At 45.5% G+C, this 70,881-nt stretch overlaps 1 protein-coding gene and 1 non-coding gene across 7 annotated transcripts; one reads left to right on the top strand and one right to left on the bottom strand.

Moving 5' to 3' along the window:
- Positions 1 to 29,558: 29,558 nt before the first annotated feature.
- LOC132646122 (U6 spliceosomal RNA) lies at positions 29,559 to 29,665 on the bottom strand. The gene has a single exon (XR_009584253.1). It is a non-coding gene; the product is annotated as a U6 spliceosomal RNA (small nuclear RNA).
- Positions 29,666 to 42,737: 13,072 nt separating this feature from the next.
- Cgn (cingulin) lies at positions 42,738 to 69,505 on the top strand. 6 transcript variants are annotated; one of them, XM_060393167.1, is made up of 21 exons: positions 42,738 to 42,864; positions 50,168 to 51,048; positions 51,505 to 51,605; positions 51,735 to 51,804; positions 51,941 to 52,012; positions 53,924 to 54,051; positions 55,072 to 55,204; positions 55,652 to 55,864; positions 56,268 to 56,416; positions 56,648 to 56,780; positions 59,800 to 60,009; positions 60,310 to 60,516; positions 61,571 to 61,828; positions 63,148 to 63,318; positions 64,150 to 64,311; positions 65,186 to 65,275; positions 66,448 to 66,531; positions 66,617 to 66,735; positions 67,071 to 67,179; positions 67,534 to 67,697; positions 67,974 to 69,505. In XM_060393167.1, exons 2-21 carry the CDS (start codon positions 50,200 to 50,202, stop codon positions 68,113 to 68,115), a joined length of 3,564 nt encoding a protein of 1,187 aa, XP_060249150.1. In that variant the 5' UTR covers positions 42,738 to 42,864; positions 50,168 to 50,199; the 3' UTR covers positions 68,116 to 69,505. The 6 variants fall into 6 exon arrangements, with proteins under 6 accessions (XP_060249150.1, XP_060249146.1, XP_060249151.1 ...); XM_060393163.1 differs by having other exon boundaries at positions 51,917 to 52,012; XM_021648100.2 differs by lacking the exon at positions 42,738 to 42,864 and adding an exon at positions 43,995 to 44,108.
- The last annotated feature ends 1,376 nt before the right edge of the window (positions 69,506 to 70,881 follow it).

Raw genomic sequence — 70,881 nt, 5'->3', positions numbered from 1 at the left:
TCCCAATCACTTGTTTTTTGTTCTCTTGGCCTCTCTTGTCCTGTTGATTTGCCCTGTAGCCTCTGATACAGATTCTTTTGCTGATATCAGAACCAGAATTTGCAAACTTTCTTTCTTTTTTCTTCAGTTTTTTTGAGACAGTTTCTTTGAGTATTCCTGTCTGTCCAGGAACTTACTCAGTAGATCAGGCTGACCTTGAACTCAGATTACCTGCATCTTCCTCCTGCGTGCTGGGTTAAAGGTGAGCACCACCACCGCCTGGCCATTTCCAAGCTTTCCTTGTGGACTAGGAACCAGTAGCTTTTCAGGAACCTGTCTGTGTTTGGGCACCACAGTGGGACTGCTCAACAGTGAACAGTGCGAGTTAGTCACTATGGGACTCAAAATGCGGAGGCAGCAGCAACTCCAGGGCTCCTAGGAGTGATGCAGCTGTTGCTGACTGTGGTGCTGGGGATGGAAAATGTCTCCCATAGTCTCAAGCGTTTGAAAACTTGGTCCCCAGTTGGTGCTGCTGTTTTTGGAGGTGTGGCTTGCTGAAGTAAGTGCCGTCATGGGTGGGCTTAGAATATGCAGACTCCAGCCATTTCTAGTGCACTCTCTTTCCTGAGTGCTTACTCTTCCAGGTGTCACCCTTGGATGGCTGTTCCAGCTGCCAGGCCTGCCGCTGTTGTCATGCCTCTCTACCATGATGGACTCTTTTTTTTTTTTTAAAGACTTATTTATTTATCATGTATACAATGTTCTGTCTACATGTATATCTGAATGCCAGAAGAGGGCACCAGATCTCATTATAGATGGTTGTGAGCCACCATGTGGTTGCTGGGAATTGAACTCTTGTGTCAGTCCCAGCAGGAGCCCAATTACCAGAGAAGCTCAGGAAGGAGACTTGTAGGCCAAATTGATACAAAATGCAAGAGGTTTATTCAGACCATTGCATGATGGGGCCGCCCTGCATGTAAGCAAGTGACAGCCCTGAGGGGCAATGGGCTTTTAAAGGAAAAAGCTTGGGGAAGCACTGGAGTTACAGGCTTGGCAATACTGGATTGGGTAGGGTAGTTGACTTTTAAAATAATTGGTCAGTTTTGGGTGCCAAGTCCAGTTAGTCCTGCCCTGACATCTGAAGTAACTGATCTTTAAGTCATGCCTGGAATGTCCTGCTACGTGCAGATTTGGCTGCTATTGGGGAGGAGGGAGTGATTAGCACATACCCAGGACCACAGTCATGTTGCCCTGGAATGTCCTGCTAGGTGACTCTGGTCATAAACCAGGGGCTATCTGGGTGGGAAACAGGGACCATCTGGGTCAGTTGCTAGGTAATTGATATCTCGAAATTGCAGACCTGGTTACTCTTTTACAACAGGGTAGGTCCGTGGGTCCTGTCTCAATTTGCCCAGTTCTCTTTTTGTTTGTGTCCTTCTGCTTTCTGGAAAAGTATTGAGAGAGCTTAGTTTAACATGGGGTCTAAAATTTATAAAGAAACCTGTAAAGTTAGTCTGTTCCTTTCACTGGGAAGAATCTGACCTATTGTGGTAAATGTAAAAGTAAGGGTAGGGTCTAATGATGCTTATTATCAGCCCTATAATTATTAGGGTGGTGTTATCTAACACATTAGATACCCAAATAACTACACAGATAAACTAGGATTTATTTAGGCAGCCTAGAGCACAATCATTACTTCATCCTAAGCCTTCAAGCTAGTATAGTTTCCTCCCATTCAGATTTCCCACATTATACTTGCTTTTTAGTCATATCCTAGGTCTGGTTCATTTCTCCTGATGTTTCCTCTTCCTCCCCTCCCCAGACCAGGATGTCCCACTCTCTGTATTGCTCAGCATTGGCTGGTTGGTTTTTATTGGCAGTACAGAGAACAAATGGTGGACGTTTGTTTACACAAACTTGAGACAGGAGATGCCCAGAATAAGCATCACTGTGTAATGTCACAGTTGAAACCAGATAGTGGGGTAGAGAAATCAGCATTTGAGCGAACAAGGGTAAACTGCACACAGTCCACAAGAACATTGTACCAACATTGACCATTCTGTGTTTTGGAGGGATGTGTGAGACTGAAAGTGGACTAGAAAAGTATATAGAATGGGTCATCCTAGTAGGATTTTGGAAGACAGTAGTGTTGAGAGCCATGCGACTGTGCAGACTGTGGAGGCCGGCTCAAGAAGTCTCAGAAGAGAACAATATTAGCAACAGGTTAGAGACCATTCTTGTGATATTTTGGCAAAGAATGTGGTAATGTGGTTGCTTTCGGTCCTCATTTTAAGAACGTGCCTAAGGCTAAATTTGTGTGTGTGTGTGTGTGTGTGTGTGTGTGTGTGTGTGTTTGAGACAGGGTTTCTCTGTGTAGCCTTGGCTGTCCTGGACTCACTTTGTAGACCAGGCTGGCCATGAACTCACAAAGATCCACCTTCCTCTGCCTCCCAAGTGTTGGGATTACAGGTGGGCACCACGTGCCCAGATCTGAGGCTAAATTTTAAAGTCATGGATTAATTTATTTGACCAAAGGGGATTTCAAGGCAGCCTTATATTGACTCTAGTGAACTGTTATTAATGATCACTTTTATGCAGGCCTACAATGAAAAAGAGCAAATAAAATGAGGAAAAAAGAAATAGAAAGTGTAGTTTGGAGAGAAAAGGACACTTGGAAGTTTAGTTTACAATCAAGTCTTAAACTGGGAGTAATTGTTGAGGAGACTGACACCTTTAAGGAGCCACCTGATCTGCATTAGAATAGAGGAAAGGTACCCTCAGGGGAAGACCCTCACCACTCTACCATTCCAAATTGTGAAAGAAATCACAAGGCATGTGCTGCTCCTGGAAAGCTACTGCTAATGTAGTTCAGAGAGGCCAGCCAGGCTCCATCCCAAACTGGCAGCCAATTTTGTCAGTGTTGTCCACGTAGTGTTACTTTAAATGTATGAAGGATTCAGGAGGAAAGGACTTGTCGAATCTTTGCCTGAGGTTTTGTTAGACCCAGCACGAGCCTAATTTTCAGAAAGGATGACGAGAACTCAGGAGACCAGATCTCATCGTTGCAAAATCGCAAGAGGTTTAATTTAACCATTGCACAATGGGGTCACCCCTGCCGGTCAGCTAAGAATGGCACCAGGAGACAAAGGCTTTGGGTTTTTAAAAGACAAAGCGCCGGAATTTTGAAGCTGCAGTCTTGGCAATTTAGGATTGGATGAGGAAGCTATAAAGTAAGATAATTGGTTAGTCTTAGGTTGGCCAGTACTGCCAAGTGTGGATGCAGCTGAAATTAAAGGTGGGGGTGGTTAGCTCATCCTTGAAGATCAGGGCTTCGGGCTTTTGGCTGGAGGTTAGGAGCTACTCAGAAGAAGGATAGAGGCCATCTGGGTTGGTTGCTAAGAAACACTATCTCGAAGACAAGGGTCTGGTCATTCTTTTTGCTGAGTGAAGGTCATTGCTTGCTTGCTTTTTTTTATATCTGTCCTCACATTTCTCCATTCTCTGGAAAGGTACTAAGAGGCTTTAGCTTAACCTGGACTTAAAACTCAAAACTATAGGCTTTCGAAGATATATAGGTTACAAAGTTAGTCTGATCCTTTCAGTTTCAGAGAGCTACTGAGGCCAGGCAATGTGTGGTAGAGGAGGATTCCCAGGGGTAAAGACCTGAGAGGTCATTGTGTGAGACTGTAGAAGTAAAGCCTGGGTTATACTGGAGACCTCAAGATGCTGGAGATGCTGGAGATGCCAGAGCTGTGAGAAATATGCCAAAGAGAGCTGCATGCAAGGAATGTAATCAGCCCAAGAGAGAAGTATGGAACAGACAGCAACGCTGGAGGGGCAGTGAAGACCTCAACATCACCACAAAATACACCTGGAGAGCAGACGCTCAGCACGAAGATTTATTCAACCTGATGGAGATGCAGAATACCTCTGACTCAGTAGAGAGAGCAACAGCTGGCCTAGGCAGGACTGTTTTATGGACCTGGAGAAGTGAGGTGGGAAGAGAGAGGAACAGAAGCCCAGGAGGATCTAGATGGCAAGATTAGTTGGCCAGGAGAATTGTTGCATCAAGAATGTATAACTAAATTCATTGTGAGAAAGGTGGGAGGGTGCATTCAGGTGCATTCTGTGAAGGAGAAACAGCCACCTTTTTAGTGGCCCAGTGCTGGTTAAGGGTGGAGAAGGATGGGGCCTGTACCAATAGACAGAGCTGTCTAAGCCTTTTGACACAGGGCACGGTGTTTGCCTTGCTGGGTTTTGGGCTTGCTTTCATCTAGTGTTTTCCCACTATGCCATTCCTCTGTTAGGCATGATAATGTATATTCTGAACCACTGTGTGTTGAAAAAATATAATTTGCTTTTCTGAAAGGGAGTTATAATTAAGAGATTTCCCTGAGTCTTAAAAGTGACTTTGCACTTTTTGGGTTTTTTTTTTTTTTGTTTTTGTTTTTTTTTTTTTTTTTTTTTTGAGACAGGATTTCTCTGTGTAGCCCCGGCTGTCCTGGAACTCACTCTGTAGACCAGGCTGGCCTCCAACTCAGAGATCCTGCCTCTGCCTCCCAAGTGCTGGGAGACTTTGTACATTTAAACTGTAAAAGACTAGGAGAATTTTAAAACTGGACTAACTGTATTATGCAATATGATATGACCATACGACTATGGAGTCCAGGAAGCTGGAAATGAGGAATGTTTAAATGAGGAATGTTCCCCATAGCCTTAGGCATTTGAATATATGGTCCCCAGATGGTGGTGCTGTTTGGGGGACATTTAGGTGTTATAATATATGAATGACATGGCGCACGCAGGTCTGATACAAGGAAGTTTATTATGGGAAAGGCAGGGAGAGAGGGAGAGAGACAGACAGTGTGAGAGAGCATAAAAGAGAAGAGAATGCAAGGGGTGGGAAGAGACAGACAGAGAAGTAGAGAGACAGGCAGAGAGTACAAGAAAGAGAGAGGAAAGGTGGGGTGGCAGGCGGGTTACATCCCCAGCACCTGGTGTTATTAATCATAAAGAAGAAGAAGCAGGGGTGTCGGGAACCGTGACTCAGCGGCCTGCTTTGATATTTAAATCTCCGCGAAGAGATGGCATTTAGCAGGCCTTTACTAATGGCAGAGGAGAACTTGCAAGTCCATCTCCTTTTGTTTGTGACAACAGGTGGGATAGCTTGTGAGGGTCACACCTCTTCCTCAGGCTCTTTGTGCAAATTAACCTATTGTTCTGAGATGTTTTACTGGCTAAAGTAACTCCTCAAAATAAATAAAGTGGTCAGAAGGCTGGAGGCAGAGGATGAAGCAGCACTGGAGACTGGCTGCTGGCACTGCTTGCTGCAGCAGTCTGCCTTTTGCTATGGCTGTCGAGTCTGGACCTTTAAAAAGTTTCCTGTGTGCTGTGTGTTTATTTTATTAATTTTAAACCTCACACCTGACTCAAGAACCGTTCGACTCTGCCCGGCTGGCCCCGGCATAGGGGGACAACTGATATTCTCTGCAAGAGGTTTATTAGAAGGGTATGGAGGAAGTGGGTAGCGGGACATGGTGGGGGAAGAGAGGGAGAAAGGGAAGGGGAAAAGGGGTGCCCCAAGAAAGAGAGAGAGAAAGAGAAGAGTGTAAGAGAGTTGACCACGTGTCGAGGTAGACCCTTTAAGGGGGCACGATAACCACGCCTTCCAGGTGTGGCCACCTGGCTGGCTGGTGACACATGATGACATCATCATATGTTGCTGGGTGACCCAGAAGCAGGTTGTGTTCCAAAATACCAACACCTGGTGCAGGTGATAACATAGGATGCAGGTGGTGGAGTAAGACATCAGAACCCTAAGGGCCCTGAGGGCAGGCCAGTTGAATTGCCTGCACACCAACGTAACATTCCTCCCTTTTTGTTTAATTAAAAATGAGGAATTGGAAACTGGGTGCAGCGGTGCACACCTGTAACCCCAGCACTCTGGAGGCAGAGGCAGGCCGATCTCTGTGAGTTCGAGGCCAGCCTGGTCTACAAAGTGAGTCCAGGACAGTCAAGAGAAATCCTGTCTCGAAAACAAACAAACAAACAAGCAATAAATAAATAGAAGGAATTGGGATGGGATGGAGGGAAGCAAGAGCATAAAAATGTCCAGATTATATGGTGAGGGAGTGGGGAAGCCCCTGCCCTGGAACGTTCAAGATAGAGGATGGAGTATGCCAGCCATGCCCAGCAGCAGGTAGGAACTGAGGGATGCTGGGAGAACCTGGAGTTGCTTGTCCCAAACCCAAGGCTCAATATTAGGAAGTGTGGTCTTGCAGGGATAAGTAAGTATGTCATTGGGGTAGCCTCAGAGTTTAGAGACTTGAGGTTTTGTTTGTTTTTCCCCACCATTTTGTTTTGTGTATAAGGTATTTTTTGTTTTGTTGGTTTGGTTGGTTTTTTGAGACAGGGTTTCTCTGTATATCCTTGGCAGTCCTGAAATTCGCTATGTAGACCAGGCTAGCCTTTAACCACATAGAGATCTGCCTGCCTCTGCTTCCCAAGTGCTGGGATTCAAGGCATGCGCCACCCACTAGCCGGGGTATATGGGTGTTTTGATGGCATTTACATCTGTACACCATGTTGGTCTAGTACTTGCATAGCATGAGCAGAGCCTTGGATTTGATCCCAGGACCACAGACAATGCAAGGTGGCATGTATCTGTAATTTTAGCACTAAGGAAGGTGGAGATAGGAGGACTAGAAGCTTCCTAAAGAGTTGGAGGCCAGGCTGTAAGTAAGATCATACACACACACACACACACACACCCTACATTTGGGGTCATCAGTACTTGAATAAATGCTGGGTGGTACACTGACCAACTTGTAATCCTAGAGCCCTGAAGGTGGAGATGGGATTCCTAAAGCAAGATGACTAACTCCCCTAGTTTAATAAGTGCTCTCTAGGTTCAAAAGAGTGACCATCTCTCAACATATAAGTTAGGGATCAACTGAGGAAGACCCCTGACATCAACCTCTTTTGGACTCTACTAGCACCAGGCACCTGTGGGGTGCACACACACAAATGCAGGTAGTCTTACATACACACAAAATGAAAATAAATTGGGGCCAGAGTGAGGCTCAGCAGTTAAGAGCACTTGCTACTCTTCTAAGCGGGCCCAAGTTCGGGTCTTGGAGCCCACACAGAAGCTGAAAACTGCCTGTTACTCCCTCTTCTGGCTTCTTCAGGCACCCACATATACATAAAAAACAATGGAGTATATCTTTTAAATTTTTCTTTTAATTAATTAATTTTATGTATGAGTGCTCTGTCTGCATGTACACCTGCATGCCAGAAGAGGGACACCAGATCTCATTATAAATGGTTGTGAACCACCGTGTAGTTGCTGGGAACTGAACTCAGGACCTCTGGAAGAGCATCCAGTGCTCTTAACCACAGAGCCATCTCTCCAGCCCCAAAAAACAATCTTTAAAACACCTAATGGTCCTGGCCAATATTTGGTACCTAGTGGATAGTTATAAATGAATGAAAGACTAGTTTTCAACTTTGGGGCTGCTAATAGGATAGAGTCTTTATTTCCTGCTGTTGCCCTGTCTAAGGATCAAGAGTTTGAAAAATGTGGTACAAAAAGAGAGAAAAGCAGAAGAAACCTAAGCTGTATCTCGGAAAGACTGTCAAATGATGGTGTTTGTTTCTGTTTTTTTCAAATGATGACTCGTGTACGTGTGGGATGGGCTGAGAGATCTCACTCAGCGTCTTGGGAAGAGGGGCTGCTAGTTGCCTGCTCAGCATCTACGCCTCCATGCTTTCTTTCTATTTTATGCACGTGAGTGTTTTGCCTGTGTGTGCATCTGTGCACCATGTACATGCACCCAGAGGAGGCCAGAAGAGGGTGGCGGATCTCTGGGAGCCAGATTCACAGATGGCTATAAGCAGCCATGCCAGAGCTGGGAATCGAACTCTGGTCCTCTGAAAAGTCAGCCAATGCTCTTTACTGCTGAGCCGGCTCTCCAGGCCCTTGTGCTGCCTCATTAGCGTAGCTCCCTCATGTTACGCTAGTGATACTTAGACTCCACAGTAGTTGGGAGTGCAAGCGCTTGGATGAGGCTCCTTGGAAAACCGTTTTTCAAGGCTGGCCCTGGTGGTACACACTTTGAATCCCAGCACTAGGAGGCAGCAGCAGGTGGATCTACCTAGTGAGTTCCCTGGTCCACACAGTAACCCTCTCTGAGAAGAAAACGAAAGACTGACTGTGCTCAGAAGCCCCCCTTCTAACTTTGCCTCCTCCTTTCTGCCATCCAGCACAGATATGGATCTGGAGTTTCAAATCTTGGCAGCCACCAGCGAGCTAAAACAAAGAGCTAGACAGAGTCTGAGTCCCTGCTGAGATGGAACTGTTCTGCTACCTTGGCTTGCCTGTTTCAACCGTCTTCCACGTGAGAAAGGAATCATTTTTAGTTTCTTTAAAACTATTCTTTAATTCTGTAAAAAAAAAAAAAAAAAAAAAAAAAAAAAATCAGAAAGTGACATTTTCTTTGATCTTTATTTTTAGGGGGCATGGTGTTTTGCCTGCATATAAGTCTGTGTACCATGTGTGTGCATGTCTGGAGTTACAGACAGTTGTGAGCTACCATGTGGGTGCCGAGAATTGAACCTGGGTCCCTTGGAAGAGGTGGAGCCATCTCCACCTCCTAGACTATTTTTGATTAGATTTTAAAATTAATTTTTCCAAACCTAATCTTAATAAGGTTTACAGAATGCCTTCCTATCAGGCATTGTATACATAGTACTTTTTTGTTTGTTTGTTTTTGTTTTGTTGAGACTGGGTTTCTCTGGGTAGCCTTGACTGCCCTGGATTCACTTTGTAGACCAGGCAGGCCTTGAACTCACAGAGATCGGCCTGCCTCTGCCTCCCAGAGTGCTGGGATTATAGACATTGGCCACCTGCGCCTGGCTTCCCTTCTTTACCTCTGTGACAGTGCACTAAAGGTGGACAGATTGCTCCTTACAAGCTAGCCGTCACTAGCAGCTATGCTACTTCACTTTCATAGCCCTCAGCTCCCTTCTCTGTAAGATGAAGCCACTGGCATCCTACTCATACAGCTGTGGAAATTGCACAGTTTGCTGGAACTGTGCTTGGCCTATGCTGACTGCTGTGTTGGCCATTGCTGTATTAGCTATAACACAGTTGTGCTCAGAGGCCTGGATGTAGCTCATACCTTGTTTAAGTCACATAGTAGGGCCCAGTGAGATGGCTTAGTGGGAAAGGCACTTGCCACCAAGTCTAATAGTTCAATCCTCAGGACCCATGCGGTGGAAGAAGAAAACTGACTCGTTCTCCGACCTCTTCATGCTAAGCGGTAAGGCTCAATTAAAACCCTGTACAGCGTTTGAAAGTGAGCATTTCCACACTGCATCCCAGAAGAACCCAATGCAGGGCAGAGGGGTGGTCCAAGATGCTTGAACAAACAAAACACGGAGCGGCTCACGCTCTCATGCCCCTCATCCTTGGAACAGAGGAGCTTCGTCCCTCTCGCCCCCTTGTGGCGATCGGGCTCTCTGTAGGCTCCAGGTTTTTAGAGAAAGCCAGCCAGAAGGGATAGCAGCAAAGAGCTTATCTTCCTGCGCCTCTGTGTGAGAGTGGAGTGTACCAGGATAGAAGGGCGGTTAATTAGCAAGTTTAAGGGGACCATCCCTAATACCTACGGCTTTTCTCTTCCTCCCTTTCTCTTTCATGCTGGTGACCTGCCCTGGGTATCACAAGTGCTGGACAGACACGCTGGCACTGCTTAACCTCAGTGACCAACTTCTAACTAAATTCATTCCCAGGGCTAGGAGTGTCCTGTCTGCCTGCCATAAAAATGAGGCCCAGAAAATTCTAGGCAGTTGGTAAGATTTTTTTAAGGACGAAATGGGGTTCTCAAAAGGAAAATTTCCTTTCCTCCACCCAGAACTCACCACATAATGAAGTCTACTTGAGCAACCCAGGGGCAGAATGACACGGGGCTAAAAGCATGTTCTGAAGCCAGACTCCTGTGTAAATCCTGTTGTTTTCTGTGTGACCTCAGGCAGGACAATTCACTGCACTGCACTTGGTTTTTTCCCTAGGGGCTGGGGATGTTGTTCAATGACTGTTGAGGGCTGTTGAGGGCTGTTGAGGGATCCAGGCTTTCCCTGAGGCCCCGATGTGTACAGAAAGAACACAGATCCTTCCCTAAAAACCGGAATATGTAGGGCAGAGTAGGCAATGGCCTGGGGCCAGGGCCTTGGAGGGAGCCTCGGCTTCAGATCCTGGGAACTCAAGGCTTCCCTCTCTATTGGGCTATGGTTATCGGTCCCGGGGCTGCTGTGTGATCAGTCTGTAATGTTCTTGAGATATCCTGTGTTCCCTTTGTGCAACATTGTTTGCTTAACTTCCCTCTGACTTGGTCCCATTGTATGATAGTTTCTGCTGGCTCTGTCCCATTTCTCCTCTGTAAATGGCATATAAGATGCTGTAAATAGTATATAAGCTTGCTTCCCATAAGACACAGCTTGTGTGAGACCTCTCATCCCACACTTATCTACCCCCTTATTTTCTGACTTTCTGGTCCTATCTCTCAGGACCTGTCACTGAAGAATGACCTGCTTGTGGAGGTCATATAGCAGAGTACTTGCCTACCATCTACAAGGCTCTGGGTTCAATCCTAGCATCGTAAGTAAATACATACATACTTCACATATAATACATACATATATACATACTTCTTCACTTAAAATGGGGTTAATACAACTAGGCATGGTGATGCATCCCTTTAATCTCAGGAAGCAGAGGCAGAGACAGGAGAATCTCTGAGTTCAAAGCCAGCCTGGTCTACATGGTGAGTTCTAGGCTGACCAGGACTATACAGTGAAACCCTTTCTTAAAAAAAAATGAATGGTGGTGGAGGAGGAGCTAGAGAGACAGCTCAGCAGGTGAGAGCACTGGCTACTCTTGTATCGGACTCAGGTTCAATTCCCAGCACCCACCTGGTGGCTCACATGTAACTCCTGTTACAGGGGATCCCGTGCCAATTTCTGACCTCTGTGGGTACCAGGTACTCAGATATACATGAAGGCAAAACACCTATACATATAAAACATTTATTAAAGCCGGGAGGTAGCAGCGATGGTGATGCATGCCTTTTATTCCAGCGCTGGGGAGGAAGAGGCAGCTGGATCTCTATAAGTTCAAAGCCAGCCTGGTCTACAGAGCCAGTAACAGGACAGTCAGTGATACACAAAGAAACCCTGTCTCAAAAAATATTAAAATAATAAATACATAAATAACATTTTAAAAGAATGAAGTAAATACTACCTACCTCATAAGGTCATTAAGAAGATCAAACAAGGTAGTACTTATAAAAGTAAGTAGAATTGTAATTAAAATAGCACATGATTAGCTTTTTTTTCCCCAACAGCCCTGGCTGTCCTGGAACTCACTCTGTAGACCAGGCTGGCCTCAAACTCACAGAGATCCCCTGCCCCTGCCTCCCGAGTGCTGGGATCAAAGACCTGTGCCACCACCACATGGACAAGTGCTTAACTTTTAAGTAAGTGAACACAGAGCAATTAGAGTTTTTAAGACAACACTTATCAGACGACTTAGCCACAAAGAATTCAGAAATGAGAAACTGGGGGCTGTGGGTATGGGCCTGTACTAGCTCTGGGTGTGGGAGAAATGATGGAGTGTGAATGGTATAGTGAAACCAAACAACAGACAGGGTTAGGCCAGAGGTGGAGGTGAAGACCTATCCTGGAGGTCAACAGGCAAATGTAGAGAATCAGGAGTGTGGCTCAGGCGCAGCCAGGTGGGGAGGGACAGGAGGTGGACACAGCGGGATGGCATGAGCAGGAAGTACGCCTGCCTGGCAGTGCCTCTTCCGGGAAGAACAGAGAAGAGAGGGGAGGGTTAGCAGGAGTTTGTGAGAATTCTGGTCTGAAGCTGGGACCTTATTTAATATTACACTAGACACAGAGGAGAGGAAAAGACTTTGATGACTATGTGCTCTCACACTTATTTTCAGAAAATGAGTTTTACTTAGAGTTTTAGCATATTAAGGTATAAAAGAAACAGGGTTGGAGAGGTGGCTCAGCAGTTAAGAAAAGTGGCTGAATTTCCAGAGGACCCTGTAACTTCAGCTCCAGGGGATCCGATGCCCTCTTCTGGCTTCTGGGGGCACTCTCACACGCATGACTTAACTCTCCTCTATCTTTCACACACAAATACATATAAATAAAAAAGTAAAAATAAACCAGATGTGGTGGCACACACCTTTAATCCCAGGACTCCAAAGGCAGAGGATCTCTGTGAGTTCAAGGCCAACCTGGACTACGAAGCAAGTTCCAAGACAGCCAGGGCTACACAGAGAAACCCTGTTGAAAACCTAATGATGATGATGATCATGATGATGATGACAATCAGTTATTATTACTAAATAAATATTAATGATGAAAAACAAATTTTCTTTCTTACTCCCAGTTCAGTTCTGCAAATACATATACTTGCAAGCACATTTACATCACACTCACACCACACAGACTGTGTGTCACTGTGTGTGTAGAGTCCAGAGGTTGACAGTGTCTTCCTCAGTGTGAATGTGTCCATGTGTGGGTAGATACGTTCACCAGTGCACACGTGTAGAGGCTGGAGGACATGTGGTATCCCATTTTACACACTGACCTGGAGCTTGCCTATCCATGTGCGTGCATGCGTGTGTGTGTGTGTGTGTGTGTGGTTTGAGGTAGGCTAACTGCCCAGCAAACCCCAGAGTACCTCTTTATTTATTTATTATTTATACAGTGTTCTGCCTGCATGTGCGCTTGAGAACCAGAAGAGGGCACCAGCTCTCATAGATGGCTATGAGCCACCATGTGGTTGCTGGGAATTGAACTCAGAACCTTTGGGAGAACAGCCAGTGTTCTTAACCTCTGAGCCATCTCTCCAACCCCCAGAGTACCTCTTGTCTCAATGTTCCCAGCACTGAGGCCACAAGTAGATGCTGGGGGCACAGAGAAAGTCTGTCTTGAAGAACCAAAACCCAAAACCCAAAACAAAACAAAACAAACAAACAAACAAGCAAACAAAAAAAACAACAAAAAGAGTAGGTGCTAGGGAGTCTACTCCTGGGACCTCAAGCTTTTGCAGCAAGCCCCCTTACTTAGTGAACCATCTCTTCAGCCCTTCCACCTTATTTTTTTGAACAAAAGTCTCTCACGATCTTAGGACTCAGCAATTTGTCTAACCTGGCTGACCAGCAAACCCCAAGGATCCGCCCACCTATCCCCACCTGACCCTCAGTGCTAGCATTACAGAAGCAGGTCACCAGGTCGGATTTTTATATGGTTGGTGGCTGCAGGTGCCAATTCAGGCTGGCAGGCTTGCTCAGTAAGAACCTTACATCTCCTGGAACCTTGGAGTCAACTCTGCATGCAGCATTTTTTTTTTGCTCTGCAAACCTGCCTCCAATACTGAATTAGTAAAATTTTTCTCTTAGATGAAATTAGGGATTGGATTCTTTTTCCTTTTTTTTCTTAATTTTTTTGTTTGTTTTGTTTTGGGGATATTGGGACTTTGTTGTTTTGTTTGTTTTTGAGACAGTATCTCATTTTGTAGCCTTGGCTGGTCTTGAATGCAGCTCTGCCTGCCTTTGCCGCCTGAGTGCTGGGATTGAAAGTTTGTACCACTGCACCTAGCAAGGATTAGGCTCTCGAAAATATCTGGCCAGAAAATGAATTATGGCTGGTGAGACTGTGTAAAAGTGTTTGCCTCCAGCCTGATAACCTGAGTTTGATACCCAGAACCCACACAGTGAAGGGAAAACAGACTCCTGAGCTCCACACCCATGCTGCATTGCACATTTTACCTGCACACACAAAAACATTATAATAAATTTTTTAATCAATTGTGGTGGCACACGCCTTTAATCCCAGCACTCAGGGGGCAGAGTCAGGTGAATCACTGAGTTCCAGGCCAGCCTTTTCTACAGAGTAAGTTCCAGAACAGCCAGGGCTACACAGGGAAACCCTGTCTCAAAAAAAAAAAAAAAAAGAAAGAAAGAAAAAAATAGAAAACAAACAAACAAACAAACCCAAAAAAACTATTTTGAGAAAAGGTCTCTTTCTGTAGCTCAGGCTGGTCCTAAATTGGAGATCCTTTGCGCCTTTGCCTTTTCAGAGCTGGGATCGTGCAAGTATTTTCTTTCTTTCTTTCTTTCTTTCTTTCTTTCTTTCTTTCTTTCTTTCTTTCTTTCTTTCCTCAAGACAGGGTTTCTCTGTGTAGTCTTGGCTGTCCTGGAACTCAAGAGATTAGCCTGCCTCTGCCACCTTGAGTATGGATTAAAGGCTTAAGCACCACTGGTCTACAGTATTATCAACTGATTGCTCTGCAAGCAATCAGTTCTGTGTATGTTTCCCTTAGACTCTCCTTCTAGTGTATTTTGACGGTTCCCTCTAGGCTTAGATTTTTCAGTCATCTACTTTATTTATGCTTCTCAAATACCGCTCTCTTCCTTCCCACGACCTGACCTTAGGTAGGAGATAAGTAAGGAAAGGGGCTGTAGACTTTTATCTACTTCCTACTGATTAGGGTCCTTGGGTTCTTCGGGGATACACCAATCTCAGTCAGTCCAGTCAAACAGCAAAGAGGCAGGCCACAGCAGCAGCAGCAGAGGTGGTGCCGTTCAGAAAAGGCAGCCAGACTGCGCCCAAACAGCAGGCATCCGACGAAGTGGCAAGGCAGCAAGAAAAGTTTTTTGGAGTGTTTCTCTCTTCGAAAACCAGGAAAGCAATCCTAACCATTTCAAAATGTAGAGATACAAAAAGCATTGTCTCACTGTCTGTGGGTCTCTACTTTTCCCTCCTCAGAGGCCACACAAGGATGTTGTCCAACTGGCAAAACCCATGCCCCTCACATGAGGTCGTTTCCAGCTGACAAACATCACTCAACTTTTCCTGGGAGCCATTTTCAGAGGGGACAAACCATCCCACACTTGGGACCAAAACAGAAAATATATGCGCATGACACAACTGAGTTTCCAAAGAAACCAGAAACTTCCACTTCAGTTCCCAACACTGAACTCATAGGTAGCTTACGCCTGAAGGAAGCTTGTCCAATACACTGAAGCTTTCCTCGGCTCAGGAACTCTAGACAGCATTTCCACAGGATCCTGAGGATCATTCTAAATGAGCACTCTGCCTAGCATGTGTCACACTAAATATAATACATTGGAGAAAGAGATGCTTATTTATGGAGTAAGCCAGGGGCCAGAATGAGAAGCAGTGTTGCCTCATCTGACCTCAGCTGGTAATATAATAGCCAGTGACATTTTTTTCTGCTCTGTACACATCTGTGAATGACCATGCAAGCACTCTGCACCTTGTTTGGGGGATTACAAAAAATTTCCTCAAGCTGGACCAACTGGAAAATACAGAATCAAATAATGAGAATCAGCCATGTGTGCAGAGAAAGCTAGCTTTGTGGGCACGTGACCTGTGCTGCTGCAGAGAATCCCCACTGGGAAGGGTCCCAGGCTTACTTCAGAGCTTTGCCATTGTTGCTGTATGATGGGGACTCTTATGAACAAGGGGCTCCTGTTGTTTAATTTTGCACTGAACTACAAACTATGGAACTGTTCCTGCCTGTCTTTAATTTCATGAATGAGCTCATATACAAGTCCCTCTGAACTTTTCTTCTCTTGGCTGTTCTTCTGTCTTTTCCTTCCTCAAAGAACTCTTCTCTTACTGACACATACAAATCTGTTTCCTTCTAACAGCCCGACACCCATAGTACAGGTAGGTACATTATGACGCATTTATTGACTTTCCTATTATGACCCTTACTTTACTTTTCTTTTCAGTTTTTAGAAAGTATTGATCTAAGCATGGTAGCATACACCCTGTGGCCCCAGTCCAGGCTCAAGGCATTCTAATATGTAGCCAGCACCATAAAGAAATCTCCAAAACACAACAAAAAGGAAGTGGGGCTACAGGAACGGCTAGGCAGAAGACGAAGGTTTGATTGCTGTCAAAACCGTCTTAACTCTAGTTCCAGGGAATCTGGTACTGTTTTTCTGACTTCCACAGGCAACTGGTACATATGTGATACACAGATATTACATGCAGGCAAAACACCATTACACATAAAGTAAAAATAAATAAATCTTTTTTTGTTCTTTCTCTTTTTTCTCTTTCTCTTTCTTTCTTTCCTTTGTTTGTTTGTTTGTTTCTTCCTTCCTTCCTTCCTTCCTTCTTTCTTTCCTTTCTTTCTTTCTCTCTCTCTTCTTTCCTTTCTTTCTCTCTCTTCTTTCTCTCTCTTCTTTCTCTCCTTTCTTTCTTTCCTTTCTTTCTTTCTTTCTTTCTTTCTTTCTTTCTTTCTTTCTTTCTTTCTTTCTTTCTTTCTTTCTTTCTTTCTTTTTCTTTGATACATTGTTTCTCTGTGTAGCTCTGGCTGTCCTGGACTCACTTTGTAGACTAGGCTGGCTTGAACTCACAGATATCTGCCTGCCTCTGCCTCCGGAGTGCTGTGATTAAAGGCATGAGCCACTACCACTTGGTATAAGTCTTTTCTTAAGAAATGAAAAAAAATTGTGCTGAAAGGACTCTGTATCTTCACACACAGCATGCACTTTGTCATACCTTAGAATTATACTCATCCACTGCTGTAGCAATGGGTCTTGTTACTTAGTCAAAACATAATTGTATTTCAAGTGACAGTTATTGGATGGTTGCTCACCAAAAAGACTGTGACTTTCACTCCTACCAAGAATACTCAAGGATGCCTATTTTCTCACAGCCTACTACCTCCAAAAATTTCTAAACCTTAAAGCCAAACCAAAAAAACAAAACAAAACCAACTGCCAACCTTATAGACAAAACCTGGCATCTTATAGTTGCTCTCATTTTCATCTATTTGATGTGTGAAGCAGAATGTTTTCCTACTAGTAGGAACAAAACCATCTCGTTTCTTTCCTTTGTTCATCTTTCTGTTTGATTGCTTGTCTTCAGTCATTGGTGGTGGCGGTAGTGGCTGCTGCAGTGCCAGGGGCTGTACCCAAGACCTTGAACATGATAGGAAGCTTCTCTATCACTGGACTTGGCAACAACAGTGCCTTTCTTATGCTCCTCCAGCAAGAATTCACACAGTAACAGGTCCTTTCTTTTCCTTGATCTTAGGGTGCCAAAGTCTTACAATCAAAACTTTGTTAGGAACTAGAGCAGGTAGGCCTGGCTGGCCTTGAACTCCCTGTGTAGCCGTGGATGGTCTTGTATTCTTGATTGTCCTTCCTCTACCTCCCAAATTCTGAGATTATAGGTGTGTGCCACCACGCCAAGGTATTTATCATTTTGTGATGTGTGTTCTTTAGACAGGGCCTCATTATTTAGCCCAACCTTGCCCTGAATTTATGAAAATTCTCCTTCCTTCCCCTCCTAAATGCTGGTATTACAGCATGTACCACAATGCCCTGCTCAGTTTTCCAATCAATATCTTAATATTAATAGCATGATATATTTGACACATTTTTAACGATTACTGGATTACTGCTATTAGTTGAAGGTCTAACTTTATTTTATTTTCTTAGTGTCTTTTTAAATTACTATGTTTGAGTGGTTTGCCTGCACGAATGTCTATGCATCTCTTGTGTGCCTGGTGCCTGTGGAAGTAGTGGGCTCCCTGACACTGGAGTTACAGTTTTGAGCTGTACTAGGAATTGAAACCTGGCCCTCTAGAAGAGCACCCAGTGATCTCTAGCCCCCTTCATTTCTAATTTAGTGTCTTTTTTCTGTTCCAAGATCCTATTCAGAACACCACATTTTTTTTCATTTTACTTATTCATACTTGCTTCTACTGCTCAGTTGTAACAGATGAATTTCTGCTGCTCGTGGACAGTTGTCATTTCCCATCAGTTCACTGAGTGATCAGAGCAAAACCCCTTCTGTACCATCCCTGTCTAGGACATAGAACCAGCCCAACCTTGAGTCCAAGCTGCTATCCCTGTGCTGCCTCCCACCTCCTCCATCTTCTCTGGGCTCTCAGATGTCCTTCTTCCCTATCTTTGTGCCCTGGACAATCTGACTTAGGCCTAGCCCCAGAAAATCTTCTCCAAAGTCCAATTTTATGTTCTAGCCTGCTTTGTCCAAGGCTGGGACTACTCCACATAGTCCATAAAGTCACACTGCATTTAAGTAAATATTCCATATTTAGCTAGCTAGAAGGTTGTTGTTAGCTTTTTTTCTTTGATTTTTAGATTTGTCTTTATTTCATTTGTGTGTTTGTTGTTTAGCGGGGGCAGAGGGTGTGTGTGCATCTGCATGCAGGTGCCCTAAGAGATAAGATGAAGGTGTCAGATCCCTTGGAGCTGTAGTTATAGCTGTGAACTGCTCCATGTAGGTGCTGGGATCCGAACTTTTGTCTTCATGATTGCACAGCAAGCTCTTTTAGCTACCGAGCCATCTCTTCAGTCCTGGCTTGGTTTTTATGATTATTTTGTTTTATGTATATGGTGTTTTGCTTCCACTTGTGCCTGTGCACCACATGTGTGCCTGGTGCCTTCAGAGGCCAGAAGCGGGCACTGACTCTGTTGGAAGTGCAGTAGGTATTTCATAGACATGAACTGACTGAGTGGGTAAATCTATGTTGTCAGCAGATAAATCTACACTGGTGGACTTACAGGACTTTGCCATCCTATTGTTATAGTTGATTTGTTGTTGGGTTTTAATTTAGATTTTATTTATTTTATTTTATATAGACACATGTTTTACCTGCATGTGTGTATGTGTGCCGTGTGCATGCCTGGTACCCAAGGAAATTGGAATTGAGCATCAGATCCCCTGAACTGGACCCCAGATGGATGTGAGGCACCATGTGGGTGCTGAGAGATGAACATGGGAAGTCCTCTACAAGAGCAACAAGTGCTCTCACCCACTGAGCCATGCCTCCAGCCTCTCTGGTTTGGTTATTTTGAGACAGAGTTCCGCTCAGTAGCCCAGGCTGCTATAACCCACAGCAGCCCTCTGATATGACAGGTGTGAGCCACAGCCAGCACCTTCTGGGTTTTCTAAGCAAAATTCTCTCTCCATATTTGGTGATTCAGGCTGTGAGAAGTGGACACAGGAACTTCCAGACAGAGAGCTGATGTACTGTGGAAGTTCGTACACCTAGTTTGTGCCCTAATCAGAGGTGAGTTGTGCAGGTGCAGAGGCCTGGGGAAAGTGGGAAACACACTTGGTTTATGGATTACGGAGAGGTCAGGGTTGACAGAGTTGAGATTTGTGTTGATATAAAAGCAAAAGTGGAAAGTATGAAAGTGAGTGAGCCCCTAAGGGAAAGGAGCCAGGGACAGACCAAAGAAAAGACATTTATCACCCTTAGGGAACAGGAGAAACACCCGCAGATGGTCCAGCGAGGGCGTGGAGCCGGGGAAGGTCATAGATACAGCAGCAGTTGCAAAGCCATGGAGGAAAGAAGACACCTGGGAACAACCCACAAGTTACCGCCCACCAAAGAGTCTAGCTTTTAGTTTCCCCATGGAAGGAAGCCTGACATCTCAGTCCAGGCAGGCAGACAACACTGTTCTGACTTCTCCATACCTGGAGGCTGAAACAGTGTGGCACCTGGTAACAACTCAGTAAATACTGATGAATTGTGGAGAAGAACAGGACTTCAACGCAGTGGCTAGGAGGAGAGGCTAGCAGGACAAAGGAGGCCTTTTCCTCATAGTCCACAGGGAATATTGAGCTAAAGAAAGGGAAAACTTCATGCCCAATATCCTCCAGCAAGAGCCAGAGCTACTAGTGAGCGAAGGGCAGAAAATTCTACTGCTTCCACACTGAACGGGCTTGGGATTCCCACTGAGCCCTTTCTCAGCCTTCTGCATTCCGCATTCCAGAGATGACAATGTAGTGACAAGATCCTGGTTAATGAGCTAGTGAGCACCTGCCCAGTGGGTGGTAGGAAGTTGCTCTTCTTTCCTGACTTCTTTTGCAGATTTTTTTTTTTTTTTTTGTGAGTGACTCATCTTGTTTCATTACAAAGAGTACAAATTTGTGAGCTGATAAGAGGTCAAAACCCAGGGGGAACAGATCCACCCCGCACCTGCACCCCCAAACTCCACACTTGTTATCGTGCCTATGGAGGGATCCCATGGATGTAGACTCACATGGGAACTCTCCCACAGTGCACTTCACAAAGAAGTTTATCACATGGCAATCATAGTTCAATAACCTATTTTTCAAAAGTAAAAAAAAAAATCTATGTAAAATTTTAAATCACACAGTTTAGATGTCTAATTTATATATGCTTATTTGCATATAAGAATGCATCTAATTCATGTCTGTGCTCAAATAGAAATTTGTTTTGAAATAAGATTTTTTTTTTTCCTTCTGGTGCAAAGAAAGCAAGCCAGGGCCTCTCCTGTGGTAGATACTGTTCTTTCTCTGAACTACACGGTAGCCCTAAAATTAAATAATTATTTAGGGGACTGGACAAAGAACAGTCCAGAGAGACAAAGACACAAAGCATGTCATTGTGGAATTTCTAGCTACATACCAGGATAAGGACTTATCCCTTCCCTGAGAACCAAAGAGGAAAAGTATTTGTCAGTGGGGTGAGAATGTTGTGTTTCTTTGTAAACTTTTTGTAATTTTTCATTTAACTGGTTAGCTTCCTTCTTGACACCATTTTTTTTTCTTTAATCTACAGAAAACCCTCTTCTTTTTACAGCCCCAGGGAAAAGATGACTTTCTACTTGGAAAGCCAGATCCTGTGCCGTTCTGCTGCTCCAGGGTTCCATTGCTTAGTCCTAGTGTGCTGTAGGATGTGAGACCTGTGTGGTTCACCCACCTTCTAGAAGGATCCAGGCCCAGTTCCCAGTCCCCTTGTGCTGAGGATGCAGCAAGCAATCAGAGCTTGGCTGAGGACAGCTTACGTTATACTTTTTAGAAATTATTCCCCCCAAATTTAAACTCTAGTGGCCAAGGATTTAAATGGCTTCTGGTTGGGTCTCCATCATTGGGGTCTTTGGGTTTTATGTCAGAACAAACCCACAAATGCTTCTGGGTTCTATTTTTAATTATAGAGGCAGGCTAGGTATTTTTCATTGTTTAGATTTATTGTGTGCGTGTGTGTGTGTGTGTGTGGGGGTGTGTATGATTCCTGTGGTATGTTTGTGCACCACACACATGCAGTGCACAAAGAGGCCAGAAGGATACATCGGATTTTTTTTTTTTGGAACTGAAGTTACAAATGATGGTGCATTGCATTGTGGGTGCTGAACTCAGGTCCTCTGCAAGAGCAGCCAGTGTTTTTAACCACTGAGCATCTCTCCAGCCTGGCTGCTCTTTCACACCCCAAAACAAAAAGTTCTACTTGACAAAAAGGGTTTTTAAGCTGTTACCCTGGAGGAGGTGGGCTGTGGTAAGAGGTCAGAGGACAACTGACCTCTCCTTTCACCATGTGGGTTCTGGGGGTCAAGCTCAGGTGTCAGCCTCAGCAGCTGAGCACCTCATCTTTTTTCATTGTTGTTTGTTTTGTTTTTCGAGGCAGGGTTTCACTCTGTAGACCAGCCTAGCCTCAAACTTGTAGCAATTCTCCTGCCTCAGTCTCCTGAGGAGATGAGTAATAAGTCAATATTTTCTTTGTAATTGGAGCTAGTCTGTTTCATATAGCTCATTTATGATTGCGGAGGGTAAAGCTGGGCTCTAGGTAAAAGTAACTTCTTGAATCAACAGGCCTAAACTTAGAGAAAAATGTACAAAGAATTATAGGAGACTCAGGGCCAAAGGTGCCTGCCATCATCTTCAAATCTTTCAGACTTTGGCTCAAAAGCTGCCTCCACAGAGTGCCACCCCCTCCCCAACCCCCAACTCTACATCTATTCCTCCTGATATAACTCTTCTAAAATGCCTTCATTGCCGTTATTAGCCTCTGAAAGTATTAATTTACCTGTGTAAATTAATCTATCTTGCCATTTATAATACAACCTCCATTGACATCTGTGAATTCGGGGCCAGCCAGGGTCACATAGTGAAACCTGACTCAACAAACAAGCCAGGAGGTGGAGCAGTGGAAGAGCATGCCTTTAATCCCAGCAGAGACAGGTGTCCGAGGCCAGCTAGGGGGTTGCACAGGGAAACCCTGTTTCGAAAAAAACAAAACCAAACAACAAACAAAAACAAAACAGAAAGAGCAGAAGAGAGAGGAGAAGGGGAAGAACAAGAAGAAAAAGGTAGAAAGGAAGAGAGACTAAAAGGAGGAGGAAGACTTGAGGAGAAGTTCTTGAGAAAGAAGGAAGCTAGCATTGAGGTTGTCTCAGCCTTCCATGTGTTGTGATTACATGTTGTACCACCACAATAATAATGTAAAATATTGTTCTCCAAAAGATGTCGCCATCCTAAATCCAGGAGGGTTTGTTTTCTTACAGACAAAAGGTATTGTCCAGGTGTGATTAAGTTAAGGATTTTTAAAACTGGGTTCTGTAGCCTATGCCTGTAATCCTAGCATTTGAGAAGCTGATGCAGGAGGATTGCTACAAATTCAAGGCCAGCCTGGAAAAGGATTCAAGGCAACCCTAGCCTACATCTGAAACACTATCTAGAAAAAAAAGAGAGGAGGGTTTCTTGAGATGGTGAGATTATTCTGGAAGGAGAAAGGAGCTTCATACTCAGGGAATACCTGGTCAAATCTGGAGATGCTTCTGAAGATATCAGACAAATTAAATTTAGCAGAGTTTATTTGAGCAAAGAACAAGTTATGAATGAAGAAGACATTCAAGCTTTTATAGGCTAGTCACAGAAGCAAGGCAAAACAATCACCTGGTTGGCCAGAGGCAGGTGCATGCCTTGTTTGGGCACGGTGTGACAAGTTGGTAGCCTGTGATTAGCTGAGGCTGGGCTCCTGTGCACTCCTAAATTGGGATTGGGTTCGTTTTACTGCTAAGTTAGGTTACAGTTTGTTACTGTGTAGGAACTGGGAATATGGAGACTGCCTGGGGTTAATGACCTCCTCCTTTGTTTAACAATGTGACCTTGCTGGCTTTAAAGATGTTTAAAAGGACCAGGAGCTGAGGAATGCAGACAGACAAGGAAGTCAGCCCTTCCTAGAACCTCCAGACTGCACAGAGCACTGCTCAAGGTGAGAATTTGGGATTTTTTTTTTTGGCCAGAAAGGTGAGATAATACATTTGTGTTTTTTTTTTTTCCAAGCAACTATATTTATGGTAATTTGTTGTAGCAGCTAAAGAAAACTAATACACATGGTCTCCAACAAACAGAAGGTGCTTCATAAGTGTGTTTGTGACTAACTTCATTATATCTAGGACCTCAGTCAATATTTTAAATATTTTTCATTTAACCTTTTTGTTTGTTTGGTTGGTTGGCTTTTCTAAGACAGGGTTTCTCTGTGTAACTTTGGCTGTACTGGAACTCACTCTGGACTCTCTGCAGACCAGGCTGGCCTCAAATTTAGAGATCAGCCTGTCTCGGCCTCTGAAGTGCTGGGATTAAAGATGTGGCCACCAGAATTTATTTATTTACTTTTTTTTTTTAAACAGTGCCTTTCTATGTAGTCTTGGGTGTCTTAGAACTCACCTTGTAGACTAGCTTTGAACTCACAGAGATCCACTTGCTTCTGCCACCCAAGTACTGGGAGCAAAGGCATGCTCCAATTGGCCCAGGGAATTGGAAGGAGGTTTTGGGGGTGGGGAGGAGGTGTGCCTAGCATCCCAATACTCTGGGGAGGCACTGCAGGAGAATCACACATTTATGGCCAGCCTTTTGTTATCTCAAAATTAAAAAAAATAAAAATAAAACAAAAAGGGCAGAAGGTAATACATTTAGAAATAGCCTCATTGACATTGGGTGTGGTGGTGCAGGCCTTTAATCCCCAACACTTCAGAGACAGAGGCAGGCAGATATTTGTGAGTTTGAGGCCAGCCTGGTCTATAAATCTAGTCCAGGACAGCCAAGGCTACATAGAGAAACCCTGTCTCAAAAACAAAATGAAACAAAAACAAACAAACAATAAAACAATAACAAAAAGGAATTGTTCCTTCCAAGTTTCTTTAATTTTCTTTTATTATTTGTAACTACGTGTTTTGCCTGAATCTATTTCATGCATTGCATGTAGCATCCACAGAAGGAGGCATAAAATCTAGAAATGATGATCATGGGGGTGAGAGTAACCAAACACTCTGGAAAACAGCCAATGTTCGTAACCTCCGAGCCATCTCTCCAGCCCTCCTTGGTTTTGTATTTATTTATTTGTTTGTTTATTTGTTGTTTTGTTTGCTATTTGTGTGTGTTTTTTTTTTTTTAGACAGGTTTTTTTTTTTTTTTTTCTGTGCAGTCTTGGCTGTCTTAGACTCGATTTGTAGACCAGGCTGGCCTTTAACTCATAGAGATCAGCCTGCCTCTGCCTCCCTGGCCTTGTTTTTATTTTTATCTAATGCCAACAATAAGGACATATAAAAAACTGATTTACTCCAGCCATACCCTAGGCATATATCCAAAAGAGGCTCAAGTACACAATAAGGACATTTGCTCAGCCATGTTTGTAGCAGCTTTATTTGTAATAGCCAGAAGCTGGAAACAAGCCAGATGCCTCTCAACTGAAGAATAGATACAGAAATTGTGGTACATTTACACAATGGAATATTACTCAGCAATAAAAAACAAAAAAATCATGAAATTTGCAGGTAAATAGTGGGAACTGGAAAAGATCATCCTGAGTGAGCTATCCCAGAAGCAGAAAGACATAAATGGTATATACTCACTCATATAGACATATAATATAGGATAAACCTACTAAAATCTGTTCACCTAAAGAAACTAATTAAGAGGGAGGACTCTGGCTATAATGCTCAATCCCCATCCTGAAAGGCAAAGAGGATGGACATCAGAAGAAGAAAACAGGAAACAAGTTAGGAACCTACCACAGAGGGCCTCTAAAAGCCTCTGCCCTGCAAACTATAAAAGCAGATGCTGAGATTTATGGCCAACCTTTGGGCAGAGTGCATGAAATCTTATGAAAGAAGTGAGAAATAGTAAGATCTGGAGAGGACAGGCACTCCAAGGAGAGCAACAAAACCAAAAAATCTGAGCACAGGGGTCCTTCCAGAGACTCATACTCCAACCAAGTACTATGCATGGAGATAACCTAGAACCCCTGCACAGATGTAGCCCATGGCAGTTCAGTGTCCAAGTGGGTTACATAGTAATGGGAACAGGGACTACCTCTGACATGAACTGATTGGCCTGCTCTTTGATCACCTCCCCCTGAGGGGGGAGCAGCCTTACCAGGCCAGAGAAGATGACAATGCAGCCACTCCTGATGTGATCTGATAGACCAAGATCAGAAGGAAGGAGAGGAGGACCTCCCTTATCAGTGGACTTGGGGAGGAGCATTGGTAAAGAAGGGGGGAGGGGCGGTGGGACGGGAAAGGGAGGAGAGAGGGGCTTATGGGGGGATACAAAGTGAATAAAGTGTAATTAATAAAATAAAATAAAATTTAAAAAATTAAAAAAAACTGATTTGCAATCCTTTCAAGATACTGGGTTTCTTCTTACTATGCCTGTCTTCTTTTAGCCCTCATCTACATATGTATCTTTTCCTCTGGTGCTAGGGACTAGATTCAGGACCTTGTACATGTAGGCAAGAGCCCTACCACTGAACTATACTTCACCCCTAAAACAGAGAACATGCATACAGACTTATAATTGCATTCTGTGTACACACAGATACATTTTTGTAGGGTTAGCCTAATATGATGACCCATGCCTTTAATCCCAACAAAGGCAGGCAGATCTCTGAGTTCAAAGAGATCTGAGATCTACAAAGTAAGTTCCAAGACAGCCAGGGCTACACAGAGAAACCCTCTCTGAAAAAAGAAATAAATGTCCTTTCCTTTCTTTTCTCTTTTCAATTTCAATGCTTTTTCACTGGGACACTGGAACACAGCAAGAGGTTTATTGGTGGTCATTGAATGATAGCTAAGAGCAAAAGCAGCTGGACGAGGCAAAGAATCACTTTGCAGATCTGACAAGGCCTCAGTCAACCACACAGAAATGGGCAGAGTTGCCAGAGTAGCTTCACGGTCTTCAGAAATGACCAGCTCTGGTTGTGCACACTGTGTTGGCTCGTTTCTGAAGTGTGGGTTCGAAGAATGCAGCCTTGACTTGAGCATGGGCAAATTCGCACAGAGTTGCTTTGGAAGAAGTGAGATAAGGACATTTGGAGCAGTTGAACAAAGAGAACTGTACTCCTTCGTGTGGGGGTGGGGGTTGGCTGGCTTCAGTCTTCCTGCCTTAGGCACTGAAGTGCTGGAATTACAGGAGTGTTCCATTACACCCAACCCAAAATACACCTCTCTGTCTCTGTCTCTATCTTAGGTTTTTCAAAACAAGGTTTTCTGAATAGCCCTGGCTGGGATTAAAAGTGTCTGCCATCACCACCTAGTACATCTCTCTCTCTCTCTCTCTCTCATTTTTTAATATTTATTTATTAATAAATATAAATATTTAAGTACCTTGTGCATGTGTAGAGGCCAGAGGACAGTTTGCAGGAGTCTGTTCTCTTCTTCTACCACATGGCTCTTGAGGATTGAACTCAGCTTGTCAAGTTCTACCTGCCAAGACATCTCGCTGGCCCAAAAATTACATTCTTGAAGGGCATATCTGTGACTACGCCAATCTACCCTTTGTGTCCTGAGGGTTCACTTCTCCATACACACTTGATAAGGGTTTCTTGGCTCCCTCTTCTTGTGGGAGAACCTAGATGAGAGATGAAGAAAGTTAGTGGATTGTGTCTGGTACTCATTTCCTCCTCTTCTTTATTGGAGGGTGGTGAGGTAGGAGAGGGCAATGACTAGGTATCATGCCTAACTGAGGCTAGCCTGGAACTTTCTATGTAGCCCAGGCTGGCCTCAAACTATTACTGATCTTCCTTTCTCAGTCTCCTAAATACTGGGATTTATAGGCATGTGCCACCATGCCCAGCTTCCCCACTTCTCTAAATTCTTTATATTCCAGATAATATCTCCTTGGTGTATCTGATGCTAAGGTTGAAACTCTAATTCCTGAGGATAAAAGGTCCCCTTTGCATCCTTGACATTTATTGTCATCCTTAGCAAGGCAAAGAAGTACTAAGAGGTGTCTGCGTGTGTCAGTATATATGTTCCTTTCTCTATGTAATAGCAGCCTTGCTATTTGTTTGTTTCTGATGAGAGGCTCCTACCCTTAACTACATGGTAGTTTTTCTTCTTGCCTGGTAATTCCTATGTACATGGAGTTTAAAGTGTCCATGTGGCAACCATAATACATTTCAATGTGAACCACTTGCTGGAAAGAAGTTGAGCCTTTGGGGATTATTAGAATTTCTAATCCTGCAGAACAGGGAAGCACAAAGTCCTCCAGGAGGTCACCAGGAATGATGAAAATGGGCTTAGTTCTTTTCTGCTCCAGGCCCCATGCAGAGTGGGAGACTTTTTCTTTAACATCTATTAACTCTTGTTGTGTAGCTGCACATAATCTGCACATATGGGCATGTATACTGTTACACATGTGAAAGTCAGAGGACAACTTCATGAAGAGTTCTCCATTTACCTTTACCTGAGTTTTGAGAATTGTACTCAGTTTGCCAAGCTTGAAAGGCAGGTACCTTTACCCACAGAGCCCTTTTGCTGGTCCCAGAGCGGCAGGTTTTGGGTGACCTGGTCTATGGGTCAGAGCGGTGTTTCTGTAAGGAAAGGGTTGCTTCCAGACCTACAGAGTACCAAGGTGCTGTGAATTCTTTTCTGTGGCAGGGGATGAAAGGCATAGCAGTTTGTCAGGGTCTCACTGTGTAGCCGTGGATGACCTGTCTCTGGGACAGTTATGTGTGACAATGCCTGGCAGCAACTGTGCTTTCTATATTGGAACAGATGTCCCATAAGCACCGGATTCTTGAAAACATGACCAACATTGCAGGTGCCAGTTACTTCTGTGCTCAGGAGGTCCTGTATTTTACAATGCCAGCTACTTTTGCTTGGCCTGACTCACTAGTGTGATTCTGTCCTAACAGATTGTTCTAAGTAGGGTGGCCTCACTGGCAGCTTGCCTTTGGCTCGGGCACTGTTTGCTACCTTGCCCATCAGTGACAGTTCAGTGTCCAACAACCCTCAAAAATGCCTGCGTGTCCTCTCCTCTGTGGCTAATCAAGAGGAACCATCACAAGCCCCATATTGGAAAGATGGAGATCAAATCAGTAATGCATTACTCATACATTACTGGTGCTGCAAGCCTTTGTGAATAGTCCACCAGCTAATCAGTTTGGGGTCTGAAAAGTGACTTAGGTCAGGAAGCTAGTCAAAGGAGTGTGATTTAAAAAATAACCGAACAAGCCAGGCGCTGTGGTGCACCCCTGTAATCCAGCACTCAGGAGGCAGAGGCCAGCTTGGTCTACAGAGCAAGTTCCAGGACAGCCAAGGCTACACTGAGAAACCCTGTCTCAAAATAAATAAATAAATAAATAAATAAATAAATAACAAAACAAAGGCAAACAAACAAAAACGAAGAATCTAAACTAGTCAAGGTGGCACACACCTTTAATCCCAACACTCAGGAGGCAGAGGATGACTGTGAGTTTGTGGCCAGCCTGATCTACAAAGCAAGTCCAGGACAGCCAGGACAGGGTTACACAGAGAAACCCTGTCTTGAAAAATCAAACCAAACCAAAAACAGCAACAAAAAAGAAACAGAAAAGAAAAACAAACAAACCAGCCTCAGAATCTCTTCTCAACTTCCTGCACGTCCATCCTTGCTTGCTTTTCTTTTTAATCGCTGTGCTTGAGAGTTCACAAGCGTGTGTGCAGAGGTCAGAGTTGTTATGCCCAGGTCTCGAGGACCCCAAAGACCTCCAAGGAGCCAATTCAGTAAGGTCTTTATTACAAGCTCGAGCTCGGGCCCACACCATCACCGGTGCATTGGTTCTGGAGTGCAGAGCCCTGAGCTCAGGAGGAAGAGGAGGGTTTTTATTGGGGTTTAAGCGAGGACCGGGGAATTCTAGCTTGGCAGTTCTATGACTGATTGACATTTAGCAAATATCGGGTGATAAAACCCGATTGATTGTGTCTGGAGGGCCAAACCATACTTGTTTTGCTCAACCTATAAAGAACACGTGGGTAAACTCCAGGTATTCACTAATTAGCTGTTGCTGGGGTGATGATTAAATATTACCAGAGGTGAATAGTCGAAGCACATTTTTTGTGGGCTTTCTCCTTTTTTGAAACTGGAGTTCATGTGCAGGTCATTTACCTTTAGGAAGGAGTTTCTTTTTCAGAAATGGGGCTACACAGTCCTCGCACTCCCCCTTCAAACAGGGTACCCTCTCAAAGATTTGAGATGGGTTCAGGGGCTGGTATTGAGACTTTTTTCTAATGCTAGGCATAATCATGCAAGGGGCACAAAGCATGACTAGAAGAAACAGAACTAAGGGTCAATTTTCTGGTATGTCAATTGGCATTATAGGAACCCATTCCTTATGTCAGGGAGCTGACTTAGCATTTCAACCTGTTTGGTAGGATAATGGCCAACGAATTTATCTTCTGTAACTTCTTTTTTTTTTTTTTTTTAATATGGAACGCTTCCTGAATTTGCGTGTCATCTTTGTGCAAGGGCCATGCTAATCTTCTTTGTATCATTTCAATTTTAGTATATGTGCTGCCGAAGTGATCACCTTCTGTAACTTCTTAAAGCTGACATTAGGACAAAGACATTGGGGGATCCAGGAAGGCTGAAAGGCTAAGCAATGGGGCACTTATCAAAACCATCTAACTAGTGATCCAGTTGAAGAGACAAGGAACCATCATATCAGCTGGACTGGTTTATTTCAGCTTTCAGCAAGTCCAGGTCTTAGCAGCTTGCAATCCACAGCTGATCCCTGAATGGAGTCTGTCAGCCAGGTGAAAATCTGCTGATACAAATTTAGACTAGGACAGAAGTTAAAGTTTGTCTAGTAATTGGAGAAAGTAAGGAATCCCAAGACCAAGGGAAAAATCCCATTTCAAAATCAAGCAGGTGTATTCATCTGGGGTCTGTGTGGGCAGTGGTGGATCCAGGTCTCATGACCTTTGGATTTCCTGAAGCTCGTATTAAATTAATTTACAAAAAGAAGTATATCAGTATCACCATTGTATTGAGATCCATACTTTAGAAAAAGCAGGTAACAGGTGTTTGCAAGACAGCAGGAGTAGACTCATGCCATTAAGACCTGCTAAAAGCCACAGCTTTGGGTTAAAACGCATTTTATTTTCTAAGATATACACATTGGACAGAAAGGTTTTAGCATAATTAGAAGCACTTTTAAGTCTATCTCCAGAAGACCACAAAAAGGAAATTAAAATCTCAAGCTTGTGATTGATAATAAGCAGTCAGGGCTCTGTCAGCTTATCAGAACTCTATTGATCAATGTCAAGACTCTGCATCTTTGGAATCTTATAACATAAGGACAGCAATCACATAAAGGGGGGAGAGAAATCTGAAACATTTCCCATTTTTAATATGACTTTCTTATATCACTACAACTTGTATTCATATACATTAAAAACAGTTTCTTAGACCCACAAATACTTTACAGCTTACATTTATAGATCTTAGAAACCTTCTTAGACCCTGAGTCTTCCTTGCATTTACCAACCTTAAAATACCTTCTTAGACCTTCAAACACTTTCTTAAAGGCTTTTCTTTATAACTTTTTTCTTTTTCTCTTTTTTCCTTTTTTCTTTTTTTTTCTCTTTATAACTTTTATTTACCAACCTTGAAACATCTTTCAAGACCCTCAAACAAATTTCAGATTCTCATAATCTAAAAATCTTTTAATATCCTCAGACCTTACGTAAACTTAACATCTTTCTATCCAGTTATTTACCATAAGACACAGGCAGTTAACATGAAGCCTGTGAGCAAGGCAAACTTGTTTGCCTTTCTAAATAAGAGATCTAGTACCTAATAGTTTTAACTAGCTAATGAATCTACTAATGAACTAACAGTGGATCTGTGTGGTTTTTAGCTGCAAAGCTACTATTAGCTTAGCTTAGCCATCAATGTGATCAGAGACCTGAGAAGGATAAATTGTAACCTAAATTAGTCTATGTACCAATCAAAATGACAGAGATGACAGTCAGTCCATCACCTAGGCAGTTGTCCCTGGCTTCTGTGGTCTCATGGCATCTTGAGCAGAGGCAGTCCGGCCATCAGGAACAGAGGATGAGAGACAGTTTCTGTGGAAAACAAGAACGTGAGAGACTGGCCTCGCGTCATCTTCAGCAACATGGAACAATGACTCTCCAGGTGTCCACAGTTTTATCCACAGTTTAGGCTGGGCCCTAGCAGTGGGCCAGTTGGGGCAATCTTGCCCAGTGGTTAGCATACCACAATCCAGACTTAAAGTCATCTATCGTTGTGCCCTAATTTTCTTAGAGACCTTGGGGAGCTACTGCCAGGATTCTGGGACTCTCTGTCTGTCATTATAAGCTTACACATGTCAAAATGCCATATTCATCAGATTTCTGACAACCTTGAGGACCAGCACATCTGAGTTAACCTTTGTCTATCTTTAGTTATCTGCTCTAAACTGCATTCTGTAAAACACAATGTTATAGTCTCTAATGCTGATACATTCTGTAGTTAAGTGTTTTAGGACCGTATCTATTTCAAGCAGATCTACATAGGCAAACTTTGTAGTTACCCATCTTAGGCTTAATCTTGAAAACATAAACAAGAGACTAGGTAAAGCTCAATCTTGTAAAGCTCAACTGCAGTCATTAGCATAACTTTAAATATATTTCTGAGGGGCTGGAGAGATGGCTCAGAGGTTAAAAGCACTGGCTGCTCTTCCAGAGGTCCTGAGTTCAATTCCCAGCAACCACATGGTGGTTCACAAACACCTATAATGAAATCTGGTGCCTTTGTCTGGTGTGCAGATGTAAATGCAAAACACAACGTTGAATACATAATAAATAATAAATCTTTAAAAAAGGTGTACCTAAATATATTTCTGAACTAAAATCAAAGCAAAACTTTCTATCACAGATACAGTTCAGAGAGGGACTAGGAAACCTTGTTGATCCTACCACATTGCATTATTAAGATGGAACAGCAAAAGCTTAGAGGACAGAAGTTGCATTTAGCGCTAAAAAGGGAAATGAACACAGCTGGCAGCCCTCAACTAGGATGGCATCAGACCATGACTATCCCACAACCAGGATGGTCGCATGGGACTGCCCTTAGTTAAGACAGCGGAGACACCATGTGTTTGCCCTTCGTGGAGATGCTAATGAAGCCATGGCTCCATCCTCTTTATCCCTGATTTAACATGGCAGCCAGCCATGTGTTGTTAGAGGCGGTAGCAGGCAATTTAAAACATAGCCATCAGATGTCACTGGCAGTGTCGCCACCTCCCACCATATAGCACTGTGGAGCATCTACAGCTTCTTATAACCAAGTTCTAATGTTGTGATCAAATCAGTTTTAGAACCAACTACATAGTAGAACAGTATAGAACAATTTTAAAACTGTACTTGAACTATTCTGGCCATACTAAACCTATCCGCCAGAAAGAAACAGCATTAATCCAGTCATTCAGGAAATGGCAGCCAGGCACATACTTCAGATCTGAATAGACCTTCATAAACCAGGGTTGAATCACACATGCCCTGAATTTTATATATATATAAAATCCATAAAGACATTATTATAAAATACCTGATAAACTTTAAAATGTTTCATAGTCTTAAACACATTTTTAAAAAGAACTCTGTTTTTGCAATATCAAAGTACTCTTTCTTAGGAGTGAAGTCACAAAGCATAACCATGATTTTAGAAGTCAAAACCAAATACTATCAGTGTAAACAATTCAGTGTCTCTAAAATCATTTTAAAATGAGACTTGTTTTCCTAGTCTAAAGGGAGATAGGATGATAAACAGAGTTCATTGTGACTAGGAGGTTCTGTAATTTTTTTTGCCCTAGGCCACACCACGTGGTATTTTAAGATGGCGGAGCCCTATCCCATGGCAGGCCACATGGCTGCTAGTTAAATGCATCTGTATTTCGATAGATGTTACAAACACATATATATGTTTTAAATGAGAGTTTGAATTTAAACTTTAAACACATCCAATAGCTGTTAATTTATAACCAAGATATACAGCGCACATTAGCCAGGTAATGGCCATACATACATTTAAAACAGACAACATTTTTCTTGCTTCCTCCAGCTGTAACTTCAAGCACTTTGCTATCTGTGACTCAGGCAGGAGTTGGGGCTCCCCAGCAGCATTGCTTGGTTTCAGGGGCAGCAGGGCTGCACACTACAGCTAGTCTCTGGTGCCCGCCTGCCTTCGAAGCTGCCATAGCCTTCTTCGAGCCTCAGAGAAGTGGGCACAGGCACGGTGGTGGAGGTTCACCGCTTCTCCTACCGGAGGCCAGGTGTGCCCACGCTGTGCTCTTCCCAGAGGCACAAGCTCCCTCTTCCCCAGGATTTCAGCTAGCACTTGGGGTGGGGGATGGCTTCGTGCCACAGGTGATGCTGACACCACCTCTCCCCTAGCCATCTTCACCAACGGGGCCTTCCCAGCCATCCAGCTGGAAGTGCGACCATCAGCCTGGGCGGGCTTGAGGCGCTGCCTGCCTGGCTGTTTTCCATCTCCCAAACCTGCCTTTCTGTCTGAGGCATGCTCCCACCCAAGACTGGCGGTGTCCTAGCTCATAGTGCTGGGAGCAGGGGGCAGGCAAGGTCACCATGGCACACAGCCCTGTTTGGTCACAGGCCTACCGAGACCATTACAAAAAAAGATGACCAAAAACCCACAAAAAGATGACACGACACACACACACAAAAGAAAAACCACACAAAACTCAGAACAACAGCCTGTCGTTCCACCAGACCTGAGACCAGAGCAGCAGCACAGGTGCTCAGCCTGGGGCTCTGCATAGTGTAGCCATCCCTTGGCGCCTCCTCGCCACTGTGCCACCGCTGGAGTCACCACCTGAGCTACCTCAACCCCTGGAGGAGAAGGGGCCACCACCACCATCTTTCCTATCAGAAGCCAGGCTTGTATACCTATGGCCGTTTTTGCTGGCCTGCCTGCCTTCTCAGCAGGCTCTTTCCCACCCACAGCTACAGGCTAGAGCAGCTGAGCTTGTGGAATGGCTTGAGCCTCCCTGAAATGGGCAAGAATTAAGTCTAGGGGGTTAGAAAGATTCTGTCCCATGTCATCAGTTTCAGTCACACATAAAAATATAGGGAGCAACAAACAAGACAGTCAACCGAAAAGACACACACAGAGCCAGACAACAGATCCTGCTGCTCATGCGGCAGAAAAAATGGAAAATGGAACACTGGAGAATTGCCACACTGCAAGAACAACCTGCCTTGTCCTTCTCCAGAGATTACAAAAACTAGGGGAACTCTGTCCCCTCCACCAGGGTCTGGAATGTCTTCCAGCACATCTTCCCTAATTGTTCCTGACCACATAGATTACATATTTTGCTTCAAGGCCTGAAACAGAAACTAGAGGAACACCAAGACAGACAAGACACTTACTGGCCAGTCCTTGACCCCTCCATTCAGGCGTCCTGGGGAAAGTTCTTGAGGATCCTGGATGAGCCCCCAAATGTTATGCCCAAGTCTTGTGGACCCTAAAGACCACCAAGGAGCCAATTCCAATGCAAACTCGGTAGAGTCTTTATTACAAGCTCGAGCTCTGGCCCACACCGTCACCAATGCAGTGGTTCTTGAGTGTAGAGCTCAGCTGGTGGGGGTGGGATGTGAGCTCAGCTGGGAGGGGGCAGTTATTGGGGTTTGAACAAGGGCTGGGGAATTCCAGCTTGGCAGTTCTATGACTGATTGAAATTTAGCAAATGTCAGGTAATAAAATCGATTGATTGAGTCCAGAGGGCCAAACCGTAATTGTTTTGCTCAACCTGTTGTAAACAATACCTGGTAAACTCCAGGTATTCGCTGATTAGCCATTGCTAGGGGTGATGGCTAAATATTACCGGAGGTGAGTGGCCCAAGCACACTTTTGTAGGTTTTTCTCCTTTTTGAAACTGGAGTTCATGCCCAGGTCATTTGCCCTTAAGGAGGAGTTTCTTTTTCAGAAACAGGGTTACACAGGCCTCACAAGAGGTTGACACTGGGTGCCTCCTCAGTTGTTCTCCACCCTGTGTTTTGAGATCCCACCTGTCACTGGATCTAGGGCTTATCAGTTAAGCGAGGCTGGCTGACCGGCAAGCCTCAGGGATGCAGCTTGTCCCAGCTTCCCCAGTGCAGGGGTAGTAGGCTTCTGCTGCTTTGCCTGGGGTTTTGGAAGGGAGCTAGGCTCATCACTATACCACCAATCACCACTGTATCCAGTTTTGTTTTGTTTCCCTTTTTTACTGGGTGCCAGGGATCTAAACTAAGGTTCTCAAGTTTTTGTAGCAAGCTCTTTCCATATTCAGCAATATCCCTGTTTACTTCCCCATCTGTTTTTCTATGAGGGATGGCACGTTCTACTAACCATTTATTCTCACTCATAGTGTCAAGCCCTTTTGACTGTCAGTCTGGTCTTACTCATCACTATAGTAATTGTCACCCTCATCCCCAGGTTTCTGGTAATTAAAAGCCACAACCAGCTCCTATCTCACCATAATATCTGTGCTGGCACAAAAGGGCCAGGATGGTGACAGTGCCATCTCCTCTTTGCTCTGGCTTGCAGATGGAGACTACTGACAGCTTCTTGGTGCTGTTGATACTTCTCTTAACCGCACATTCCTGGGGAACGAGAAATGAGGGTTTTACCAGGCTTTCTATGGAGCATTCTTTGGTATCTTAGGATCAACTCTGGTTTGCATACTTCCAACAGGATATTTACCCCCCCCCCCCCCATTCCTAGGCAGCTCAGGCATTTGGTTTTCACTCAGCAAGGGCTGTTGCTGCTACAGCAAGGGCTGTAGGAGTCCTTGAGGCATGTTCTTAACAGGATGTTAATTCTATTCCAAGAAAGCGATGACCCCCAAACCAGGGTTGGCAGTGTATGTCTGTCAGTCTCAGCACCTGAGAAGTGGAGGCAGGAGGATCAGGATCTAGGCCATCCTCAGCTACATAATGAGCTAGAAGCCAGTCTGGGCTACACGAAACCCCATCTCAGAAAACAAACAGGCAAACAAACAAAAAAATAAACAAAAGGCCCAACAACAAAAGAAAGTGAAGTCTATACCAACATCAGTTCTCCCTAATGCACCCTGATATTTCATTCTCTAAATTAAGCTCATCAAAATCCAATCCTGGGGATGTTGGTCTTAACCAAGCATCTACGTCGCAGCTCACCACCATCTGTGACCTCAGTTCCAGGGCATCTGATGTCTCTTCTGGTATGCGAACGCACGCATGCACGTGTGCACACACACACACACACACACACACACACACACTAAAAAAAAAAAATTTAAAACATTTAAAAAAATTCAGCCTCAGATGGAGGAGAAAGTTTATTGTAGACACAAGGGAGAGGCATCTTAAGGGGTCCAAAATGAACTGGGCTGTGAGGTAGAAGGGAGACTACAAGAGGAAAAGAGAAGACACACACACAGAGAGACAGAGACAGAGACTAAAAGAAGAGCAGGGGACCAAGTATCCAAAAGACCTCATAACCAAAATCGCTGAGGTTATATAGGAGTCAGAGAAGCTGAGGGAAGGGTTTGGTGTAGGGGCAGGATCTGCCAGCCAGGATGACTCTGTAATAGTTGAGAGACGCCGGGAGAGCTTGGTGGCCAGCATTCACTTTGATATGGTAAGTAGGCACCTCAGTTGGCCATTTGTCCTGAGTTTGAGATCTAGCACTCAGCGGTAGAAAGCCCGTTTTCGCTACAGTCCAGCGGCTTGGCTCTGCTCCCGTCAATCCTACCTGCCTCAGTGCTGCATGCCGGCTCCACCGAGTGCAGCTGCTACATACAGGGTCCATTGTAGCCTCACTGGACTGTCTGGCAATTTAGCCTTTATTAGACTTCTGTGAGCCAGAGTGGTTCTGAGCAGGAAAAGACCTCAGCAATGTCTTCTCCCTATGGAGGGAGAGCTAGCTCTTAACAGACCAAGGTAGGCACCCTCTTAAGACTACGACAATTTAGAGAAGTGTAGGCAACCAAAATCTCTTTGGTGCCTTCATAAATCTTCATCCCATGCGTCAAGACTCCTGCAATCAACCCAGGGCTTCTGGGAACTCTGGAGTCTTGGTGTTTAGATGTTTTTCACTCTCCCACTGCTCTAGATAAGGGCGTCTTTGTAAGTCATCAAAGAGGCCCTCTGGCCCTCACAGTTAATTTTCAATGTTTGTTAACTGCTCTTAGCTTTTCATTATCTCCTGGCAGGCCTCAAAGCAACTTAATAACAACCAGTTCCGTGGTCTCTGTGTTCACTGCTATCTCTCTGCCTAGCTCATAGGCCTGAATTGTTGCAGGATAGGGCTCTCCCAAATTACCTTCAGGGACAGGATCCTCCCAGAGACTATCTATACCTCACACTATCCAGAAGGTTTTTTGTTTTCCAGAATCTCACTTTGTTGCCTTGCCTGATCCTGAACTCTTGGGCTTAAGGTATCCTCCTGCCTCAGCCTCCTAAAGTAGTTAAGACAGTAAGTGTGTTCCAGGAGAGGTTCTTATTCTTTTCTTTTCTTGAGACAGGGTCTCTCTCTACATAGTCCTGGCTGTCCTGGAATTCACCAGGTAGACCAGGTGAATAGTGCCTTTTCAGATCTCTTCTGAAACAATAGAATCCATTCAGGTGATCTGTAGAGGCAGGTATTGAGACAGAGCTAGTAATGAAAAAGTTGTTTTGGGCAGTAGTGTCTGTGTAGGATAGGGAGGAAGCAGGAACAGACAGAGTGAGTCTTTGGGTAGTGCAGACCCGATACCTTTCACAGATATGGACATGGGAAACAAAATCAGACAAGGTAGACCTCAAGTCATAGTGCAGATCCTACCAATGGAAGGCTCTCAAGCAAAGACAGCCTTTCAGAGGAGTCCAGCAGTGGGCAGAGGACCTTTCCAGTGAAAGCCAGTGAAGCTGGAGCTCAAGAGTGGATTCTCTCTTAACGACTGCTTTTTCAGGTGTTTCATCTCTGAATCCAGTGTGGTGTTATTTGTGTATGTGCCCACATGTATGCCCATGGGTGAGGTTCTTCAGGAAACCTCATTTTTTTTTCCCAGATAAAGTCTCTCATTTCCCTGGAGCACCTAGAACACTGAGTAGGCTAGGCTAGCTGGCCAGTGAGCTCCAGGGATCTGCCTGTCTCTACCTTCCGGCTGGCCATCTCTGGGACTGCAAGTGTACACACCCACTGCATCCAGCTTTATACCTGGCCTCCAGGGATTGAACTTAGGGCCTCAGCCTTGCAAAGTAATGCTTTCTTGACTGAGCTCTCCTCTCAGCCCAGTCTAGTGTTATTTCTGCCTGTCATCATGCCTCTGTACTAAGAAACACAAACTTTGAAAAAGATTCAGATGCAGAATTGAAGCAAATCAAACAATCAGAATGATTCTGCTAAAACTCTTTGATGAAGTGGATAGGGAAGGCTGGAGGAATTTTGAAGCTTTGGGATGGGGGTGTGGGTTTCAGCTGCCAAGCTTGTCTCCTTCACTGATAGGAGAAGGGGAGTGATGAGAGGTGGAATCAGCTGTTGTTTGGGTATGTGTGGGAAAAGCTGGCTCTCTACTCAGAATGTTGTTTTAACAATTTGGAGAAAAAAATTATATGGAAAGAGCCTGTTCCTTCCAATTCCATCGTAACGAGATATATGGCTTTCTTGCTATGTTTTTTCCTTCCAAAGGACACCTTTATTTTCAATTTACACTGGAAACCTTGGAGATACTGGATTTAGTTCCCCAGGGTTTTAGCGATACCTGGGTAGTCTCTGGAAGACAAAGGGGTTAGAGGATGTGGGACAATGCAAGGAGCTTCCAGATAGGCCTTTCCCTTGACAGGAGTTAGGCTGGAATTCTTTGTTTCAAAGAGCTATCCTGTCATGGTTGTGTCTTCTCATGCTGCTGGCTGAAGGAGGAGCTAGGAAGGAACATGACACACGTGCCCCTAGGAGTTCCTAAGAACAATATGACTGTGAGTTTGGTGTGCCTGCACAAACTGTCATACCAGCACTCGGAAGACAGAGGCAGAAGATAGATAGATAGATAGATAGATAGATAGATAGATAGATAGATAGATAGATAGATAGATATAGATAAAGTGGATATGTAATCTGGGTGTTTTTTGCTTTTTTTTTTTTTTAAACAGGGTGGTCTCACTGTTGCCCTGGCTTACCTGGAGCTCACTGAGATCCACTTGCTTCTTCTTCCTGAGTGCTGGGACTAAGGGAGTGTGCCACCACACACAGCTTGAGCTCATCTTCTTAATTCTCAGAGGGAGCTGAAGATGGAAGAACATAAAGAACTGAGGGGCTGGGACTGGAGAGATGGCTCAGCAGTGAAGAGCCCTGACTGCTCTTCCAGATGGACCCAGGTTCAATTCCCAGCACCCACGTGGCAGCTCACAGTTGTCTGAATTACAAGACCTGACCCCCCTACACAGACATACATGCACGAAAAATACCAATGCACATACAATAAAAATAAATAAATTAAAACAAACAAACAAAAAACTGAGGTTGGAACTATAGTTCTCCCAGAGGGAAGAGAAGTCTGGAGTCTTGATGCCAGACTCAGCACTCTGTTTGGTGCTGTCACAGATTTCCATGGTTCTGCTCCCCGGGCTGAGCTGAGAACTGAGGATGGGACTGGGTCAGAGGGAGGTGCCTTCTGCGGATTCTTGGAGATCCTAGACCCCAAAGCTGGAAGAGCATATAAAATATTACTGTGATCCACTCTTCCTTCCTTCCTCTCCTCCCTCCCTTTCTTTCCTGTCCCCTCTAACTCCCTTCCGTTATTTTTCCAGACAGAGTTTGTCTTAGTTACTTTTCTATTACTATAAGATACCATGACCAAGGCAACTTATAGAAGAAAGAGTTTATTTGGGCCTCAAAGTTTCAGAGGGTTTGAGTCTATGACCATCATGGTAAGGAGCATGGCAACGGCCGTGCAAACGCGCTGGAACCAAGAGCTCACATCTTGGTGCATAAGCAGAGGGTAGGGAGAGAGAGAGATACTGGGAGTGGCCAGAGTCTCTTGAAACTTCAAATTCTGCTCCTAGTGACACACTTTTCCAACAAGGCCACACCCCCCCCATCTTTCCCAACCAGTTTCACTAAATGGGGACCAAGTATTCAAATATATGAGTCCATGGGAGCCATTCTCATTCAGACTACTATATTTCACTCTGTAGCCCAGGTTAGCCCAGAACTCATATGTAACCCAGGCTGGCCTTGAACTTGTAGCAATTCCCTTGTCTCAGTCTCCTGCATGGTAGGATTATAAGCATAAACCACTATGCCTGGCTCATCAGTGACTATGTTTTTTTCTATTATCTTCCCTAACCATATCCAGAATAGAAACTCAACTCAACCAGGAAAATCTCATGTGTTAGTATAAGTTATTCTTGTTAAAAACAAAGCATTGAGCTGGGAATGATGGTCCACACCTGTGATCTAAACACCCAGGAGGGAGAGGCAGGAGGATTGTCATGAATTCAAGGCCTGCCTGAGCTACATGGTGAGTCTGAGGTTCGCCGTGGCTACATAATGAAACTCTGTCTCTAAAAACTAAATAAATAATAACCATAATAAAATATTTAAGTAGAACTCAAGAGCTAAACAAGAAGAAACATGTTGAAAATACCTCAAGATAGTGATCTCCTGTTCTGAAGAACCAGCCTGTCTCCATCTTGGGCTTGAAAACCATCTTATAGTAAAGACAAACTGGGTTTATTTCTGTTTATGATTAGATCTGCCTCTCAAGGATTGGCCTATGCCCCACCTGTAACCTTAACTACAAATGGTTCTGATCTGCCTGTTCCAGGAAATGGCAACCAGGTCTTTGTTTCAAAAAGTTGTTCATAACAGTCTTGCAAAACTACCTTTGTTTCAAAAGATCAGACCGCTACCTGTTGTTACGCCCACCTTGTTACGCCCGCCTTCCCGCCAAGGAGGGACTACCTTGTAATGCTTAAGTTCTGTTCCTGTAACCCTGCCCATTTTGCTCACCAAATCCCCCATTTGGGAATCCTGTACCCCTGATTTATAAAGCCTTGTCTTTGTCATATCCAGTGCTGACCTCTCGAATCCTGCCTTAAGGGCAGGCAGCCTGTATACGCAAATAAAAAGCCTTGCTTTAATTAACTGCTTGCTTTAACTAATTTGGCTATGATGGTTTGGGTTGGTGGTCATTCTCCCCTCATTCTTGGGATTAACAGTCCCCTTCTCTTGCACTGCCCTGCTGTGCAAGGCTGACCACTTCCATCAAGCTATGCCATTGCATCTGTCGTACACATCTGGATTAGCCTTCCGTCAGGCCGAACTTGCTCGAGAGCCGGTAGTAAGTTGGGCATCTTGGTGTACTCTTGCAAGCCCACACTTAGAGGTTGAGGTTGGAGGATGGGTAGAGCCAGCTGGGGCTACATAGAAACTGCATAAAGGTTTATCTTGTATTTAACAGCTTTTATTTTCACACTATTTCCCTGTTTATTTGCTCAGTCTTAGACTCTCTCTCCTCTCAGTCCCCTCAGCAAACGAGTTTTTCTGCTCCTGGCCTTATTCTCATTCATCTTTCTCCACCTATTTGTTTTCTTGGCAAGTGTTCCCCCTTGACATGGTTGAACCTAGAACCGTGGACATGTGGACATGCTAGGCAAATGCTTTTCCACTGAGCTAAATCCCACCCCACCCCCCACATGCTAGGTAAGCACTCTTCTGAACCACAAAGCATTAACCTGTTTTCCTTTTCTACACATTTACAGAAATTTGTCTAATATGAACTCCAGACGATCCCTGAAAGTATAATCTTACCTGTTTTCTAAAGGTTCACATCAGATTGCACCTTATTTTGGTTGCAAAGAGACCTTCCCGTAAGCAAATCATTCCTGCCTTTCCACTGGCCTCTATCATACTCCCTCCTCCGTAGCAGATAATTTCAACAGCTCCAAATATTTTGACAAAATTTTCATCCTCAGAGAGAGAATCACTCTTCTCTGTAGCAGGTCCAGTCACCTGGTGTCTAAAGTTACCTGACTCAATTTCAACTCTCAGTTCTTTAACAACTGCTCTTCCAGAAAGGGGTTTCACCTTTCTGGAAGTCCAGGGGGATTGGGTCATTTTAGTGTCTCTCCATGACATCCCACCGCCCTCTCTGTCCTCCACCCTCACAGGGTCTCACTGCCCTCCACCCTCACAGGGTCTCACTGCGTAGCTCTGTTTGTTTTGGAACTAGACCAGGCTAGCCTTAAACTCAGAGACCTACCTGTCTCTGCTAGGAATAAAGGTGTGCATTAGGCTAAATTCTCTTTTGAATTCTGGAGAAAAAGCTTTTTTTTTTTTTTCCACCCGAACTTGATACTAATGTCCCTCTGAGCTCTTCCTCCAAGGAGGAAGGGTTGATGGTGGTGACTCAGAGGCTCCCAATTTCCCCCCTGTGTTTTAGTGCTGCGTAGCTACCCGATTTTTATTTACTACAAATACATTAAGTACAGTCCAAGGGGTTACCCATGAGAGTTAATTTACCTTCACTTTTCAGTGTCCGGGCCAATTCACCCATTCCTTTTATGTATTTATTTATTTTTAAGATCTCTTTTCCAAATCACCCTTTGGTCTAGAAGTAACCTGATCCAGGAGAAACACCTCCTCTGCGGAAGGTCGCTCAAACCGCACCTTCTCTCTCTCTGTTCCTCCTTAGGGTTCTATCCCTCATCGAAAGCTTCCTTTGGAATGCGGAGACCTAGCAACCCAGCTACAGAACAGGTAGGTGGACTTTCCCCTCCAGGGCCCACGCCCAGCTTCTGAAGGCTGGGAGAGGGGGAGGGAAACGAGCTCCAGCGAATGCCAGTGGAATGCTGGCTGGATCGGAGATGAGGAATCTTCATATCTAAATATATTAAAATAAATATTTACCGAACAAATAAAGGAGAGAGCTACTCAGAGCCCAGCAAGGTAAGCTAAGCCAATCTTTTAACGCATCTCAGCCGTTAACACCAGGTACCAGCCAGCCTTAATGCTAACTGCCTCAGATTGCACGCAATGTACCCCAGAATCTTGCGGTGTAGTGGCACCAAAAGCCCTCCTTGACAGGCTTTCAGAAAATGTGGGTTTACAATGTGTGCTTGAGTCCCTCCCTGCTTATAGAGATCATTCTGATGCATATACATTTACGGCACTCGGTGCCCAAGTCATTCAATCTACACATTTTATTAAGAGCCAAATATGTGCTGGCCTCGGCTATAGGCATTTGAGATGAAGCGTACAAAACAAAAGAAAAAGATCTCGGCTCCGGCCGAGCTTCTCCTAGTTAGGCAAAACGACGAAAACGTATTTTAGAATGATGCAAAATTAGGTGATAAGTGTCACAAAGGAAAAGGTTGCAAAATGATTACTGAGGCCAAGAGCCTGCGGATGAGAATCCACAATTGGGGTTCTGGCTCTGATATGCCGCTAAGACAGGCGAGCAGAGCTGCAGGACGCGCTGACGTCGGGAGACGACGAAGAAATTTTCTGCAGAAAGTGACAGAACAGAATTCCGGTTTCTGCGGAGGAGATGCAGGGCAGAAAGGGACCGAGATTTGCGTTGAGAGGAGCACACGGGAGACGCTCCCCACAGAGCCCAGGGGATGCTCAGGCGATAAACTACCGTAGTCCGCAAAACCCCGACGCCCCCAAAATGGCCTCTGAGGCCCCTGCGCGACGCACCCCGCCCGCCCACGTGACCCCTCCGCCCCTCCCGCCCACCGGGCTGGGGACCCCGGGTCCGGGTTCCCGCAGAGCTTGCCCCGCCCCCTGCGGGAAGCCGACCAATAGAAGGAGGGGTAAGGCGGGGCGGGAGGTGATGGCCAATGGGGCGGAGCTCCTGGGAAGTAACAGGTTGGTGGGCGGGGGAGAGGAGGGAGTTGAGAGCCCGGAGAGGCTGGGCTGCCGCTGCGCGTGCAGCGCGGGCAGACGGAGCGCGAGCCCCTTGCGGGTGTGCGAGCCCCGGAGCACCGAGCCGGCCCCGGGTGAGTGAGCCTGCCCCGAGCGGGGACACCTGAGGTATGGGTAGGCCCTCAGGAATGTGCCTGAGCGGCAGGGTGGAGACATCAGATGCCCTCCTCCTGGGCACAGGTGCTGAGTTTAGGAGGAGGGGCGGTCAGAGTGCGTAGCAGAACTGCGAGCTGGCCCCTGCTCCACGGTGTCAGAAGCAAGTGGCTGGGAAGGTGCCAGGTGTGGGCACCCGAGGGTAAGGTTATTCCCAGGGCATGCGTGCGTTTCAGCGCTACGATCTCTGGAGGTCAGGCGCCAGCCCTTGGGGCAGAATTTCTCTTGGCGACCTACATGGGGGCGGGGGAGGGTTCAATCCTACTGGAGCAAATGGAAGTGCCTCCAGAGGTTCAGAGACTGAAGTGGAGATATCAGCATGTGCTGGTTTTGGGGGTGACCCTCCCCGTCAGTCCATGCTGGCCGCTGACACCCTCCTTTTGGCTTTGGAAGTGCTCTGAAATGTGGGGTCATTCCCTTACCATTTGCCTACAGGTGAAAACTTGCCAGGAAGGCCCTAGGATATGAGGACGGGTCCACTCTCCCCCCCCCCCCCCCCGGCTCTTTGCTAGGTGTGAGATTATTTTTTCTTCTTCCTCTAGAAAGAACTGTGTGTGTTTTTCATGAGAGGGGAATGCAGAAGCATAAATTTCTGGACCCACAAAATAGCTGAAAATGCTTTTTCGGGGGTGTGGAACGAGGATTGATACTGGGTTTCTGGCCTTGAACTTGCTGTACGGCAGAGGCTGACCTTGAACTGATTGCCTGCCTCCAGCTCCCAAAGCTGAATTTACATGCTTATGTCACCACACCCACCTAGAAATAGCCTTCTTTCCTGGGACTGATGTCAAATCTTCCCTTCAAGCAAATGTATGTGTATATATATATATATTTCCCCCCTCTAGTTCTAGATTGGGGGACACTGGTGAGATTTGGATGCAGCTAATTTCCTTGACACCTCATAGAATCCTTTGACTCCCTGAAGCCCTAACGGCAACCCTGACTCGTGACCGTTGATGACTGACTGTAGGCACTAGTGGTGCATGAACATAGGCAGAACTCCCTAGGAGACCAAAGGACTCGGGGACTTATACCTCCAAATTCCCAGGCCACCTGAGAGGTGTATACTGGACCCCAGACAACTTCTGAGGTGAATTTCCTTGCCTTAGGCAGCAGTGAAAGCAGAGTCAGCCTTAGCTTGGCCCCTTTGATGCTCTGTCAGAAGACAGTTGCTGTAATTGGGAAATAATTAGCCACCGCTATGTTTGTAGACAAGCTACCTACATATTCCAGGGCAGCTGTCCTCTCATCCGGGTGTTTGGGAGTTTGGGTCTGGCTCTGGGGGCCTGCCTATTCAGAGATTTGCCTGATTCTAAGAAGATTCTGGCTTCCTGTGGTTCCCAGGCTGGCCTGCCTGCCTGCCCTTGTAGAAGAGGGGGTAGGGCTAGGTTTTTGTTTTATTTTTGTTTTTGTGCCAGGGAGGGGAGAACCAAGGGCCTGGGAGCTGATGGAGATAAAGTGTAGGACCAAGAATGCAACTTTGGGAGGGAGTGGTGGAGGGACACAGTCTTCCAGTCACACACTGGCTTGTCACCAAGTTCTTTGTGCATCTCTAACTACTGCCTCCTCCCTCCCCACCTTTTGCCTCCCCCTCCAGAGTCTCAGCCTTGACATGTAGGCTGGACAGAGCTCCCATTCTTGATCTTGTCTCTGCCTTTGCTGTGGAACCTCTCTGGTCTGCTTTGCAAGGTTCCAGCTTAACCTTATGGGCCCTCCCTTCTCTTTGCCTCTCAAACCAGTCCAGCCAGTTTGTAAGAGCCCAGTTCTTCATTGTTTGTTTTTTTTTTTTTTTTCTTTTTTACTGCCACTGGCCAAGCAGCTCCAGGTTTGGCTCTCAGGTTTCTGCTTTTTCAGTGGACCTGGTCTGGAGTCCACTTGGGGAGTTCTGTTTGGGCCTACAAGGAGCCTTCTTATCAAATGATAAGGCCACTAAGCTCTCTGTTTTTATTTTGACCATTTATTTCCTTTCTTGTTACCACTGAGGTGGTTCTAATTGCTGTTCTTTTAGTTCTTCCGCTTTCTAAATGCTCCAGTTTATTCAGCACCCAGCACATTGCTGGGCCCTGTGTCTGTCAGCCCTCCCTCCCTACACCCGAAACCACCCCACCCCCACCCACTTCCTGCCAGAAGTCCAGGGACCCTGTCACTCCTAGTTGGAAGCCAGATGCGAATGGCTGGGCCAGAGGTGATGGAATTGGGGCAGGGCAGGCTAATGAGTAACTCAGGGAGAAGTGGCTGTCTGGTACAGGTGTAGTGTTCCTTCTCCCAGCGTTTGGGCAGGAGTGGCAGAGGCAGACAGATGGCGCTGAATTAACTTCTGCTCTGGTCTTTTCCCAGTACAGTTGGTGAGAAATGCCCTGGGCATGTGCCAGGGGAGGGAAAAGAGGGTCAGGCATCTGGTGAGAGCACAGGCCCTGGACTTCATGTTGTTGGTCCTGACTATTGTTTACCTGCCTGGGGCTTATGCAAGGCCTCTGAGCTGCCCTGCTCTCTTGGCCCCACCCCACTGTCCTCTGTAACTGAAGGCGGATAGGTTTCGGGTTTTCCGTGTTGAATCATTTAGAGCTCTATTTTCTGACCCAACCCTAAAGATCTCTTGTCCTGGCCCCTGACCCACAAGTCCTGGAATTGATAGTGATTGAGGTTGGGGGAGAGGGTCTTTTGAACCTAGGGGAACCGGGATAGCACCCCTGTATTGTCTGGCACCCTAGCCCAGGGGCTGGGCACTGTGCTGTGCCTACACATGAGCTCCTTGACCTGCTCTGGAAGATCTGCTGATATACTGACAGGGCAGAACTCCATCATAAATAAATCATGTGATTTCTGAGAGCTGGCAGTTTAGGTACACCTGATTGATTGTAAGATCAGGGCGGCATAGGGCACAGAGTCCAGACCCAGAAGACATCTTGTTACTAAGGCACAAAGAATGCTGTGAGGCATCAATTGGGCATATTTTCTGCTTCTGGGAGAGCCTGCCTTGGTTCAGGATACAGCCTTCAAAAAGTATTCATTTGCATTCTCCATGTTCCAGGCAGAGGACAGCTGAGAGTCTTGGTCTTTGTCTTGAAGGAGCTTATTTTCTAGTGGAGGAGACAGGAAATAATCTCTTCAGTAAATGTGTGGAGGTAAACTGAGGTAAACCTGCAGGTAGCATATGAAAACGATGGAAGCACTGCAAGAAACTAGCTGCTTTTCCCAATGAGACAAGCTTGACTTTGCCTCTTTCCTCTATTTCTTTTTTTTTTTTTTTCAGATATCTGCCAAAGCTTGGGCATGCTTTTCCATACACATGGGGCTTTCTCTTTCCCTCTGAAGCCTTTTCCGCTTCTGCCACACAGTTCCTTTCCTGCCGTAGGGTTGGATGCTGACCTCCATTACTGAACCTGCCTGCTTTCTTAAAGGCAAGGTTTTCTCTTTCCTGCTTCTTGCAACTTCTTTTCGTTTTCTGCCTCCTGGCAACTGCCGAGATAGATAGTCTCTGTTGTTGCTCTCTCAAACTCTCATAACACTGTTTCTAAGTTATATTAATGAAACTTAAGAACCCAAAGAGGGAACCTCAATTTCCTCAGCAACAATACTTAGCTACTTGGTGAGTTCAGGACCAGCCTGGGCTACATAGACCTTGTCTCAAAAAAAATAAAAAATAAAATAAAAAAATTACATGTTATAAAATTAATACATGTGAAGAAAGAAGGGAAGCAGTTTGTTTATTACTTATTTTTATTGAGGCAAAGTCTCACTGTGCAAGTGAAGTTGGGGATCTTGAACTCATGGCAATCCCCCTGACTCAGACTCACAAGTGCTGGTAGATCCTGACTCTAGTGCTGTGGTTATCAACCTTCCTATTGCTGCGACCCTCAATACCTTATGTTGTGGTGATTCCAAACCATGAAATTATTTTCCTTGCTACTTCATAACCATAATTTTGCTACTGTTATGAATAGTAATGTAAATACCTATGGTTTTTGATGGTTGTGTGTGACTCCCATAAAAAGGTCTCTCAGCCTCCAGAGGGTTAAGAACCTCCCCAGGTTAAGAACTACTGCTCTATTTGAAGAGCTCCTCCCCTCTGCCTTCACACACGTAAGGTTCTGTGTTAAAAGCTGTGATGGGCTGTGTCCTGGAGGAGGTGCATTCACAGTCCCAGGACCCCCACAGTGAATCATTCCCAGTAAAGGGTTTCTCCCTCCCCATTCCTTTCTGCAATTGGGAAAGGATGGGGATGCTAAGGATTCCCACAGTGTTCATTTCTCCCCCAAGCCCTTTCTCACATGGGCTCTGCCCCTCCTGCTCATCACCTGCCTTTAGCTCCCCTGGTTTCTTGGCTTCCTAGAGTTTATACTATCTCTGAGAGGGACCTTGCCAAGTTTCCTTGGCCAGAACCCTACAGAGAGTTGACTTGGGTGTGATTGTTTTTCGGTCTGGCACACCTGAGGCTCCTCCCTACTCCTCCAGTAGGGAGTAGCAGAAGGAGTAGGGGAGCCCCATTTGCTGATGTTGATTTGCTTGGAACAAAACCTCCCTTCCCAAGTTCCAGGAGCCAGAGCACACCTGGAGCACATTCCATTTGATGACTCCAAGCTTGGGCAATGTAGAGCAGGAAGTTGGCCTCTGGATGGCCTTGTCTGTATCCTGGAGCCTGCTTCTTCTGGGTCCTTGGACTAGCACACTAAAGCCCACAGTTAAGGGGCTGGAGATGAAGCTCTGCGGTAGAGTGAAACCCTGAGTTCCATCCTAGCCCTGCATAAAACCAGGCCCAGTGGCTCACCTGAGTAATACCACTACTCAAGAAGTGGAAATAGAAGGACCAGAAGTTCAAGTTCATCTTCAGCTGTGTAAGGAGTAGGAGGCCAGCTTTGACCAGATAAGACCCTGTCTGGCCCCACCGAAAGAAAAAGAAAAAAAAAAAATCATATTTAAGTCCTCCCTCCTCTCCCATCTGCTTTCTTTTTTTCCTTTTCTCTCTTGGTGCTGAGGACTGAATCCCAGATCTCACCATACATGTTAGACAAATGCTTTATCACCGAGTCACAGTCCAACCGGAAGTCCTTTCTCAAATGTGTAGTACAGCTACACAGTACCAATTTCAAAAGAGACAGAAAGCTACACAGTAGAAAGTCCAGAGAGCAGGATCTCTTCTGTCTTTGTTTGGCCCTCAGTATCCTCACTCCAGAGATATCACAAGTTTAAGTGTCTGCCCATAAGCAGGATGCCACGTTTTGTGATCTAGTTATTTTAATAAACTCTGCAGTAGGAGGTTTCCTTTTTCAAGGGAGTGGAAACATCAGATGGACAGGCTTTGGTGTCCACCTTCACTCACTGACCCATGGCTATTTGTGTTGTATGTGAGGATCAGAATATTATCTTCAAAGTCTTAATAAGCCATAACCCTCAGGATTGTATCAAAGGAAATGAATTATTTTGGTTTGTGGGCCTCAAAGTATCTTATCTGTCTTATTTTGATTTTTCTTTTCTTCCTGTGTTGGAGGTCAAACCCAAGGCCTTGTACACTCTAGGCAAGCTGTCTACTAACAAACTACCTCATAGACCTTTCTTACTTTCTTGCTTGCTTGCTTGCTTTTTCAAGATAGGGTTTCTCAGTGTTTTTTTCTGGCTGTCCTAGAACTAGCTCTGTAGACCAGGCTGGCCTTGAACTCACAGAGATCTGCCTGTCTCTGCCTCCTGAATGCTGGGATTAAAGTCACAACTGCTGGTCTCCCTAGATTTTTCAAAATGTGCTATCTGTATCAAGAATATCAGCATCACCCAGGAGAAGTTTTTGAGGAACATAAATTCTCAGATCCCGCTCTAGGACTAATAAGTAGAAATTGGGGATAGACTGCCATACATAGCATTTCTCCTGCTCAGATAAAATATGAGAACCATTTTCTGTAGAAGGGACTGACTAGGTAGTCAGCTTTCTTGAAGCTGGGTTTCTCATTCAGGCTCCTTGGCTAAAACTGTTTTCTTCGTCTTCTAGGATCCCTTCTACATGAGAAGCAAGCACACACGATGGCTGATCCCCGGGGCCCTGTAGACCATGGAGTCCAAATTCGCTTTATTACAGAGCCAGAGGATGCTACTGAGATGGGCACCCTTCGCCGGGGTGGGAGGCGCCCTGCTAAGGATGCGAGAGCCAGTACCTATGGGGTCGCTGTGCGTGTGCAGGGCATTGCTGGGCAGCCCTTTGTGGTGCTTAACAGTGGAGAGAAAGGAAGTGACTCCTTTGGGGTCCAAATCAAGGGGACCAACAACCAGGGGTCCCCAGGAGCTCTGAGCTCTGATTCAGAGCTCCCCGAGAATCCCTACTCTCAAGTCAAGGGATTTCCTGCCACTTCTCAATGCAGCACATCTGATGAGGAGCCCAAGGACCCCTGGAAAGGAAGACTGCTCCGTTCCCAGTCACAAGCCTCTCTGGTAGGGCTTGCGTCTATGGGTCCTAGCAATAGGAGCACCAGCTTGCTGGAACTAGCCCCTCAAAAGACTCCCCGTGTTAACACCATTGACACTGCCCCCTTGTCTTCAGTGGACTCACTCATCAACAAGTTTGACAGTCAGAAGGGGGCCCCGGCCCGCGGTCGGACTGGCCGCCGCATGCGGACACTTCCTCATGAACAGCGCAAGCGGAGCCAGAGTCTGGACAGCAGGCTCTCACGGGACACCGGTGAAGATCGGGAACGCCGGTCAAACAACCACTGGTCCTCTGGTACAAAGTATGACCACTATGTGGACAGTTCAAAGCAGCCATCTAAGAGCCAGAGCCCTCTCAGCAGCTTTAGCCGTTCCCGTCAGACTCAAGACTGGGTGCTTCAGAGTTTTGAGGAGCCACGGGAGAAAGCACAGGATTCTGCCATGGTGCAGGTCAGAAGTCATCCCTCTCCACTTCCAACCCCTACCTTTGCATCAGCCCACAGACGAATTCAGATGACGTAGGGGCAGAAAGTCTCTGCCTTTTGTTCTCCATTTTATTCACTAAGTATCCACATACACCACATACTTTCACAGGAAAATGGAAATGAGCATGGAGAGTTAGCCACTCTTCAGTCACCAGCAAATGCTATTTTGCAGGGTCTGGCACAAATTACTTAGGACATAGCTCACAGCTGGTTCTTGAGAGGAGTGTCATCTGCAGCAGCAGCACAGAGATCCACACTGCTTGGACTTTTCTCTGGGCTGTTCCTCAGGCCTAAGCAGTGTTCAACGTGCTGAGAAGCCTTGTTTCCCAACTACCACCTCTGTTCCATTCAAAACACACAGGTACTTCTGGCCTAATCTTTCCTTCCCTTCCTTTCCTCTCTTCTTCCTTTTTCTCCCCAGTTCAAATCAACTCCAGACCTCCTCCGGGACCAGCAGGAGGCAGCACCACTAGGCAGTGTGGACCATGTGAAGGCCACCATCTATGGCATCCTAAGGGAGGGGTGAGTGGGGCCCGCCCCGTAGTGGGAGCATGGACTTCCCTCCTTGTCCTCTGGCTTCATTTCCCGCCTTCCTTGCTTTCCCCCTTTCCTCCATTCACCCTTGCTTCTGTCCTTCTTTCTGTCTTCTAGAAGCATGGAAAGTGAAGCATCCGTGAGGAGGAAAGTTAGTTTGGTGCTGGAGCAGATTCAGCCTCTGGGGGTGAGTGGCTTTCTAGGGATCGGGGCAAGGGTCAGGGCTAGGGCCTTGAGACCTTCAGGGATCTGGATGTAGACTCGCTTCCCACCCTCCTATTCCCCGATACCTCTGGCAGACCGTTTCTCCTGCTTCTACTAAGGCTCTGGCAGGGCAAGGTGAGCTTACCCGAAAGGTGGAGGAGCTGCAGAGACAGCTGGACGAAGAGGCAAAGGTGAGGCAGGCTATGGGAGGGGTGAAGGGTCCAAGGGAAGATGTTGTGTTGGGGGGTGGATGCCGAGGCTGGCTTTTTATTTTGAGACTGGGTCTTCCTGAGTAGGAGTATCCCTGGCTGGCCTTGAATTCACAGACATCCTCCTCACTTGGCTGGGATCAAAGTTGTGTGTTGCCATGGCCAGCTGGGCTGGCTCTTCTAGGTACTAGGACAAGTACTGTCTGTATTATATGACAAGAAGTCAGTGTCCTAGTCCCAAAAAGAACTTTGAGTTCTCTGGAACTATGGGTGGAGCACATTAGAGTTCTACTTCTTTTTCATTTTCCCCAGGACTCTGTATCTCAGATCTGCTATTTACTGCTTATATAAAGCTTCAGAAACTTGCTTTGGTTCTCTTTGCAGTGGTATAGCTCAGCTGATAGAATGCTTACCTTGCATGCATGAAGTCCCAGGTTCAATCCCCAGTACTGACTACAACCAGTTGTGGTGGTACTTGCCTGTAAGCTTAGCACTCAGGAAGTAGAGACAGGAAGATCAGGGTTCAGAGTCATCTCTGGCTATTTATCAGGACAAGACTGGGTTATGTGTAACCATGTTTCAAAAAAAGAAAAGAAGGGCTGGAGAGATGGCTCAGTGGTTAAGAGCACTGTCTGTTCTTCCAAAGGACCTGGGTTCAGTTCCCAGCACCCACATGGCAGCTCACAACTGTCTGTAATGCCAGTTCCTAGGGATCTGACACCTACACACTAATGCACATAAAATAAAATAAATTATTAAAACGAAAAGAAAATTATTTATATTCTACTCTACGTGTCTCGACTTTTTCTCGTCATAATTATGATCGGTATCATTTACTGAATATAATTTTTATGGCAGATACTGTCCAGGGTAAAACATAATCATTATAATGGCTGTGCACAGTATCAGCAGGACTTTTTCTGATGAGAAATCTGAAGATCAGAGAGGTTGAAGGAATTGCTGTGTGCAGCCACTCTTTCTCTAAAACCTGAACTTTTTAATTTTACTTTTTATTTTTTTTGAGTTGGGAGAGCAGGGCCTGCCTATCTCTAGCACTGCAAAACCAAATGTGCAGAAAATAGAGAACTGACCCTGAACCATGTTATCCAAGAATGACCTTGAAGTAGCTTCTCATCCTCTTGCTAAATTTTGGATGACAGATGTCCATCACCATGCCCAGTTTATACAGAGCTGGGGATGGAACGTAGGGCTTTGTGCATGCTCGGCAAGCACTCTGCCATCTCGCCACACCCCCAACCCCACGCCCTCTCTAAATGCTTTCCTTCTTCTCACAGTATTGCCCTGTACATAGTTGGAGTTTGGTTTGCAATCCTCTCATTAATGGTGCAGGTAATGGTTAAATGAAATCAAAGTTAATGGGTTCAAACCTTGATTCTGTGTAATTAATCTTAGTTAAGCTCTTCAAGTATTCAAGTCCTGTTTCCTTAACAGTAAGTGAAGATAATAATATACTCTTTATTTATTGCAAAACAGATTACTCTAAAACTTAAAAGCTTAAAACAAGCATTTCTCAGTGTCTGCGGCTGGAGAATCAGGGATCAACTTAGCTGAGTAACTGTGACTCATGGCTGTTATTGTTAGAACACCTAGGGGACCTATAAGGTTTGATAGGGTTTTGTTGTTGTTGTTTGTTTTGTTTATTTTTTTATTTTAGGTGTTGTTGTTTTTTTTTTTTTTTTTTTTTTTAGACAAGGTTTTACTCTTAAGTCTAAACACTGGCCTGGAATTCACTGTGTAGTTCAGCCTGGCCTTGAACTCATAGTGTTCCTCTTGCTTTTGCCTCCCAAGTGTCAGGATTACAGGCATGTGTTACCATGCGGAGCTATACGGAATGTTTCTACAAGCTTTTCCTAGTCTCCATTTTGTTTCCAGAAGCGGCAGAAGCCAGAACCATCCAGGGTTGGGCTAGAGAGGCAGCTGGAGGAGAAGGCAGAAGAGTGCACCCGACTGCAGGAGCTGCTGGAGAGGAGGAAGGGGGAGGCCCAGCAGAGCGCCAAGGAGTGAGTGCAGCTGATGGTGCTCATGGGTCACCTGGGGCAGCCTCCATGGGCTTGGTCTCAGAGGTCAACCCTCCTAGGGTTGAAGGAGTCAGAGGGGAACCTGCAGAAGCTACAGGGACCAGGATTGTTCTCTCTTCCTTTCTATGGTAACAGTGAGGGTGCTTGGTGTGGAGATGGGCTACCTGTGGTGCCTGTCTGGGTTTCTTGTCTTCTTGGTTGTGAGCCTAGCCTTTAACACCTGAGCCATCTCTCCAGCCCATGGGGTTCTTAGTTTGTAAAATGATTCTAGAACTATCAGCTACCTCCTGGGACTATTGTGAGGGTTTACTCACTGAGTCAGCAGGTGTCTTCTGTCTGTGAGTGATATTGTTTATGTGACAGGCTCTGACATGGGCTCCTGAGGTACATCAGTGAGCCACATAGGTAGGGCTCTTCCCTCCAGAATCTTAGCTCCCAGAGACGGGACAGACAGTAAACAAGGGGAACATGCAAGTAATTGCAACACTTGAGAAGGCGCTGAGTAGAGCAGACTGAGACAGGTCAGGAGGGCCAGGGATAGGTTGAAGCAGTTGGGTATGAGGGTTCATTTAAGATTTGAACAGGGGCCTGGAGATGGCTCAGCTTAACACAAAACCCCAGGACCTGAATTCAGTCCCTGGGACACAAGTGAGAAGGAGAGAACTGACTCCTGCAGGCAGTCCTCTGACTGCCACACAGATGCCTCTCATCCACGGTAAACAATAAGGAAGGAAGGAAGGAAGGAAGGAAGGAAGGAAGGAAGGAAGGAAGGAAGGAAGGAAGGAGGGAAGGAAGGAAGGGAAAGAAAAAGAAAAGAAAGAAAAGATTGGAATAGGGGCATGGTGTAGTTCATTGGTGAAATGCTTGCCCAGTTTGGCAAGGCCTGCCTATCTCTAGCACTGCAAAACCAAATGTGCAGAAAATAGAGAGTGTAGGGAAGTTTAATGTATGGTAGGTATGTAACCGCCTGACACAGTGTCCAGTAATGCTATCTATCATTAGGCTTCAGAACATGAAGCTCCTCCTGAGCCAGGAAGAAGGACATCGGCAGGGGCTGGAGACCCAAGTGAAGGAGCTGCAGATCAAGCTGAAACAGGGCCAGAATCCTGAGCCTGCAAAAGAGATTCTTCTAAAGGTAAGAAAAGGAGGTGCAGGGTGTCTATTCTAGCCTCGGTTCCCAGTAGCATCCTCAGGCCTGCTCATCTACTGTTTTCTTGAAGTGTGGAGAGCAGGTAGGTTTTCAACAGTGCTCTTCAGTGTGCTTTCAGTCAGACTCAAAGGTAGTGTGAGGCTGGAGCCCAGAATGACAATTTTCTTTTATGCCACAGGCAGTTTGGAGGGCAAGAAGCACCTAATACCAGACTGATTAAAGTATGAATACATTTTCTTTTTGGAACTGGGACTTGGCTAAGTTGTCCATTCTGGCTTCTAACTTGTGATCCTTCTAATTACTGGGATTGGCAGCATATGCCACTTTGCCGAGGTCTCAATAAATAATTTTTGACTAAATGGGTCAGTTATTTAATAGACAGAGTGAGTACTAATATGGTTACTGTTGCATTTCCATCTTCCTTTTCTTCAGGACTTGCTAGAGACCCGGGAACTCCTGGAAGAGGTCTTAGAGGGAAAACAACGAGTAGAGGAGCAGCTGAGGCAGAGGGAACGGGAGCTGACAGCCCTGAAGGGGGCCCTGAAAGAGGAGGTGGCCTCCCATGACCAGGAGGTGGAGCACGTCCGGCTGCAATACCAGCGAGACACAGAGCAGCTTCGCCGGAGCATGCAAGATGCGACCCAGGCATGTGACAAAAACTGGGGCTGGGAGAAGAGGGCACTGCCAGGGAGTGGGGCTTCCTGATTAGTGTGTTCTTGGACTTCTCATGATCGCAGCTAGGATCCTTCCCTAAAGGACACATACGAGATGTAGTGAGAGCCTTGCCAGGTTGGAAACTTGCCAGGGCCGAGAGAGGAGTTACAACCCAGAAGTACCTTAAGGATGTGTGGCCAAACTCTGTAGGGAAATAAATAATGGAGGGAGCCTTCCTGCAGATGACAGAGAAGCGGGCTGAGCTTCCTAACATCGCATTAGCAGGATGTCAAAGTGTCGCTGATATGGTGCTCTCTGCGCCCCGGCTTCCCTTTTGCCTTAAAGTGAGCTTTGCCTTCTGAGCCTCCTGGTGTCCATTTCTCTCGTTCTCTAGGACCACGCTGCAGTGGAAGCTGAGAGGCAGAAGATGTCTTCCCTGGTGCGGGAGCTGCAAAGGGAGCTAGAGGAGACGTCAGAGGAGACAGGGCATTGGCAGAGCATGTTCCAGAAAAACAAGGAGGAGCTGAGAGCCGCCAAGCAGGAGTAAGACCCATCTGCCTTTTGCAGGGGCATTCACCCTGACTCTTACACCCCACCGCCTCTCCCTCACACTACGCTTTCACACGCGTGTTTCCAAAGCTGCTTGTTCTCCTTGCCTCAGTGTCTGTGGCAGTGGCCTCCAGAGGGCTGGTTCCTGTTGTCCTGTGAATCTCTTCTGTGTGGGAAGTCTGACCTTGATCTTTTATCTTTGGTATATAACCTTGCTGAGCTCAGAGTGCTGCAGCTGCGGATGGAGAAGGAGGAGATGGAAGAGGAACTTATGGAGAAGATGGAGGTCTTACAGAGGGACTTGGAGCTGGCCCGAGCCGGTACAAGAGACACTCAGCAGGTGGAGGAGCTCAGAAAGGTACTCAGCACTTGGTGTGCAGAACGGCAGGTGGGGTGAGCTGCTGCTTCACCGGTGCTCTTCTGCCATGCTAGCGGGGCAGTTCTCATGAGTGTGGGTTTCAAGCTTCATCTGAGCAGCTCAATTTTGGCCTTCCAGCTCTGCTGGGCTGGTCTCCCCGTTGGTTATAGAGTTTTCTAATGAAAAAGGCTGTCAGCAGCCAGGTTGTGGCATAGGCAAAAACTGCTGGCCACCTCCTAGAAGACATCTTAGGTAACCAGATGCAGGTGGGTTTGTAAAACTTCAGGGGCATTTTTGCAGCCTCAGAACCGTAATTTGTTCATCACTGGAAAAACTTCTCTTTCAGCAGGAAACTCATTAACTATGCAATGAAACAAATGTTTTCTTCAAATGCCTACTTATTAATTTACATTAAGAAATATAATCCCTGGACTGCAATGCCAGTATCAGCTTGGCTAGCTGACCTACTTGAGAAACCAAATAGTATTTAGAAAACACACAGTCTGGACATGGTGCTCAAGGGGTCTAGTGTTTGACATGCATCTCCCCAGTATCCCCAGTCTTGTTGGCGGCTTGGTGACACAACATTCCAAGATTATCACATATATATATATATGTTAAAGTCAATCCTTTTTTTCATCATGCATGGATGATGGTTCATAAGAGTCATGAGAAAGTCATAAAAATAGAAATAAACACATAAACACAGTTTGATATTCTAAGTGTTATAATTCATGAAGGATAAGAATGCAGCTAATAGGCCAGGAGTGGTGGCACACACCTTTAATCCTAGCATTCCAGACGCAGGTGGATCTCTGTGAGTTCAGGACAGCTTGGTCTATAGAGTGAGTTCCAGGACAGCCAGGTCTCTAGAGAGACTCTGTCTCAACCCCACCCTCCAAATAAAAAAAAAAAAAACCCTACACACACACACACACACACACACACACACACACACACACCAAAGAACACAGCTAATTATTATTGGATGACAAAACTATGTTGTTGGGAAGTCACAAATACCATGGAGAGTGAAACCTATTGATGTATTAGCTGACATGGCCAACTTGACAGCCCTCCAGACAATCTCATTTATCACTATGCCTCAAACAGGAGGTATATTTTATCGAATATTTAAACAAAATGTAGATGAGGGAAGCAGCCTAACCAAGTCCAACACAGACCAGAAAGCCGGCTGTGTTTCCTTTTCTTTGTAATGAGTTTTGTTAGTGTCTACATTATAGAGTTACTGCATAGTCCATGGCCCTTCAGTCTTATTGAAATTTTACAAATTTCAAAAGTGCCTAATAACTAAAGAGAGTAGCTGTTTATAATTATAAACTATAATTAAAGAGAACCATAGTTTATACATATTTTTTATAAATTTTTTAAGATTTATTTATTTTATGTATATGAGTGTTCTATCTGCATTTACACCTGCCAGAAGAGGGAATCAGTTCACATTATAGATGGTTATAAGCCACCATGTGGTTGCTGGGAATTGAACTCATGACCTTTGAAAGAGCAGACAGTGCTCTTAATCACTGAGCCATCTCTCCAGCCCCTATACATATTTTTTAAAGAGATGGTTTTTTTTTTTTTTTTACATTTCTTTATTATTTATACAGAATTCTGCCTACGTACCAGGAGAGGGCACCAGATCTCACTATAGATGGTTGTGAGCCACCATGTGGTTACTGGGAATTAAACTCAGGACCTTTGGAAGAACAACCAGTGTTCTTAACCTCTAAGCCATCTCTCCAGCCCCATAGTTTATATTTTAACTGCCCTTTAAAAGTAAATTTAAGATCCATTAGTATTTATTGTGACATATTTTTGTGTTTTGGTTTTTTTGTTTTGTTTTGGCAGCCAGTCTTGTTTTATAAAATTCTATACATAAAATTCCTCTATTTATTTATTTTCAGTTTTTTGAGACAAGGACTCACTAACTAGACCAGGCTGGCTTTGAACTCATAGAGATCTTCCTGCCTCTTTCCCAAATGCTGGGATTAATGTACCATGATTGACCTAAAATTTCTCCTTTCAAAGCAGATCATTCAGGGGCTGGAGAAATGGCTCAGCAGTTAAGAGCACTGGCTGCTCTTCCAGAGGACCTGGGTTCTTATTCCCAGCACCCACACGGCAGCTCATACCTATTTGTTACTACTTCCATGGAACCTGACAAACACCAATGCACATAAAAAATAAGTTTTTAAAAGGCAGACATTTCAGTGGCTTTTATTATATTAATTGTATTGTGAAGCCATCACTATTATCTAGTTACAGAATATTTTAATCACCCCCAAAAGCACCCCATGCCCATTGGTGGTCATTCTCTCTATGCCCTGATAACTTTGTCCCTCCAGATTTGCATAAGCTGAATAGTTCATATAATTATAATTCTGTAATATGTGGCTTTTGATTTCTGGCTTTAATTTTCAGCTGTTATAATTTTTATTTTTTAAGATTCAACTGTGTGGTAGCAAGTATCTTCATCTTTTTGTTATTGGGGTACACTGCCACTCCTGGTTTCATCCAGTTTTATGGATATATGTGCTTTTTTTTTTTTTCTTAAGACAGGGTTTCTCTGTGTAGCCAGGCTGGCCTTGAACTCACAGAGATCTGCTTGCATAAGATCTGTCTCCCGCAGTGCTGGGATTATAGGCATGCGCCATTGTGCCTAGATTTAATGCTCTATTCTTGATTAGTGTATTTTGTCCATTTTCCAAATTAAGGACGTGTGGATTGCTTCTGTGTTTGACATACAGTGCCTGATCTTGCTAGGAGCATTTACAAACAAGTTTTTGTGAGAACTGCCACTTTTCTTGGGCACATCACTTAAGAATAGGATCGCTTGTCTTGTGGTTAGTCTGTGCTTAGCTTTTTGTGAGTCTGCCCAACTGCTCTCAGAAGCAGCCTTAGCATTTATATTTCTTTCCATGGTGTGTGAAGAGTCTTACTTCCTCCACTTCCAGGAACCTTATAACCGAGTCGCCCCACTGTTTTCTCTCCCTTCTAGGAGCTGCGACGCACCCAGGGGGAGCTTAAAGAGCTGCGGGCAGAGCGGCAGGGCCAGAAGGTGGCCGGACAGCAGTGGGACCAGGAGGTAGAGAAGCAGCTGGCGGTGCTGAGGGCTGAGGCTGATCGAGGCCGAGAGCTGGAACAGCAGAACCTCCAGCTGCAGAAGACTGTGCAGCAACTGCGGCAGGAGTGTGAAGAGGCTTCCAAGGCAAGGGGAGTGGGTCCAAGGCTCAGGAGGTGGAGGATGAGGGGTCAGGAGGGCTGAGAAGCCAGTGTGGGGATGGATTGAGCACCTCTGGAGGCCCATGTGTGGTGAATAGCAGATTTTGGCAGGATGGCTGCATCAGTGTAGGGATAGGGTTATCAGGGAGGTTCCTTGCTGGGGCCACCCCTCCATCTATGGCTGCTGTGAGCTTCTGGTGGGTTCTTGGGTGGCCCCTTCTCCTGGAGATGCATGTTTACCCATCGGAGCCCCACGGTTTGAGCCGGTTCTCCCAACTGCCCACAGGCTAAGCTGGCATCAGAGGCAGAGGCCATGGTGCTGGGGCAGCGTCGGACAACAGTGGAGACCACGCTTCGGGAGACCCAGGAGGAGAATGATGAATTCCGCAGGCGCATCCTGGGTCTGGAGCAGCAGTTGAAGGAGGCCCGAGGCCTTGCGGAGGGAGGGGAAGCAGTGGAGGTTCGACTTCGGGACAAAGTGCGTCGGCTGGAGGTAAGGGCTCTTGTGCACCTTCCGGGCTCTCTTTCATCTAACCTGAACCCTAGCAGATAACCCGTTTCCCTTGTGTACTCACATGCACTGCCGTCCCTCAGTACCCAGCATCAGTTTTAGCGCGCTGGCGTGCGCTGCACTTCTCCCTCAGCGTGCGGCCATGGGTTCTATTGCCAGCACTGCTCTTTTGCCCTTACCACATCTGTTAAGCTTGGGTTTGTTTTCTGGAATGACGACGTGGTGGAAACATTTCAAGCTCTGCCCTGCTGTTTTTGTCTCCTATCTCTCACCTGTTGAGGCCTGCACCTTTTGGCATAGCTATAGCCATTTTTGTTTTCAGGCCCACCAGCCACATCATCTCGGCTCGGTGCTGAGGTAAAAGAATCTCTGTACAAGGTCAGGCTGACTATAAACTATGTTTATGTTTAATGAGAAACTCTATGGCCCTGTTGTTGCTAGAAATTCCCCAGCCATAAGCACAGCTGGCTCCAGCTGCCAGGCACACTTCCAAGGTTAGCTAGAACTGCTTGTCTAATTAACAAAATAACTAGAGTCAGAACTGATCACCCCGTTCCACCATCCATCCAATTGCATTTTTTTTTTTTTTTTTTTTTTTTTACCTTTATAAGCTAACTCTGAGAAACACTCAGTGTCACAGTTTGGCTCCTGAGTCCACCGTGTCTCTGACCATGGTCAGTCTTGGGGTGTTGTGTTCAATAAACCATCTATATTTGACTGAGATTGGTGTCTGAGTGGTTTGAGTGGCTTCCCCCACACCCCAACATCACCCTTTTGCTTTGATTACTAGTTCCTCTGAGCCTGTTTGTAGTTCTCAGTCTTGGTTGTTTTTTGAGTCAGGGTCTCACTATATAACCCCACCTGGTCTGAAACTCACTATGTTGACCATGCTGGCCTTGAATGCACAGAGGTCTGCCTGCTTCGGCCTCCTTACCTTTTTTATAAATAACTTTCCCATCTTTTCCATCTACTTACCTCCAGTGCTTCAGCCTGAGCTTTTCCTTCTCTCAGCCCAAACTTCTCTCCCGCCTCCCAGATAGAGAAACAGCAGCTACAGGAGGCTCTGAATGCTGCCCAGGAGGAGGAGGGGAGCCTGGCAGCAGCCAAGCGGGCTCTGGAGGTCCGGCTGGATGAAGCCCAGCGGGGGCTGGCACGCCTTGGGCAGGGACAGCAAGCACTGAGCCGGGCCCTAGAGGAAGAGGGGAAGCAGCGGGAGGCTCTCCGAAGGAGCAAGGCCGAGCTGGAGGAGCAGAAGTGTTTGCTGGACAGAACTGTGGACCGACTCAACAAAGAGGTGAGCATAGGTTGTGTGGACCCTTAGGAAGCCTTGCAGAAGCTAACCCTGGAGGTGGGCCAGCATGTGTGACTAACTTTACTCAAAGATAGGATCAGGTCAAACCTTTGGTTTTTTTAGAAAAAAAAAAAAAAAGTTTAAAAATTTATTATTATTATTATTATTATTATTATTATTATCTTGGTTTTTGTTTTGTTTTTGAGACAGGGTCTCTCTGTGTAACCTTGGCTGTCTTGGAACTCACTGGCTGGACCAGGCTGGCTTTGAACTCACAGAGATCCATCTGCCCCTACCTCCCAAGTGCTGAGAATAAGGGTGTATGCCACCATACTTTGGCTCTTATTATTATTTTAAAATTAGGTGTATATTTCTGTGTCGATGTGGAGGTTTATATGTGTACATGTGAGGTACACATATAAAGGAGGTCAGAAGAGGGCATAAGGTCTCCTGGAGCTAAAGTTATAGGCAGTTTGGGGCTGCATATGGGTGCTAGAAACTGAACTCAAGTCTTCTGGAAGAGCAGTATATACTTAACTGAGCCATTTCTCTAACTCTTCCTATTTATTTGTTTGTTTGTTTATTTTGGAGACAAATCTCATGTAGCTAAAACTAGCATTGAACTCTCTAAGCATGTGCCACCATGCCCAGGCCAAATGTGATATTCTGCTTATGTGACAGATGTCTTGTGGTCTTCATTCTTGGAGAATAGTCCTAGGAGATTGCTTTAGAAGTCTAGGAGACCTAAACATAAGAATTTACATTAGTAAAGGTTTAAATTTCAGAGAGAGGAAGAAGCAAGTGAGATAAGGAAATCAAATTGCTTTTTGCTGGTATGGTTCTTCCTCCCAATCTTATTTTACAAAACAAGGCTAGCTACTAACAATGTCAATTTAGGAAATATATATATATACATTTTATTTTCTCTGAAATGGTAATTGAGGGTTTGTCATAATTTAGTTGGAAGACTTTTTTTCTAAGTGCTATATTTTAGAACCACTTGAGTTTGTAAACTTGAGTTTGCAGAAATAGGGTCATTGAAGGGTTACTTAATTATCCCATTTTATAGATGGGAAAAAAAAGAGACCAGAGATGATAAGCAAGTGATAAAGTTATGATGTCCAGGCATTTGAATATAGCTACTAGCCATATGAGAGATCTAGACCAGGAAAGCCATAGAGGGCTGCTTACCAGAAAGGAGGCTCTTGGGAGACTCCTGGAAGCTGGGTCTAGAGAAGGGACAGAACATTTGATATATAGAGGTACAGTGCTGAAAAAAACAAAACAAAACAAAACAAAAACCACTTTTCTTTGCATTTCAGCTGGAGCAGATTGGGGATGACTCCAAGCTAGCCCTGCAGCAACTCCAGTCCCAGATGGAAGATTACAAGGAAAAGGCCCGGAAGGAAGTAGCTGATGCCCAGCGTCAGGCCAAGGATTGGGCCAGTGAGGCCGAAAAGAACTCAGGGGGGCTGAGCCGGCTTCAGGATGAGGTAGGAGCCTAAAGAGAGGAAAGTGTCCTTGGGTTTGAAGATCATTGCTCCTCACTGAACTATGGCCTGAAGTGCTAGAGCCAAAACCACTTGGAGCGGCACACTGAGGTAGAGGGGGTTGTTCATACTAGGACATACAAGAGGGGATCATTTATAGAGCAGTGGCTTCAACCTCTGCTGCAGTCACCTGGGAGATTTAATTTTTTTTTTTTTTTAATTTTTTTTTAAGACAGGGTTTCTTTGTACAGCCCTGGCTGTTCTGGAACTCAGAGATCCGCCTGCCTCTGCCTCCTGAGTGGTGGGATTAAAGACATGTGCCACTACTGCTAAGATTTTTAAAACTTATTGCATAAACATCATTTCCTATTATTTAGATCATAATTTGGGACCTAAGATCACTTTTTGTTTCGTTTTTGGTTTGTTCTTGTTGTTGTTTTTTGACATAGGGTCTCAGTATGGCTGGCTTTGAACTGACAGAGATCTGTTTGCCTCTGCCACCTAAGTACTGGGATTTAAGACATGCTCCACCATGCCTGGTAGTTTTAAAGACTCTTTAAATAGCCACAGTGGTGTCTGTTCCCCAGGAAAAACTCTCAAGTGATTCCCATTTGTTTAGAACATTTTAAGACAATAAAGAAAATAATCTGAACTTGACTCTTCTGTCACCATGAGCTGGCAGTTCTGGGCAAGTACTCTCCCACTAACCTGTGCTCCCAGCCTGGCACTAAAGAATACCAGTGGGGAAATACTTCTTCCCCGGACAGGCTGCTCCCACCCTCCACCCCTGCATTTCAGTTAGGCTGAGCTGTTGCATGTTGTGTTTGGTCCCAGCTGCAAAGGTTGCGGCAGGCTCTGCAGACATCTCAGGCTGAGCGGGACACAGCACGGCTGGACAAAGAGCTGCTGGCCCAGCGGCTGCAGGGGCTAGAGCAAGAGGCTGAGAACAAGAAACGCTCCCAGGACGACAAGGCTCGACAGCTGAAGAGCCTTGAGGTAAAGACGCTGGCTGAGTGGGGACAAAAGGGGTTCTGGCTCAGGCACAGGTGAGACTTAAATGAGGAAAGGAGCCAGTGTTTCCCCAGCCCTTTTCTGTCCCAGAGAATAAAACTTAAGAAGCCACAACTGATGGTTTTTGTGGGTTACAGTGTTTTAGCAACTGTGAACTGAATGCAGATATTGAGACATTCATCTTTTGTGTTTGGACACTGACCTTCTAGACCTGAGTTCTGCCTGTCAGTAGCTGGCTGGAACTGAGCAACGGCTTTCCTCCCTTAGAACTGTAGTCTTCAGTTTGCTGTCCTTGAAAGTAAGAATAGCAGCAAGAGTATATTGCACTGTGAGTGTGGCATGTAAGTCTCATCTCCTCTTCCAGATCAACCTGTGAGGTGGATGGTCTCATCTCCATTTTACAGATAAGGGAAACTGAGGCATGGAGATAAATAACTTTCCAGTGGAGTGAGTCCAGTGCTAGAAAACGGTAGGACTGGTTTTCAGGCCCAGGTGGTTGGCCCAAAGTCACGATTTTAGCTTCTGCCTGGTACTGCGTGGCTTTAATCTGTCCCACACTCTGGAAAAGCAGCTTTTCCCGTCTTAGCCTCTGCTGAGGAACTTAAGTTTCACTTTCAGTTTTTCCATTAGGAAAATAGTTCTCCAAATCGGAGTGGAGTCTTCCATTTGCCTTCCAGGCCAGCAGAGGGCGCTTACTCCATAGAGGCTTTGAGCAAGCAGGAGCAAGGACCAGAAGGTTTTGGAATATGCCAGGGAGAAAACTCTGTGGGACTGAAGTTTTGACAGGGCCTTGATAGGAGTTTAACATTCTAGGGCCCAGAACTTGGGGCCGAATTGACCTTTGGCCCTTCTGCGGCAGGAGAAGGTGGCACGACTGGAAGCAGAGTTAGACGAAGAGAAGAACACGGTGGAACTGTTAACAGATCGCGTGAACCGTGGCCGTGACCAGGTGACTCCTGACCCCTCACTGTGCCTACTCCTCACTGTAACACCCAGCTCTCTCAAAGACAGCGTAGCTCCCCTGTCCTTCATAACTTAGACAGTTCTGGCAAGGCAGGGTCTACTTCAGGATCTCATCTGCCTTGGAAAAGGGTAGACAGGTTTCCTTAGGTGGAAGGAAGGCAAGAATTGGAGTCTGGGGAAAGAGTCCTGGTGGCCCAGGTTGCTCTGACCCCAGCGAGGTCAGTTTCAATTCAGGGGTGCTGATTGTGGGATTTCGAGAGCCTTCTTTCAAATGGCTCCTCCCATTTGAATACCTATAATTTCTTCTTTTAACTTGACACCCAACACATCACTTTTTAGTTTATTTTTTTGAGACAGGGTCTCTCTAGGCAGCTCTGGCTGACCTTGGATTGTGCAATGTAGACCAGGCTGGCCTCAAACTCACAGAGATCCATTTGCCTCTGTCTCCCAAGTGCTGGGATTAAAGGTATGTACCACTGTGCCCGCCTCCAGACATCACTTCAATCTATAGTATTCCACTCCTTGTTTCCCCTCCCATAAAACTTATATCAATATTATAATGCAAAATATATTTAGTCCAATTTCAAAAGTCCCTTTAGTCTTCTAGTTCTAATACTATTCAGGAGTCCAAAGTTCAAAGTCTGTTCTGAGACTCAAAGCAGTCTTTTAATTGTAAGCACCACACCATGTCTAGCATCCAGGGCTCGTGGTGACATTATCCGGCTCTAATGGCCTTGGGCAGGCCTTCTCCTCCAGCTCTGCTACCTGCAGCACATACTCTCCTCTCTCACCAGCTCCTCTTGGCAGATATACCCTGTTCCCAGTACCTCAGGCATCTTGGCGTCTCCAGTGCAAATTAAACTTTACTTTCACAGATTATGCAGTAGCCTTTCAGGGCCTTTTGCAGGACAATCCATCATAATGTGGAAGATAACAGCATCATGGCAGTGGGAACTGTGATGGCTTCCTCAAATCTAGTTAGGCTGGGGAACATTGAGAGGGGGTGCTGTTGATTCCAGGATGAGAGTCCTTAGTTGCCTGAGGATTTGGAGAACTTGGGGTTCAGCGAGTGTCCTCTAGGGATCTGCTTTTATTGATCCACTTGGCTGGGTTAGCCTTAGTCTTCTCCAAGTCTAATTCCTCTCGCCACCCTTACAGGTGGATCAGCTGAGGACAGAGCTCATGCAGGAGAGGTCTGCTCGACAGGACTTGGAGTGTGACAAAATCTCCCTGGAGAGACAGGTGAAAAGGAGTCTTGGGGATAGAGTCAGGGGCCAGACGGGGGACCAGCTAGGTGCTGAGCATGGAATTTTCCCGTCTCTCTCAGAACAAGGATTTGAAGACCCGGCTGGCCAGCTCAGAAGGCTTCCAGAAGCCCAGTGCCAGCCTCTCCCAGCTTGAGTCCCAGAATCAACTATTGCAAGAGCGTCTGCAAGCTGAAGAGAGGTGATAAGAACCTGTCACTCAGCCCCCTCCCCCTCCCTTGCTTCCTCTTGGTCTTTCCTTCTCTGGGTCTTCCTCCATCTTCTACCTCACACCTGGCCAACCAGGTCTCATCTTCAGGGATGAGTCCCCCTTGGCCGTAGTATAGCTTAGAGTTGTGGTAATTCTGGGATGTGTGTGGCTTCTCTCTCCCTGGTTCTTGAGATCTTCCCCGGACTCTCCCCATGTATTGGTGAGGCTCATGACAGAAAAGTCCTGGGAGGCAGTCCAGTGCTAAGTAAAGGCTCCCTTATAGAGGGCAACAGCTATAGATCTCCTTCTCCTCTCCTCCTTCTCAGAGAGAAGACAGTTCTGCAGTCCACCAATCGGAAACTGGAGCGGAGGGTTAAGGAGCTCTCTATCCAGATTGATGATGAACGGCAGCATGTCAATGACCAGAAAGACCAGGTGACCACAGGGCACCCTGTGTTTTCTGAGGCCCAGGGAGGTCGTTATCCCCCATAAGGCGTCTACACATTTTGCATGTGTAAGGACATAGATTACCCTCAGAGGTTTAGCCTAGAGTAGAAGGCTCTGTATTGAGTGTGCTCGTTTCTCTAAGTGTTATATATACATTAATTCATTGACTCCCCAAATAGTTTTTGTGCCATGCTTATGTGGGGGTTGTATATGTGTATGCATGTGCAAATTTTGTAGGTAGGAGGGAGTGTGTGGATTGTCCCTTGTCAGAATCATTGCAGGGGAGGCCCCAGCCCTCCATAGTAGATGCTTTTCTGATGTGAGGACTCGTGTCCTGCTTAGCTAACCCTGAGGGTGAAGGCTTTGAAGCGGCAGGTGGATGAAGCAGAAGAGGAAATTGAGCGGCTGGACAGCCTACGGAAGAAGGCTCAGCGGGAACTGGAGGAACAGCATGAGGTCAATGAACAGCTCCAGGCCCGGATCAAAGCCTTGGAAAAGGATGCCTGGTATGGCTACCCTTCAGTACCTCACCGTGCTCGTGGGCGCTCACGCGCGTATGGGAATGGTTCCTCCCAAGCTGGATAAGGAGAAATCTGTAGTCTCTTGTCCCTGCCTAGAAGCCAGTGTGGTTACTTCTTATATCTTAGCTTCTATCTTCCACTTTATCTTCCCAGATCCCTTACTAGTAGGAGACCATTCAAGTAGCCTTAGGTCTTAGAAGAATTACTCCCTTAGTGTGGAAGGGTGAGTGTCTCAGTCTGTTCCTTTTTTCTCTGACTCAGGCGAAAAGCTTCCCGCTCAGCTGCTGAGTCAGCCCTCAAACATGAGGGGCTGAGCTCTGATGAGGAATTTGACAGCGTCTATGACCCTTCATCCATTGCATCACTGCTTACTGAGAGCAACCTGCAGACCAGCTCCTGTTAGCTCATGCTCTACTAAGGACCACAAACGGGCTTGTGGTCAAGCCTCGCAGCCATCATCCATCCATTCTCTGCTTTGCTCTGTCCTGCCTGCCTCAGAGTCTTGTTGTTTTTATTTTTTTGTTGTTTGTTTGTTTTTTGTCTTGTTTTGTTTTTTCCTCTAAGGGTGATTCAGTTCAGACTTAAGACTGAAGTCAGGGAGGAGTCAGGGTGATGGTAATCAACAAATATATTAGCAATGAGCTGCTAGGTGGGCTTGTCCTTTTCACTTGAAGAGTGGGTATTTAGGCCTGCTGAGCCCTTCCTAGGGTTCTGACCTCTCCATCATCTCCCCTGCAGAGTGGGCCTAATGGTCCACATATATACTAGGTGGGTCTTTGAAGAACAGGAAGGGATGGATGTTGCCATGTATGTAAAGCTTTATTTCTTTAATATTTAACCATATGGCTCAGGAAAATACCCAATGTTGTTCTGCTCCTTGAATCCCTACAACTTTTGTCCCTCCCCCTCTGGAGCAGGGGAGGGAGGATTATGGGTAAAGGGCATGGGGGTGTGGCTCTACCCACTCTCAGACCCTTCTTTTTGCACAGGCGTAGGTCCATGTGGTAGTCCCTAGCATCTCTTCAGTCACACTGCTTTTTGTTTTCTTCAAGTCACTGGGTCCAGGGGACCGTTCGACTTTCTTTTCCATCTTTACCATCCCTGCCTTGCTGCTTTACTCTCAGTGCCTTACCAGTGTGAGAGATGAGGATGCTGTTCTTGCCTTCCATAAACCTGCACATTCATACCTCTCCAAAGACCAGCCTTTCCTCATTGGAGGCTCTCAGCCTGTCTTCCTTCCCCAGTGACTAGGCAAGAGAGCTACAGGCTGCTCTGCCAACCAGCCTCCAGGAGAAGGACTTCTATAGGGTGGTGGGGACTGGCTCTGCTCAGGGTTTCCATCTTCTCGCCCTCTGTGACTCTGGATGCTGCCATAGGTGGTTGTACCTGGGAACCATGGCGGCATTTTATACAGGCTCTAAAAGCAAACATCTAGTCCCAGTGGCCTCCTTGTGGCTTCTCAGACCAGATGTACCCAGCCTCTGTATAGATCCTTGCTTTTCTCAGGAAGTGGGTCCTGATTCAGAGCTTTTCCATGAAGTTAGAAGCTGAATCTCAGAGATGGGAAGGGGTAACGGAGAATATATTCCTCCTTTGAGTTTTGGGGCGTGCCAGGTTCTGGTGGGTGAAGGTAATGGGGATGGTTCACCTCTTATTTCCAAAGTAAGTTCTGTTCTCATTAATGATGTGTAATTTCATGATTAAAAAAAGATATTCTGAAAATCAGATATTTTCTTCCAATCCAACCTCAGTTTATTTTAAATTAAATATTAAAATGACATATCTATATTGAAGTTCTTGTCTTCTTCATTTTCCTGGGTGATTGACGGTCTATGCTAAAGTTTGTTTTTTTTTTTAACTGTGTGTGTGTGTGCATACTCGCTTGTACATGTGAATGCTACATTTGTGGAGGACAGAAAACAACTTTTGAGAGTCGGTTCTTTCTTTCCATAGTGTGGGTCCTGGGGATTGAACCCAAGTCGTTAGGCTTGGCACATTTCCTTGCTAAGCAAGCTCTATTTATTTCAAGAAGTCATTTAAACTGTATATTAATGAGGCTTTAGCTCATTTTTCAGAGGTCTCTTATGGCTGATCAAGGATCTAGTGACAGACTACTTATAGTGGAACCATTTTCTAACAACCTCTGGGAATAGCAAGAAGTGCTATATTAGTTACTTTTCTGTTGCTGTGATGAAACACTGTGACCAAGGCAACTTACCGAAGTGTTTATTTGGGCTTACAGTTCCCAAGGGATGACGGTCTTATCACCATCGTGGTGGGAGGCATAGCAGCAGGCAGAAAGCTGATAGCTTACCTTAAACAAGCAGGAAGCAGACAGCAAACTGGGAGGGGGGCAGGGGGCAGGGAGTCTTTGACCTTTCAAAGCCTGCCCTGGTGAATTAGTTCTCCAGCAAGACTACATTTCCTCAACCTCCCAAACAGAGCATCTAACTGGGAACCAAGTATTCAAATGACAGAGCCTATGGGGGCCTTTATCATTCAAATCACCACAATCATCACTTTTTTTTTTTGAGGGATAGAGAAAGTGTCAGAACTGACCCTTTCCTGGGTCACTGATATCTCCAGCATTTCTCTTCCACGTATAGAATTCTGCATCCATTTTTAACTGGCAAGTGACTCAGAGTCCAGACCCACTTGAAGCTGTTCACCAAAACCAATCGCTAGCTTTGGTACCCCTACTCAAGCTGGTCAAACCTTACGAACTCTGCCTGCTATCCCTGTGGACTCTGTCAGTGGGATAGCCATCTACCAGAGGTTAGCCCTCAAGATCCCAGTCTAAGCTTGAGCATAAATGCCTTTGGTGCAATTGAGACTCATCTTTTCTCTAGGGTGCAGATTCCCTTTAAGGGAATGCGTCCCGCCTCTCTCCACCAAATAAGGCTAGCTTCTGCAAAGCAAGCCCCACCCAGAGCTTAGTCGGCTTTGACTTCGGCCTGGGCGGCTTGCCAGGAAAAAAGCACCTGCCAGACTGGCTTAGACTAGTCCGAGTGAGCTGGCCCTTGGTGCCTGCCTTTCTATCACAGAGGAAAGATTTACTTAGCTCTAAAATGCCTACAGCCTAGCTTACATTTAGGAAGAGGAAAGACCACAAAAGCGTGTGCGGTCCCGATTCACCGATTCACAAAGGACCAGAGCAATTCTTTCCCTG

Source organism: Meriones unguiculatus, chromosome 10, assembly GCF_030254825.1.
Source record: "Meriones unguiculatus strain TT.TT164.6M chromosome 10, Bangor_MerUng_6.1, whole genome shotgun sequence".
NCBI lineage: Eukaryota > Metazoa > Chordata > Mammalia > Rodentia > Muridae > Meriones > Meriones unguiculatus.
This window is presented reverse-complemented; position numbering and strand designations above follow the sequence as displayed.

Coding starts and splice junctions, on each gene's coding strand:
- Cgn (XM_060393163.1), top strand. CDS start 50,200: ATGGCTGATCCCCGGGGCCCTGTAGACCATGGAGTCCAAATTCGCTTT. Junction 51,049..51,504: donor AGGATTCTGCCATGGTGCAG/GTCAGAAGTCAT, acceptor TTTTCTCCCCAG/TTCAAATCAACTCCAGACCT. Junction 56,781..59,799: donor AGGTGGAGGAGCTCAGAAAG/GTACTCAGCACT, acceptor TCTCCCTTCTAG/GAGCTGCGACGCACCCAGGG.